General features: G+C 41.2%; 4 protein-coding genes across 7 annotated transcripts in view; all 4 read left to right on the forward strand.

Annotated features, from left to right (window-relative positions):
• The first annotated feature begins 22,798 nt into the window (after positions 1 to 22,798).
• Positions 22,799 to 40,984, forward strand: SLC30A5 (solute carrier family 30 member 5). 2 transcript variants are annotated; one of them, XM_039709720.1, is made up of 16 exons: positions 22,799 to 23,090; positions 23,271 to 23,393; positions 25,814 to 25,880; positions 27,144 to 27,229; positions 28,659 to 28,746; positions 29,461 to 29,548; positions 30,221 to 30,297; positions 31,442 to 31,612; positions 32,247 to 32,535; positions 32,898 to 33,106; positions 34,115 to 34,272; positions 34,833 to 34,962; positions 35,351 to 35,576; positions 36,912 to 37,138; positions 38,983 to 39,111; positions 39,689 to 40,984. In XM_039709720.1, exons 1-16 carry the CDS (start codon positions 23,017 to 23,019, stop codon positions 39,857 to 39,859), a joined length of 2,313 nt encoding a protein of 770 aa, XP_039565654.1. In that variant the 5' UTR covers positions 22,799 to 23,016; the 3' UTR covers positions 39,860 to 40,984. The 2 variants fall into 2 exon arrangements, with proteins under 2 accessions (XP_039565654.1, XP_039565655.1); XM_039709721.1 differs by having other exon boundaries at positions 29,461 to 29,467.
• A 3,761-nt stretch (positions 40,985 to 44,745) lies between these two features.
• On the forward strand, positions 44,746 to 53,700 carry CENPH (centromere protein H). Of its 2 annotated transcripts, none has more exons than XM_039710023.1 (10): positions 44,746 to 44,806; positions 45,147 to 46,439; positions 46,536 to 46,591; positions 47,825 to 47,873; positions 48,251 to 48,325; positions 49,011 to 49,067; positions 49,897 to 49,984; positions 50,264 to 50,315; positions 51,462 to 51,622; positions 52,848 to 53,700. In XM_039710023.1, the coding sequence occupies exons 2-10, from the start codon at positions 46,339 to 46,341 to the stop codon at positions 52,929 to 52,931; spliced, it is 723 nt and encodes a 240-aa protein (XP_039565957.1). In that variant the 5' UTR covers positions 44,746 to 44,806; positions 45,147 to 46,338; the 3' UTR covers positions 52,932 to 53,700. The 2 variants fall into 2 exon arrangements, with proteins under 2 accessions (XP_039565957.1, XP_039565958.1); XM_039710024.1 differs by having other exon boundaries at positions 49,921 to 49,984.
• A 109-nt stretch (positions 53,701 to 53,809) lies between these two features.
• MRPS36 (mitochondrial ribosomal protein S36) lies at positions 53,810 to 60,610 on the forward strand. The gene is made up of 4 exons (XM_039709938.1): positions 53,810 to 53,907; positions 55,084 to 55,147; positions 58,876 to 59,078; positions 60,335 to 60,610. Exons 1-4 carry the CDS (start codon positions 53,869 to 53,871, stop codon positions 60,350 to 60,352), a joined length of 324 nt encoding a protein of 107 aa, XP_039565872.1. The 5' UTR covers positions 53,810 to 53,868; the 3' UTR covers positions 60,353 to 60,610.
• A 1,732-nt stretch (positions 60,611 to 62,342) lies between these two features.
• CDK7 (cyclin dependent kinase 7) overlaps positions 62,343 to 62,574 on the forward strand; it is a 19,495-nt gene continuing 19,263 nt past the window's right edge. Inside the window, exon 1 of one of the 2 annotated variants that reach the window (XM_039709901.1) lies at positions 62,343 to 62,505. In XM_039709901.1, the coding sequence (XP_039565835.1) occupies positions 62,446 to 62,505 (60 nt within the window). In that variant the 5' untranslated portion in view covers positions 62,343 to 62,445. The remainder of the gene's footprint in view (positions 62,506 to 62,574) is intronic. The other variant, XM_039709902.1, reaches the window with a different exon arrangement.

Raw genomic sequence — 62,574 nt, forward strand, 5'->3', positions numbered from 1 at the left:
AATAGAAGATCTGGGAAATAAGTGAGGCTTCATGATGTAGAAAGGAGAGGAAATATTATCAATGTGTGCATCTCTGAAATGCTAAACAGCTGTCAAGAAGTGAAAATAAACAAATCTGAAATGCCTCTGCTATACATCCTCACACATAATTCATTCCCTGTAACCATTACTGTTCTTTTATCTGTTACTCCAGCAGGAAAAGATTTGCTAGGTGGTGGATTAACTCAGTAAGATTATTCAAAGCTTTGACTGCTGAGCAATGGTCAAAGGCTGGTTGGTTATTCTCCTCTATTCCATAGGCTGGTGTGGCCACAGTGATTACTTACAAGCCTTTGTCCAGGCAGACAGCAGGGGCAGTGATGCTGGACAGCTGCCATGCACAGTGAAGGAGCAGGCAGAGGTGAGAGGAACCTCAAGCCATTCCCTGGATTTCAGAGAGTGGGATCCATTCTAAGAGTGGCCAGCCTGGAAGTTCCTGGACCTTAGCATCAACTCACACTTAATTTCAACCAGACATCCTACAAGCAAATGTGAGTAAGGTAGTCATAGCAACAGCTTCTCACCAGATCCTGCCCTCACCATGGGCAAATAAAAGACCAGAAAAAGAGACAGGCTCTTCATTCTCTTTTAGTAATATACTGCTCAGTCTTAGACATGGAGTCACACCTTAATATGGGGAATACTGGGGCTCTGATCTGCTGGGGACAGGGATGAAGCTAAGGACCAAAGTTCCTTTTGATCAAACTACAGGAGGAATATACAGAAGAGAAAGCAACCTGCCTACCTGCCTTTCCTGGCACTTCTCAGGCTAGGAGAAGTCCAAGGTTTCTTCACAGACAACACTGCCGATATTGAAGCAACCCAAGATTTAAAAAATCACCTTCCATTCAGACAATATTTAGCAAAGGACTTCCTCCTTGAAAGCCAGTTCTCAGTGATGTTTAGAGATATTCTTGCATTGTCAGCTTATCCTTCCCAGGAGACTAAGACAACCTTACTAGCATTAGATAATTTTGCCTTCTATTAACCTGTCCAAGCTGTGGCCATTACGCAGCATGAGGGTACAAACTGCAAATGTGAAGGAGCCACTAAACTCACTGGAGGTCTCACTTGGTGTCTCATGGAAAGTCCTGTGGGAAGATATCACCTCACTGCAAATGTCTGTCATTTATTTTTCATTACAGGAGAGGGAGTTGGTTGACATGGCATTAGCATAATTCCATTTTCACCTCAAGATGGTCTTAGTTTCCACCAGCACTTGTTCTCTAACTTGCACTATCCCTGCTCAGTAACCTGACACTCTGCTTCCGCTCTTGCAATGTCCAGGATCAAAGATCATGCCTCTGAGATATAAAAATATTTCTCCTTGCCCTTGAAAATCCATAGATCATTGATGCATTACCATGACACTTCTGTAAGGGAAAAACATTTTTATTCAAAATCCTCAGGTGCTGGAAAGAGTGGTTTCCATCCTAGACCATCCCATTGTTGCCACAGCTGCCAAGAAGAGTCATTGTGGCCCTGCACATAGCCAGTTTTCACCCCTGATAGTGATTTTTTTTCCCTAAGTCACCTGCTGGAAAATCAGAAATAGGAATTAGATATCCTGACTCTGAATCTTAAGCTTCAATGATATGATCATTGCTTCCCTCTTCTGCCTTTGCCAGCTTTATACAGTACTACTTTCAATTATATTCATGCTCTTCAGCACCTCTCTCCTCCTAATGTAATCCATAGAAGTCACTGCTAGTTTAAAATTGAAGGAAACAATATAACAATAAGCCTAACAATTGCTCAGAAAGAAAAAAAAAACAACATTCCAGACACCTGCACCTCATCAGACTTTTAGTAACTGCAGTTTTGGGACTGTTCCTCTTCCTTTTGCCTTTTCTGCCATCAGAAAACAAACTCAGATATAACATTTTACTTGACGTGTATCAAGATCTACCACTCTTGGAAAAATATGGAGGGAAAGTAAAATAGCTGTAACAACTAGCTCTATGCGTCTGGCAGCCAGTCATACACTGCTGGATAAATATACCATATGAAAATCCCTGGGAGATGAGTGAATGCAGTAACTGTGGCTTATCTGTATCGTATTTGATAAATGAAAAGGAACTAAATAAACAGCGATTTATTTCTGACAATCTGTCCTACTTCCTTCTAGTACTGAAAAAAATAAAGCAAGCCTATTTTTAGGTACATCAAGTTCTTGTCAATGCCAGCACTATGTTCTGGGCAGTTGTCACTGACCAAAAGTTTGGGGAAGGAGAGTCAGCTGCTGAAAGGGCTGGCAGCTTGGATCCCTGCAGCACCCTCACAGTACCACCACCACCACACCAGCACCTCCCAAAGGCTTCAGAGGCAAGAGGGACAAGGCAACAGACAAGAGCCCTAGAAATTAATGGCACGATTTCTACTGATTTCAGACAGGTGAGTGTGTCATCCAGATACCTCTGCAGCAGACACTCACGTTTCTGATTTAATCTGTTTCAACAGCCAATTAAATACATTTCAACTAACCCTCACCACACGAGACATCACGTTGTCCTGACTGGCACCACAGATGAACAGGGAAGAATGATCCTCCCTGGGGAAGAGGAAGACTCTGCTGCCAGCCTGGGATGGAGGAATCCACACTGATGTCTGCATGAGACAAGATCAGAAGTCCACAATAGAGATAATTCAATTCTCCTTAAAAAAAAAAAAATAAATAAAAAACAACATGAAGTGGATAACACAGAAGTACATGGAATTCACACCTGGGGTTTTTTGGTTTGTTTTTTTTTTTTTTTTGCTTAATGTCTGGTCCAAGGCATGTATAATGATGTAAATTAGAAAAACTCTTCCTGGATGAAATAATCTCAAAAAATCCCCTTCATATTAAAAATACATTTCTCTTATAAAACTGAAAACCCTCTCCTGGATGCTAACTATTTTGTATGCATCTCAGTCATTATATTATTTGCATCCAGTTGGAGATGGCAGAACTTCTCAGGGGGAAACTAACATGGATATTTTAAGGGTTATTTTTTCTTTTTCTTTCTTTACAGTTTTCTATGTGCAAAACCTAGAGGCTTGTTTTTCTCTTTTATCAGAGAGAAAAAAATTATCCTGATTCAAAGCAGCACTGAAATACAAGGCTCTGCCAGATGTTACATAAACGATGATGTAATGCTGAAGTATTTCATTACACATGCAGGTCTGTTCCTCAGCCCAGCAATGATTTATTACATTTTGTCAGTCCCATTTTATGTACCCACACCATTTTTACATCATTTTTCTTCATGACATTGTTACATTCTTACAGAAGCACATAGAGATAACATCATAACAGCCCAGCCAATGAAGTTACCATTTTACAAATAATGTTACGAATAAATAAATATACCAGTGAGGGGAAAATGGTCTTTCTGAGAGAGTGCAAAGCAAATTTACCTTTAAATAATCTGACGGGGGAAGAGGCCATATGTCCAATAAGAAAATTGAGTTTGCATCCTCTCGGAGCAGCTCCTGACTTCATGCAGAACAGTGAGGAAATGCTGCTCTTGCCTCTTTTTTTGTTTAATTTCACATTCCCTTTGTTCTCCTAATGTGTTCTGTGTGCTGCCGGCTAGATCTTATGCACCAGCTGCTTGGTTAAACAGATGCATCAGCAAGTGAAAGAAGATCAACACATAAAATCTGTTTTGACTCTGAAATTATCAAGCCATTGGACACACCAGCTTTTTTTTCCTGATCATCCATCAAGATTTATTAGAAAAAGCACACCCAATAGCACTGCTTCCTAATGGGAGAAAAAGAACTCCAGAAACTGTAAGTTCAAAAGATATGAAGGTCATGTCAAAATAATGTAGCAGACTATTTAGAAGATGCATTCCTATAGCAATACTGTTAAAGAAAATAATCCTTTTAACAAGCAACTTGCCAAAAATGCCATTAGACAACTGAAACAGAGAATTCCTCTTTTTTAGCAGTCAGCCATTAACCTGCATCAAGCAAAATGTTGCAGTAAGAAGCTGCAGTTGAAAATAATTTAAAATTTCCTTATTCTGAAAAATATAGGGCCAGATTTTGCTTTTGCTGAGTCACTAGAAAACCAAAGAAGTCTTGATTTTTAAAATTTTTAATTTCTTGACATTTTAAATGGTGTCTCCCCCTTGGTCAAATAAAAGGCAAATCCCTGGTGTTTTCTAGGTGACTTCCTTCTGAGGGGAACTGAGGCTCCCATGTGCCAAAAGGACCCATTCCACAGGGAAATCTGCTGCATCCCTGGAGTCTGTGTGAGGATGAATTCCATTAACTAAGTCAGTACACTTATTATTATTCACTGTTGTTGCCCAGGTTGGCAAAAAGTCCTAGGGCAATCAAAAGGAACTTCAGGGCACTGGGATAACTGGTTGTAACAGGAGCATAGATGATGTTGTTTTCAAATTCCTTCAGTAGCAGGGAAGAATGCCAAAAGGAACAGCCACCTGATCAACATGTGCCTTAAAGTCTGGTGTCACCAGTAGAATTGTGGCTTTTTTTGCTCACAGGGTGTTGTATATGGTGCTAGGCCTTCTGGAAAGAGGTCAGGTTTGACTGTGTAAAAGAGGGAAAAGGATTCTAGCCTGTGAGTCGGCATGACTGTTTGAGAGGGTTTTAAACCAGGGTTGAAGGGGGAATATGATAAAACCAGGCCTAGCAGACAGGAGCCCAGAGTGGGCACACTAGCACTGGGGGTGAAATCAGTAGCCCAGCTGAAGAGCATCCACACCAGGGCGCACAGTGTGGGTAACAAAGGAGGAACAGGAGGAAGCCACTGGCAGCAGGAAAGATGTGGCAGTCACCATCATCGAAAGTTGGTGGGATGACTCACATGGCTGGAGTGCTGCCAAGGATGGTAATAATGGTTCTTCAGAAGGGTCAGATGGGGAAGCAGAGGCCTTGTAGCGGCTTTGTACGTTAGGGAGTGTTTCACTGCACAGAGCCCAAGGACAGTGATGACAAGGTTGAGTGGCTATGAGTAAGAATCAGGAGGGAGGCTACCAAAGCAGATACACTGGTGGGATTCTGTTACAGACTACACAACCTGAATGAAGAGGCAGATGAGGTATTCCATGAGAGGCTGACTGAGATTCCACAAGTGCCTTCTTTTCCTCAGTCTTTCAAAGAAAGACTAAATATCCTCAGGGCAACCAGTCCTGTAAGCTGGCAGACAGGGATAGCGAGCAGAGAAGACCCCCTGAAATCCAGGAATAAGTAGTTAGTGACCTAATAAGCAATTCAGAAGGGTATGGCACTAGATAAGATTTATCTAAGGAGGGAGGTGGCAGAAGATCTTGCCAAGCTGCTCTCCATCATTTATCAGTCCCGGCTAACCAGGGAGGTCCCAGATGACTGAAAGCTGGACAGTGTGATGCCTATCCATAAGGTCCAGAAGGAGGATCTGGGGAACTACAACCTGTGAGCCTGACCCCAGTACTAGAGTAGGTTATGGAATAAAGACCCTCTTGCAGATGATCATACAGCACATACAGGACAGCCAAGGGATCAGACCTAGCCAGCAGGGGGCTGTGAAAGACAGGCCCTGCCTGACCAACCTGATCTCCATCTTATGACCAGGTGACCTGACTGGTGGATGAGGAAGGACTGTAGATGTTGTCTACCTGCACTTTAGTAAAGCCTTTGATACTGTTTCCCAGTATTATTCTCCTGGAAAACTGGCAGCTTTAGTGGATGCAGGCTGCTTTTTTCTTCTCATCAGAGTTTTAAAAAAAAGGTTGTTGTTGTCCAGCTAGCCACAAGCATTAAACTTGGCAAATAGGAGTTTGATTTCTTTTCAGATAAAAGAGATGTTACAAATAAGAATTTTATCTTGCATGGAGGCATGACAAAGTATGAGAAAGAATCCTTCTTGATTACAATCTTCCATCATTTTGATTTTATAATTACTGAATGGAATCAATCAGCTTTCAATTGTTACCTTGGTGAAAGATTAAAACATCATTACTTGTCATACATATTTCACACTTCAGCAAATTTTAATAAACTGAATGCATGAGAAATGTTCATATTATCTTTCACAGTACTGAGATGTTAATGGCATTTCTATTGATTGGAATTGACCCATGTTTGTTGGTCAAAATGACTAAGATTCAGGCAAGGCATGGACTTCCACTATCAACACTAACAAATGAAGACTGCTGAGCACTGAAATAGCCAAAATAGAATCATTAATCAGAAACATCTTAAAACAATTGGCAATGTGCTAGGGAGGTCTTATCTTCCTTCTTTTTGCTCTACTACTTCATTTGTAAAGGATACATATTGGTGACTGTCAGAACCCAGGACAGTCCTCTGACTGCCCTGGATGACTCGAGACCCTGGCAAAGGGCTCAGAGACCTTGGCAGACCTTGGCAAAGGGCTCAGAGACCTTGGCTCAGACACCTGTGCCTTTGATTTTAACCCATGCAAAAAATTACCAGTTTTGCATGAAGATGTACAAGCCACGAGAGTTTAAGTAGAATGATAGTTAATTTGTCACAGGGTGAAAAAGTAGAATTTTGGGGTTTTAGAATGGGGTGTTCAAGAGGCAAGATGGAGGAATTTGGGTGTGTTCTGTCCTTCCTTCTCCTTCTTCTTGTCCTCCATCTTCTGCTGTGATGGTGACACTTTTGGATTGGTTTAGAGTAGAGACAGACAGTCTAACATAGGTGATAGATAATTGGAAAATTACTGTAAATAAAGTACACATAGTTTTCAGTATAAAATGTTAACACCACCCCAAGGGTGTGTCACAGTGTGCCACAAACCAACCTGCTGGACTGACCGCTGCAGGTCAGAGAAAGAATGTTATAGATAAGGAAAAATAAACAACCTTGAGAAGCAGAACCAATGCATCTCGGCTTCTTCTTCAGTCATGAGTCTGAGAAAAAGACTCTTCAATATCTCAGGAGCCATTTCAGCAACACAAAACCCAAGAGTGACTTCTTCATGACAGCACTAGGGAGGAGGTAAAGGACAGCACTACAAATTAGGCAACACAAGACAAGCAAGGGAAGCCATCTCAAACACAGCTGCCCATCAGCCATGAGAGCCTCTTTCACCACCCAGATACTTTGGTAGGAAGACACATGCCTTCCTGGGGCTCTGGCCTTTGCTTGCTGTGACAGAAATCTTTTCTTCATGGTGCTCATCATCCAGGCGAGTCAAGATAAATCCTTGGACTCACCATCAGTGTGCCTTGCCAAACGCCAGCTGATGCTAGATAGCACTAGCCTTCACAGCTGTGATGATCAATGCCACAACACCGTGTGTGTGCCAGGTCTAGTGTATGCTGCTCCAACCTGGTCAACAGAGGGTAACAAAGCCTCTTCCATGAAGAAAGTAATGGGGACCAAATCTGGGAAGTTTCTGTGGGTTCTGAATACAAGCAATACAAATTGAAACACAGTTGGCTTCTCTTACCAAAAATACTGCAAGTAAATCAAGACTCCAAGTTATCCACTCAACTTAAACCCATCTATTAAGAGAAGCAGAGATACTTGCTACTCAATATTCCTAAAAGTTTTAGAAATCTAGTGCAACTGGCACATTTTTGCTGAATCATATTTTTTGTCTGAACTTATATTGGTGTTTTCTACTTCTAAGCACAACCTAATAGCAAGATGATGTAATCAGACCTTGAATTACTCAGACTTCATTACTATTGTCAATATGTTACAGAACAGTTACTAATATACTCTGAAATATTATAAATAATTAAAAATTAAATACATTTGTTGAATTAATATGGTACGTTTTGGGATACACTTTTTTTTCTTCTTCTCTTATTATCCAGTACTGGGATGCTATTAGCCTACACTCCTGCAAGCTTTTACAAACAATTCAGCTCTCAGCACTTGAAGAGTACCATTAACAGCAACAGACACAGAGACAGCCTTAAAGCTGAGCAGATGCAGAAGTGTTTTGAAGACCAAGATTTAAGTGTTTGGAAGACCAAGATTTTTTTTATTACCTTCTACTGATCTTGAGATCCCATGCCAGTCAGTGAAGGAAGCACATTTACCAGCCTGTAGGACAACCCAATTATACTATTTATGGTTTTAATGCATGCACTCACAGGTATATGTAATTCAGTAATTTACAGCAGAATTTCATCAGCAACAGAATGCATTAGCAAAACTGCAATTTAGCTGAATTACCAGCTGATTTCTAAAATTACCACCAGAAATCTTAGTTGTCCCTCTCCCTCTTCATCACCAATCTTCATGGGTGCGTAGGTGTACTGTATGGCATCGTTTTAACACGTATAATGCACAACCACTTTACTTATTAGTGTGCTTGCTCTACCAGAGCTGTGTCTTTGTTTCAGAAGTCTCCAACACAGAAGTATGGATGTGGTGTTGTATCTCTATATTATTATTATTTGAGACCCAGATTCAGCAGGCATGGAGAATGCACAACCACTGTTGTAACCCTTAGAAATCATGCTCATTCTGTTACACAGTGCATGCACACACATGTTCAATAGCCCCTTCCCTAAAACTTGCTAATTCATTTGCAATGCATCATCCAATAGCAGATAAATAGATTTATATATATTATTCACTGCAGATTATTTAACTCCCAAAAAAAAAGTTAGATAAAGGTACTTAGAAAGCAAAATTGATTACAAACTTCCATCATTTTGACTTTCTTGTGTTTCTTAGTACAATCCTGTTGGAAATAAGGACAAATTGTCCACATTCTCTCTGTTGTAGAGGTTATTGGTTACCCAGCAAATCTGACTCTTCTAAAAGTTGTGCAGTGAACACAGACATGCCAAGCTTTGAGGCCCACTTCTAATCCTGAATGAAATTCAGAGATTTCAAAAGGAATGGATGAGACTTTGAAGTTTGGCACAGATTAGTAGATATTTATGGAACAAATAGTGGAAATGCAAGAAAGAGACGCACAATGTTGCACTGGCTGAGTTTGACTTGCAGGTGTTTTAAAAATGCATCAGAGTGAGTGCATGTCACTGAGTCATGTTACAGGCTTGCACAACACATTTCAAAATGGTTCAAATCAAGTTTTCCTGATACTATATCCCTCTTCTATCAGACAGAATTGCTGTGTTAACTAAAACATTTTCATAAGCAGCAGACACATTACAAAAGGCCATTGCAAATTACTATTTTAAGATTGAAAAGATATTAACATCTAACTCTGCTAAAGGTAAAATATAAGTACATACACCAGGAAAATTGAACTGAGCTTGCAAGGCCTAATAAAAGGAATCCCTGAAGCAGTCAGTGCTTTGGACCAGCAACACCAAAAACCAGTGGACTGTAAATCATAGTTAGGATCATGGAATCCTGACTAGGAAGGGAACTCCAGGCCTTGCCCAGGACACCTCCAAGACTCAGACCACATTCCTGACAGTGTTTTCCAAATGCTTCTTGAACTCTGGCTGCCGGGGTCGGCTGTTACTTGTCTCTGCCCCAGCACGGGAAAAAGTGGTTCTGGGTAGGCCGCGCTCTCGAAGAAGGAGTCTGGACTCTTGCTTTTAGGTCTTCAGTTGAGTTTATTATTTCTTATCTACAAAGTTTTTCTGTCTGTCCAGCCGAGGTCTGATCAGCAAGACAGCCAAAGGCACTCTCTCCCTCCCACGGGGCAGTTGTCTCTTTTATAGTGAAAACTACGTATTAGATATTTACCTTTAATTCCTAATACTTTCTGCCCTTGTTGGCAAGTGTACTTTCTCTATGAACCAATCCACACGTGCCAACATCATCCTGAACATGGATGCCAAGGAGAAGAAAGAAGAAGGACAGGGCACGCCCAAATTCCTCCATCTTGGGACTCCTGATCCATGCACAGAATTCTAGACCCTCCTGTACAACACATAAAACCCCCCTGTACAGTGCATTCTAACTTAAGTTCTAACAAGTGAATAACATCCCCTCACCATTCAGACATGAAATTCTCTCATTTCCTCACCTTCAGGTGTCATTTCTTTAAAAGGATCAAAGTCAAGCCACCAGGTACTTTTGGCAACATTCCAGGGCCTCCGAGCCCCCCAAGGGTTGTCTCGGTAGCTCTGGACATCTGGAGTGATGTACTGAGTTCCCACATCTGGCCAGGCTCCTGCCATGACCATTTCCTTGGGAAGTCTGTTCTAGTGTCCAACCTCCCTCTGGACAAAAAAGCTTTTCCTAAAATATTGAACCTAAATCTATCCTGACACAGCTTCATGCCATTCCCTCAGGTTCTATCCCCCATGAAAAAGTATAATTCCTTAGCTCTCTGCACCTCTTCAGAATGGGAGATATGATCACGTTCAAATGCTTTTGTAGAAGTACACTCGATGTTGGAGATTTTGTGTTTCTTTATGCATACAAATCAGAGTTCCAAGGAACACCACTTGTGCACTTGCTTCAGTTCAAGGCCACAGGCAAAATCTCCTAAACAACTTTCTCACATCCATAAAATCAAGACATTCCAATCTCTGAACTTCCTTGCAGTGAGTGAGCAGCCAACAAAACATCCCTTGATATCATCCCACAACATTTTACATGCTCACTAGGAAACCTTGGTACCAGGAAAATAAAACCACACTAAAGAAATCAGCAGCAATTTTCTTCTGATTATATTGTCTCAGGAACAATCAGGCACTGTCCCTCACATTCAAAGACACAGAAAGAGACACTTTTATCTTGTTGATGATTTGCTGATTAATGGCTTCCAAACAGTTGAGGTCATTTACTGCATATCCAACATGACTGATGAAACCCACTGTGGTAATAATCTCAAATCAGAGACATCAAAAATGAGCCTTAAGGACAGAATTCTCCCTCCCCTATTCCCACATAATGGCCATTTATACAGCTACAATAAGCCTCAAAATGCATGTCGGAACACCAAATTTAAACACAAGAGGCTGACTTGCAAAGTGAAATGAATGTAAAAGATTTTACTCACTATATGTTTTAGCTTAAGAGGCCTCTTATGGAATCACTGCTAAAAGAAAAAATTGATAAAATTATGGCAGTGACACAAAACCAATAAAGCAGATAAATTTAGAATCAAGGAATCACTTTTACATTGCATCACTCCCTAAGAGAACAAAACATGTTGCTAAACTAAAGCCCCATTAAAATGTCATCTACTCTTCCTGTTTCTCTTTCCATGGACACTGTTTACCAGAATTTCTACTTTCTAATCAATTTGCCTCTAATATCTTGCTGATACCATATGAAGTATTGGCTTTAGAGCCTCCATTCACTTCAGGAGGACCAGGACCTCACACTAGGATTTTATTTGGCCTATGGCTTGGCATAACCCCGCAGGGACTCTGCACCTAGGCCCACTGCCCATTCCAACCCTCTATTGGGATATCTCACCGGATATCTGAGATATTCCACCGGATATCTCCACAGCTTCACCATCAGCAAGAAAATTCCTACCTCTTACTGAGCACGTATACTTACATATACATGAATTATATGGATACAGATACATATACAAAAATATCCATGTATGTATATCTATGATTCCAAGGAGGGAAAGATGAAGTGTTTACAGTTAAACTAAAGATTTCAAATATGTATAGATCCCACTGCCCTTTGAGCTCACACAGTTATCCTGCCCAGCAATCCAGCTGCACAGCCTAGGCTACATTGGAGCACCGGTACACTAGAGAGGTGTCGTCTCCTGGTCCTCAAGTTTTCTCTTCACCCTGCTCTAAATTAGGTGGAACTTCGACTGCAGAACCTGCAGGTCTGACATGTGCTCAGGGTCATGGGTATGATCCTCTCCTCCCTTCACCAAGGGTCATGGCTCAGCTGGGGCCCTCATTTTGAGTAGTGCCCTGCTTGTCTGGTTGTGGACTAACACAGGTGAATCACTACCAGAGGGAAGAAAGAGACATGGGTTTCAAAGCTGGGGAGGGACTGCAGGTGTTTGGGATCATCTCTTGTAACCTGTTGATTTTGCCTTTCTTCATTACAACAAAATACACTTTTAACAGATGTATGTGCAAATGTGAATTCTGTTGTTTTTATGTATTGTTAAAGAAACTATAAATGCCTTATGACTCAAGGATCTCCAGCCAGAAGAGAAGAGCTTAAAAATGGAACAAAATTGCTATCTACAAATTTAATGAGCAGCTCTCCCACTGAAAAATGCTTTTCAATTTAAACTCTATTAACAGGAAATTAGGAAATCACCCATCACAGTGTTTTTGTTTATTTTAAAATGAAAACTGAGAACATCAAATTGCTATCAGCACAAATGTTTGATAGACCCAGAAATAAATTAAAATATTTTATTACATTTTTTACCCCCCATGTTTATGTTATAGTCTCTAGCAATTTAAATTTAATAGACAAAATCATTAAGAAGGTGGTGTAAATTGAGATTTTGGGCCAAATCCTCACTGCTCTGGAATCAATGACAGAACTGGCACTGATTCCCAAATGATCAGCATTTAGAGTGGGATGTTTGTATTAACAGTAGGTACACCACAAAAAAGGGCTGACCCTCAATTCTTCACTGACCGTTCTCTCACTGGTGTCAAGAGGAGAACACCAAAATGACCAGGTGTAACAAAAACCTTTTGATACCTGCTGTCTGAATTTCTTTGTAAAATATATATCTAGATATATATGTATCATGCATATATTTTAGGGATAAATGCACACCTTTGTGTGTGGCTGTGGGTGCAGCTTTCTGTCTGTACATATGCCAGTGTTAAGTATTGCACTACACTGCCCAGGTGGCAAAGAAGCTGTCATGTACATGGGAATTTAGTCTGTGTTAAATAGTTGCATATGCAATGTATGGCTCAGCAAAGCAGATAGTACAATATTCCAACAGACAGAGTCCAGTGATTTTATTTGCAGCACAACCAGGACCTGAAACATAGTTTTCAAGTATCCAAAACTACTTGATTTAGAAAAATGACATCACCCCATGCCTTTTCTTCCAGGAAAGATCCTGAAAATGCCTCATTTCAGCCTTGCCAGAAATATAGTAACAACAATATTTCTCATAATTCACGGCCTCTTCAGCAGCAATGTCCAAAACCAAGAAGCATAAAGAGACACAAAAAAAAGGAGAAAAAAAAAGACTGGCTATAATTTTGTAAACCTCAGGAAAAACACAAATAACTGTATTCACAATTACAATGTTTCAAATCAGTGCATGACAACAAAGAAAGCTCCTGTCTTTCTTTGGTTTAGTACTTTTTATTTTCATGTGAACTGTATTGGCTCGGTCATTCCTTGATATAGTTTCCATCAAAGTTTGTTTTTCCAATACTGTGTTTTTAGCAAAGAATTTCAACATGTTTACAATAAAGAAACGTGACTTCTTGCAGTATGAGGCTGCTTGTCTTTCTAGTCCATATCCCTTGTCATGTGCCTTGAGGGCTTGGTCTCTGTGAACCAATGAAACCCCAAAGAGCACCAATACAATCTGGTAACAACTCACATTGTCAAAACATGCAGGCAAATGCAACAATGCCCTTCCATGAGCTACACTTAATAGGTGCACTCCTAAAGAATGTAGAATGGGGCTGGATATTCCATGCCTTCAGAAACCAAACCTGCTCCATCTCTCAGGTTCACTCCTAGTCCTTCTCTCCCTCCTGGCTGCCTCCAAGTCCTGCTCACAGCACATCTCTGATGTGGCAGCACTGCAGGTGAGGTGACCTTCTCTGCCTAGTTCAGCACCTGCAGTGTCAGGATGCCCAAGAACTGCGCCAAACTCACTCTCAGTTCTGCATGTCCACTAAAGAGAGCAAGAGAGGGAGGGAGAAGTAGCACTGAAGTCACTGATCTACTGGAATTGGTTTCCTGACACTTTGCCTCCCAGGCTGGTGTTTTCCAACCGAGTTCAAGCTCTAGGTGAAGATTTCTTTTATAAGAAATAACAAAAATATACCTTTCACATGTGGGTTTTCTATGAAGTTCAATAAAGGGTGAAAGCAGAGAGGCACAGGCCCCTCAAAGGTGCCCTCCCTGGCATCTCTTCTCTCTATGCTGGCTGTCATTTCTAATATTTTTTTTTAAATAAGTGCTTCTACATCTCCAGATGAAATTGGTCCATAGGTCCCAATGAGAGGTTCAAACATACAGACATTGATGCACTCTGTATGGCTACAACAGACCAGTTTTTGTGGGGAAAAGGAGCAAAAAGCATTTGCCTTATCTATTATTGGTAACACTGCCAAAGTTCCTGACAGGAACACATACAGTGGGAACACATACAGTTGCTGTCTCAGTGCTGCAGAGGATACAAAGCTACAACACATATAAATTGTCCCAGTTACATTCCCGACTTTTCCTCAGATCCTCTTGTGCAATGTGGCTACCATCAGAGCTGAAATCTCTCTCTCAGCAGCTCAGATATCTGTGCTCCTCTGCCACCCTCATCACTGTATCCCCTCTGCAGCTTCATGTTTCTCCAGCAGCTGCAACTCCAGAGTCTGCAGGGCCAACATATCTCCCAGGTGAGATTCCATCACTCCTGATGTCTCCACCCTCATCAGTGGAATCTGAAGCAGCTGGCAAGGGTGAAGCCAGTTTCATACCAGCAATGTCCCAGATACGTCTACAGGGTAGATCAAAGGGAGGAACAGGCCTGCTTTACCTTCCTCCACTACACCACATTGGGAAGGGTGTGCTCTCAGTAGCCTGATGCTGAGCTGAGCAATGACCCTTCTATATCCATTTAGGATGCACTTGTTCTGGCTGAGCCTTTGACCACAGCATGCTCAGGCTGAGCTGCTGGATACCCAATCAGCTCTGAGCACAGCCAAACCTAGCACCATCCCTCCTGCCTGCCCATTGCTGTGTTTTTTATAGCTTGATACTCAAGCTCTCCATGTCACAGCACATTTGAAATGCTTCCAGCTGGTTCAGCCATGAGAAAAATGAGCCTTCTTAATATGCTGCTCTAGAAGGACTGAGACATGTCATCTCCCTTAGCTCACAACCCCAGTTACTGTTTATCAGGAGACAGAGAGCAGCTTGATCATCTCCAGTGTGGACGAACCACTTAGCCCAGTGCTATTTCCTGACTTCTGGTAATCTCCTTCCTCCACATCCCCATATGTCCTTGTATTCACTACGAAATCCAGATCTGACAAAACAGGCCTCTCTGTTGGTATCAGAGGACCCACACTTGCAGATGCCAGTGTCAGATCCCACACTTCATCATCCATGATCCTAGAGGGTCACTCATCATTTGCTGTCCTCTGAGTGCACACAAAGCAACTGTTCAAGCAGGAGCATTCACTGTGAGTGAGCTCACTGATTGCAGGTTGTTTCAATAATCTTTACTAAAATCCTTTCTCCTTTTCTTTGCTAAATCCACTTACTGAAAGAAAGGTCACTTCAAAGGGAGACTCTTGCTCTGCCTGACATGATCGCATGCTGAGATAATTCAGAACAGTTATGATAAAGGTTCTGACTACTGGCATGAAGAAACAGATAGTGGGCTCACAGAAACATAAAATTAAACAGGTTTCCACGATTATCTGGGGAATTGTTTGGCTAACCATGCCCCTTTCTTAATAGTTTTTACTGCCTGAAACAAAGGGAGTACTACAGAGGGTTGTGTGATATGTAGCTACAGTGCTTTAGACTCCTCCAAAAGTCAAGGAAGATCTGTTAGAGAAGGATTGTCACTTGTCAAGTAAGAAAGGATGTGTCTGTAGACACCACTCAACAGGTTCCACTTGGTCCATTTGGGAGATAAGCAGTGCTGAGCAATGCTTCTTGTAAGGGCTAATTTTCACTGCTGGAAAGGTAATGTTGCACCACTAGCTGGGTGGAGGGAGATACATTCAGCCAGGTAAGAACAAGTTGGGGTGGCAAAAGCCAAAAGGATTTGCAGTGAGAGGAAGCATGGCCTGCCAAGCCAGAATGCAAAGCAATCCTCGATCCAAGCTATCAGCTGTGACAAAGAGCCTAGTACTCTTGTAGCCTCGTCATGAAAACACTTAGCCTTGCCAAACAGCAAGTGGGAGCAGATGAAGCAAATCAAGATGTACAAAAACATTATTTCAGAGCTGTAGGCAGGATCAGATTATGAAAGAAAAGAAAGCAAGAAGTAGTTCATCAGAACACCCCCATTTTAATTCAACTGCTGATTTCGCCAAGATCCGCCCCCACCCGCAGCATTTCTATTATTAGTTTTCATTTCCATTGTTTCTTCAACAAAAAGTTACCCCTCAGTCTCCCTTCTTTCCTCAACCCTATGAGAAGACACCTCATTTGATACCCAGCAACTCCACAAACCCTCCTCCCTTAAGCAAGCCAGCCAGCCACCCTCCATCATACCAATTCATGAGATCTCACAAAGTGAATGAGCTGTAAGCAGGCATGTTGATGAGTTCCCTCGGAACTAGAGCCAAACCCATATTTCAAGACAGCCTGGCCACATGTGCCAGAAGCCAGCCAAACCATTTCACAGCTTAATTTCCTAGCTAGGTTCACTGTTGCTGGATCCGTGAAAGTGTTCACAGCCAGGCTGGATGGGGTGACCTGGTCTAGTGAAAGGTCCCTGCCCATGGGCTGGAACAAGATGACCATTAAGGTCTCTCCCACTCCAAACCAATCTATGATCCTCTGTGTGTTTTCCTACCAGACTGCTCTCCCAAGTATTGTCTACAGGTAATTTCCGTGGCTTTGCTTTTGTCTCCTCCTAAGATATTTTCCTTTGTTGGCCAGCCTTTGCTACTGGTGGAGTAACAGAGTTCCTAGAGACATTCAGTTCCCAGAGTTTTGTGAAAATATGCACCCACGTGGAGGACAGAGATGTAGACTGGCATCCCACTGGGAGAAGTCTTCACTATGAGTTTGACCCAACTACCAGACAAAAGAGAATCCACACATAGTAAGACCATCCTAAATGCTTCAGTAATAGATAAAAGTTTCATTCAGGGTTAAGTGATGATTCAGTGGTTAGAATGTCATTCCAGATAACTTGCTTGTTATTATTTGCTATGGTTTTGGTGATAAAAATGTTTCTTTGTTCACAGTGCCTTTTTTAATTAATCTTCCCTCCTCTCCTCACATTACCTGCTATCATAATGAGGTTTTGAATTTAAAATAAAATAAAAAGCCCTATGTTCCAATATGAGCAAAAATGCATCCTCAGAGAACCAAGTCCTGGTTCTCCAGAGACCAAATCATATCATACAACTTGTCAAAACAAGACTTGATGAATACCAGTATGAATATTAACAGTATGGAAAAAAAGTATGATATATCCCAGGACAATGTAAAACATCTGCCTGTACAAGCAGTACACATACATTCACACAAGATCTCAGCAATGGTCAGACACCTTCCACTCGCCATCCTGATAAAGTAGTCCAGCTGTTTCCCCGGGGCCTGCAGAAGAGAAGATGAATATGTAATGTGAATTCTGCCTTTGATTTATGGCTTAATTTTAAAATAACTGGAAATAAAACATGAAGAGGAATATCACCCACAGAGAATAGTCTGAACTCTGCTTTCTATCACTTTTCTACAGCTTCCATTTATCTGTGTCAGCATGGATAGCTTTCTGACCAGGCTTGTTCATGAGGCAGGGCTTGCACACCATCCACATCATGTCCAGACCATACATCTGTAGTCCTCCATGGCCAGGAACTGGAGGTCCAAGCAGCTACTTGTGGGTCATACATGGCTAACACCAGTACAAAGTCAGATACACTGAGGCACAGTCAACCAGTACATAGTCCAAACAGAGGGCTTTAAAGCTGGGGTTTATTTTTGTTTTTGCTTTTGTGGGCTTTTTTGTTTTGTTTGTTTTTGTTTTGGTTTTTTGGTTTTTTTTGTTGTTTTGGTTTGGGGTTTTTTTGTTTGTTTGGTTTGGTTTTGGTTTTTTGTTTGGGGTTTGTTTGTTTGCTTGTTTGTTTGTTTGTTTTGGGATTTTTTTGTTTTGTTTTTTTTTAATACATGCCCAAGGCCTTCTTTTTTAAGTCTCTGGTAGTTTCTGAGGGAAGCCAAGAGGGTGGTAAGGCAAGTCACAGGTTTCGGATTAGCTACTGCCATGTACTGACCACATCTCCATCATCTCTCCTGCCTGCATTACCAGCTCTCTTCAATTTTATACAATTTTTAGAAAACATAGGTGAGCTTGCATAAAATAACCATTAATATCTTTGCATCATCATGGAGATTCAGGAAGACAATGCGATATTGCTAATAATCACACGATTGTGAACCCATAATTGATGTTTTCAGTCATGCTGGGGAAAGGGGACATTTGAGGCAAAATACCATTAAAGTACATTTATGTTGTTCACCTTTTCAGCAACACAAGTTTCTTATCACTCAGGTCTGGCACTGGGAAAACAATATAAGATCAAAGCTAACTGAAGCTTCTAGGTTTAGACAGAAAGTTAGCACCATGTAGCTGTCTGTACTCATACCAGCCATACTCCATGGGTTTCCTAAAGCAGAATGCACTCCATCAGCAAAACAGAACATGGGCTAATTCACATCCTTAGAAATGAAAGCAGTGAATAATTTCTAATAATTATGCTCGACTTATAGCACCCAATTAATTCCAACTGAAAAGCTGCAAAAAAATATCTAAGACAGTATTTATTTCAGATTTATTATTAAATAAACTTATATGAATGAGGAATTGACCTTGTTAAATCACTGCCCTACAACTGCAGTTCAGTCATTAAGTGAGTTCCCTATAAAACCACATCACTTTGCTGGCCCTTGCTGTATGGGTTCCTTTTACCAAATGTTTATCAAACCACACACGTAACCTTGGTAGATGCTCAGCTCCCTGCACACATCACCTCTATCAAAGGGACAAACCCTGACAGGGAGAACACAGAAAGCAGAACTGATCTCTGGGGGCTCTTGCTTTTTGTGGGGAAAATCCAGGTCAGACTGAAGACTAGGTCTCAGCAGGGTACAGACCTGGGCAAGAGCTAGAAGGAGGAGGCTGACTGTCCTCCAACACAGCAGTGCTGGAACCAGCCAGATCCCCACCAGTGGCTCTATCCGTGCCGAGCATGGCAAAGCCTAAACCACACCAGGAAGATGGTGTTAGGCTGCAGCAAGCACAGGGAGAACAGGGGAAACTACTGCCAGAGTAGTAAGCTGTCTTTACAAGTCCAAGTAAAAAAGGCTCCTTGTATCTAAATTCAAGCATTCTGATGATGCAAAATTAAACATTTTGCTTCTTCCTGCTAACAGGGGCAGCAAACATTATAGAATACAGCCTAACATACATTTTAGCATGCTTTATGTAAATTTGAACAGGCACCATCCTCTGTGAATGGTTTGATAAAGAACACAACTCTTATTCTAGCACAGAAACCCTGTTTCTGTTTCCTCAAGTTTTATATTCTGCTATATTGACCTCAGCTACAAATTTCCCAACAAAAATACAATAGGTGGTTTATGTCACATTACAGGAAATCACAAAAGTCTCCAAAGTCACCCTGATTTTCAGGCATTTCTGATTTTCTATCAGACATTTCTTCCCTTTTCATGCCTGCTACATAGTTAATATTGGAGCTTTACTACAGAAAAATGACACTTTAAAGTCACAATTAGGCTTCCTTGCTATGTCATTTTTTCAGAATTGCTACACCAAAGGATTTTTTTTTACTTTTTTACTTTCTCTTCTATCACTGTAATTTCACTAATTTGCATAGTGATACATATATACAATAGCAGCAGCTCAAGAAGAAATGGAGATTCACAGCAATCCAAGTCACAATGTTATTTCAGAGACAGTTGCTCTTCTTTCCTTGCTTCCTCCAACACCAACTGTGTGAAATTTTTTGCAAAATTATGTGTGTCCTGTCATGTCAGGAACCATGGATATCTGTGAACTTCCAATAATGCTGCTCTCTACTTAGTTGTTCTCTGCTAGCTGAAAAATGAAGGACCACAGCTTGCATTAGAATCAAAAGGAAGAAGTGCAGAAGTCAAGTCTGAGCAAAGTCACTGTCCTCTCAAGCCGAGTCAAATAGACCTTTTCTGCTATTCCAATTACTCTGTTAATCCCAGTGAGTTTTTCCTGGAACAGATATCTGTGTCACCATTACTCAATAAACACAAGGCTATTAAGATATTTCCCAAACAAATCTCTTCATAAAAGCGCAACTTGAAATAAATGCCCATTGGATGCACTGCTCTACCAGAGCTCCCTCACCAGGACATTTGGCACTATCCTGAGTGTGCCTCTCCACAGACCTAAGTCCAGAGCAATCTCCAGATAACTGCTCCTGCATTTGGTGGCAAATGAAGACATCGTTTCTTTCAGTGCAGAGGGAAAATGCTCGATGTTTCTTTACAGAACAAAAGTCCAAACTTGAAATGATTGCAGTTCTTCACTGAGCACAAGTACTTTTGCTTTCATAGGGAGGGGAATTTTCCCCCCTAATCTATAATAGTTAATTGTAATCCTGAAATAACAAAAATAAGTACATCGTTTAAAAAGGGGACCTTTTTTGCTTCCTTGGATTTTTGCTCCAAGATCTCATTTAGTGGAGAAAATGCAAAAATTTATCCTCCCAAATTTTTCTCAGCCTTTTCCTTCCAAGTTTCCCCTGGTCTCACTAGGTTGCAGTAACAATCAGGTTTATCACTTCACAGGGACATTTGTTACGCCCGTGTTCTCCTTCTTACCACAGCACATTTTCACTGAGGAGAAACACAGACCTTAGGACCACTTCAACTGCTCATTTCCAGATTTCTAAGCTTTTTGATACTCTGATTTCACAATTTAAGTCTTCAGGAGTATGCAACATTCAAGCAAACAGAAACCATAGCTTAATACACATTTAGAACTAAATGAAACAGATCTTTTTACATTATGTCTTGTTTTTCTCACCTTTTCTGCATGTTTTGCAGGGTCTAAATATGAGTCCTTTCAAATCCTATGCAAGAACCCCATACCCTGCACATCTTCCTTTTCAGTCATGAAGTCTGTGGGTTTAGGTCTATTTGTTCTGGGACTTCAGCTTCTCTCTCCTTCAGCTGTTCCTGCAGACATCAACTTTGCTCTCACTCGTAGTCACTATTTACTAAATTAGTATTTAGTAGTCACTAGTAGTCACTACTATAGTAGTCACTATTCCTTTGAACAGCCCTAAGCACTTTCACCATGTGGGTTTTGATGCTGCAATTTTCTTTTTTAGGTACCTGACCCCCATCTTTGCAGCAGGATAGGAACCATTTGTGTGTGCAGTGGTGCTCCACTAGAACGTATGAATATGCACATCTGATAAGCCCTGGCAGGACCTAATAATGTGTATTTTCAAAACTAATGGAGTTATTATGTGTTTTCATACATAATAGAGTTCACATGCTGACACCAAGACACCTCTTGTGCAAATCAAGTACAACTGCACCAGGCTGACAAGCCAGGAGTGGATTTCTGATATGTCAAGATTACACCCAGGTCTAAGTTCATGTCCAAGGTGTGTTTATGTAGATACAGGTGAGACAGGACCGCTCATGTGGCAGGACACACGTCCTTCCAGGAGCCACGGGTGCAGACCCTGGGCAGGGATGCTGTGCAACCACTCCAGCCTGGGACCCCCAGCAGCCAAGAAGCCTGGCACAAGTGCTTGAGACATATGGTGGGGAGGCACTCAGTGGGGACCAGCTAAGTGTCCTGGCAGGCAACTGTAACCCCACCTGTGTGAGCAGGAATGACACTGATGGGCAGCAGCCTGCCTCAGTATGCCACATACACCCACCCTGCAAAAGCACTGAGGATGCATGTCTGCATGCCCTAAGCTTTGCAATGCCGTCATTTAACTCACACCTTTGCTTTTTGTGCTTCCCCCTGTTCTGGTCCCTGAAAGCGCTCCCCTGTGCCTTACTAGCATTTTTCTCTTGCCTTCTCCGCACGTTTCTGCCCCAGAGAGCGATTCTGACCCCGTGCCGCGTTGCACAGCCCCGGATCCCTCAGCGGCCCGCCAACAGCGCCACCTGCCGGACACGGCGCGCCCTGCACCGAGCTGCGCGTCTGTTCACCTGCTCACAAACCTTATCGACATCTCGTGCCGCACCCATGGCCTCCAGGGACTCACAGCTGTTAAATCAGGGGGTTTTTGACAGGAGACAAGACCTGTGGATTAAACTTTGAAGGGGTCTGCACAAGACAGCTGGGACAGAGAGACGGCATTTCATTTAATAGGTTTATGCGTGCCGTGCTGAGGTCTTCGCCTGGACTGGGAATAATTTTAAAATCTGTAAATAAATTTTTAAAACCTTTGATTTTTGACCAGAGAATTCTGAAAATTTCATTTCCCAGCAGTCATACCCTTCTGTCCTCCTATCTCTCCATCTCTTCCTCGTTAAAGTCTATCCAGGTCTGTTTCAAAGAAATACAATATGCAGCTGATCGTTGCTGAGGCAATTCAATACACCAGTACATTCCTGATTTATTTTTCCTGCCTCAGTGCTGAACTATGTACCAAAATAATTTCTTAAGAACCAGTACCAAGAGAGCTTGCTACATGGCTGGAAGAGAGCAGCCAGCTCACAATATGGACATTTCCTATCTTCCGCCTCAATTTTCCAATCTGTTTCAACTGGATATTTGAAGCGTTCGACAGGGAAACCGTCTCCTGATGCTTGATGGCTTTATTTTGTGTTACTATGGCGCAGAACTCAGCGCCATAATAACACAAAATAAACCGATTTACATTAAAAAAAAAATAATAAAAAAAAAAATCCTTTATCACCGCCTCCGCCCCGAGGGGAGGAAGCCGCTCCCCTCACAGCTCTGGCCCCGCCCCGCGGCGCCTGCGCGCTGCTCCCGCGCACGCGCGCAGGCGGGAGCTTTGCCGCACGTATTTCCCGTTCCCCGCTCCCGGCTCCCGTGCCGCTCCCCCGGTTCCCGTCCCGTTCCCCTCGTTCCCGCCTCGCCGCACTGCCCGCGGGCGATGCGGTGCTCCCGGCGCAGGGCAGGCGGGCCGCGCCTGAGCTCCTCCTGAGCGCTCGCAGCCGTTCCCAGCAGGAGCTGCCTCCCTCCGTCCCGCCATGGAGCAGCCGTACGGCGGGCAGGCCCTAGCCGGCGGCGGCGCGCTGGGGCCCGTGGATGTGCCCAGCGCCCGGTAACGGCGGCGGGGGGGAGCGGCCGCTCTGCTGGCTCCGGCGGGCGGCTCCTCGCCGTGCCTTCTTCAGGGGCGCAGCGGGCATCGCCCCCCGCCCTCCCGGGGGCCGGCGGCCTTGGCTGAGGCGTCGGGCCCAGGCGGCGGCGTGGCAGGTGCGAACCGGCCTCTCTCCTTCTGCAGGCTGACTCGGTACATCGTGCTGCTGTGCTTCGCCAAGGTTTTGAAAGCCGTGGGGCTGTTTGAATCCTATGATCTTCTGAAAGTGGTCCACCTGGTGCAGTTTATCTTCGTAGTGAAGCTGGGGTGAGTGTGCAGGGGGTGGAGCCTTGTCCCCCACGCGTGATACTTGGGTGTTCTTTGGCAGCGTCAAGCTTGTTACCCTGCATTATGTTGTTACCGTTTACTCGAAGAGGAGAAGGCATAATAATCCAATAACTGCTCTGTTCATAGCAGTGTTTTTGCTTCACATTTCTGTTCACTATAATCTTCAGTGTCTTGCAATGTCTGAAGTTGGAAATGGCCCATAAGGTCCACTGAGTCCAACTCTGCTCCTCACACAACTACCTGAAACTAAAACGTGATCAAGAGTGTTCTCCAGATATTCCTTGAGCTCTAACAGGTTTGGAGCTGTGACACTCCTGGGAAGCCAGTTATGGTGGCTGGCCACCTTCTTAGTGAAGAATCTTTCTATAATGCACAGTGTGAATTTATGCTGATGCAGTGTCATTCCCTCTTCCCTCTCATGCCCTGTCAGTGGTCACTGGAGATGAACATCTCCCCCACCCACCCCTGTCCCTCCCCTGAAGAAGGTGCTGTGAGGTCACCCCTCAGCCTTCTCTAAGCTGAGCAAACCAAGCAACTTCAGATGCTCCTTTTGCTCTTGAGACCTTACACCATCTTGGCTGCCTCCCCAGATGCACGCTAACAGTTTGATGTCCTTCTGATACGGAGGCACCCAAAACTACCTACAGGACCTGACTGAGGCCCCATCCATGCATTGCAGAGCAGAACAACCACCTTCTTTGAGCAGCTTGGGATGCTGTACTTGAATGCAAATGCACCCCAGAATACAGCTGACCCTTTTTGTTGACCCATATTCAACTTTCCATCAACCCATACCCAACCCATATCTCCAGATTTCTTTGTGGGGCTGCTGTTCAGCTTTTTGTGCCCTGCTTTGTGCATACAAGCAGGGTTACCTCGCCACAGATGGAGAATCAGCACTCGTTCTTTTCATGTCATTGGCAGTTGTCCAGTTTTCTAGTCTTTCCACATGTCTCTGTAAGGCCTCTCTGCCCTCAAGAAACGTCAGCGTTTTTCCAGCTTTGGAGTTGGGCCTGTTCTGACAGTGCTGTTGGTCATGGTGTGCCTGTTGCTCCACTGGCAATCCACTATCATCACACAAATGTGCTCTCACCTTCCCTCACCCCAGGGGGCTGGGCAGGAGATTCAGGAGGAAATAAAAAAATAAAACTCACGACTTGCGATAAGAAGAGTTTTATAATTGAACTTAATAAGCTGATCAATTGTTAGTAAGTTAATAAGCAAAATACAGTAATAAAAGGAAGTGATGCACAGTGCTACCACTCAACACACAGTGGCGATACCCGGCCCATCCCCAATCCACAATCTGACCCCATGTGGGTAGTTCCTTCAGTTTATGTACTGAGTATATGGTATTTATGGCATGGAACATCCCTTTGACCTTTCAGGCCAGGTCTCCTGGCCATGCTGCCTCCCAGCTTGTTGTGCACCTGCTTGCTGCCGGAGCGTGGGAAACCAAAAAGTCCTTGACTTTGGATAAGCAGCACTAAGGAACAGCCAAAACTGTGTTATCAACATTGTTCTCACACTGAATCCAAAATAGCACTGCAGTAGCATTGGAGTAGCAGCTACTGAGAAAAATTTATCTCAGTCCAAGCGAAAACCCGGACACTCGGGCTTGTCCAAATTTTGTTAACAAGGGTGTAGAAGATCAGCTTTCTTCTTTATAATTTGTATTCCTGAAGTTCTTGTGGGATTCAGGTGCTCTTTTTCCCCAGTTGAGGGGTTAGGTATGAAAACTGATAGCAAATACACAGAAACAATCTTTGCAGACAAAATCTGGCTTCATGTTTACCTGATGAGATATGGAAGAGCATTTATGAAATAAACGTGACAGAGTTGGAACATTTGGAATTTCATTTTTTCCTTTTATTTCATATTCAAGTATATTTATGGACTTCTTTCTTGCATCTTCCCAAGCACCATAGTTTTTTTTGCCCATCACTTTTGATCCTACTTGATGAAGTTGTGTGCTGTGTCTTTTATTCCTATGGGACTGTGTATTCAGCATTCTGTATCTGAGTAAGGCTTTTTGTATACCTATCTTGCTAATAAAAATCAAAGTATTGTTTCTCTTCAAAACTTCTCAGATCAGTTATTTTGATTTTTGTAAATCACAAGTCGACTTACCATTAGCTATTCTCTCAAGAACTGGCATTTGAAGTTGACCAGAACTGAAGTTCTCTTGTCATTACTGTAGTAGTGGTAGCTGATGGGGGTAGTGCAGCAGGGAAAATAGAACCAGTGACTGTTGTTAGCATGGCCTGTTAATGGATAAAATGTAGACAAAGTTATTTTGTAAACTGAGCCAGGTGTGAGAAACCTAGTTGTTTAGATCTGGTTTGAATAAAAAGATGACTGCTAATAAACTAATAGACAAAACTTACTCCTTTTCACAGGTCTGCTTTTTTTATGGTTTTGTTTCAAAAACCATTTTCTTCTGGAAAAGTGATAACCAAGCGTCAGGTGAGTTGACATAGGTGGGAGTGACTCACATCTTTGCAAATATTCTTGGCAATATGGCTCTTGCCAAAATTGAGTGGTGAACAAAGATTACTCTACTTAGAAGAAGTGGTTACAAGTTCTAGAGGTATACTACTAACTCAGTGTCTTGTGGACTGACACATTCTTCGCTTTTGTCAGCTTCTTTTGAGAGTACAGTGGAAGGGCTGGTCCTTATCGCCAAGCTAGCATTTGCTGTAAGGACTGGATTTTCAAAAAGAGCTCAGTCTACTTAGCTCGCCTGGACAGTTAGGCAATTTCTGGACTGCCAGAATGTCAAAATGCTCCAGTCTTGTCACTCAGAAGAGAAGAGACCCATGTGCATGTGATGAGGGCCTAATCTAATGGCTCATCAGACCTTTGTGAGTTCACAGTATCCCAAGGAGTTTAGAGTAGAACCAAGTTGGATTTGTGCTGATTGTGAGGAATAAATTTTCTCACTGCTTCATATTCATCTTGGATTTATGTAATTGTGTGCACAAAACCTGGATCCAGTGTGTGCAGTAAGTAGACAGAATCTGAAGGATGGCCTTGAAGTGTTCCTTGTGTCAACTGCTTTTCATGACTAGATGCATATGACAGAATATTAAAATGTAAACAGGAATAAATGGCATCTTTTATTTGAGTTCAGAAAAAATCTGTCCATATGTGGTTTTACTTTTGCTAAAACATTTCAAATTCTGGATTTTTAAGATGTTATGTTTGTTGTAGGTGTTTCACCTTGTTTAGCATATTTCCAGAATTAATTTCTTTTAAAACTTGCATCTGAAGTTAATAAAGTATTGAATATCTGAATTACAGCCTGCTTCTTGAAGAAAGAATATAACACACATAAATATTTGTAGGCATAAGGTCTTAGCCTCAATTTGTATATTTTATCTAGTTCTTATTCAGTTTATCTTTTTTTCTGATATATGTAATAGATTACAAAATGGGTAAATGGACTTCATTTTTTTTGAACTATTTTTTCAGGCTTTTTGTTGAGAACTCAGACAATGTTACAGAATTTAGGACTGTGGTATAAAAAAAAATCTGATTCATAGTATGTCCAAATCTTACTTGCCTGGCAAAGTATCTAAGAAGATAATCATACTGTAAATTATAGAACTTGCAATGTACATGTTTTCCCCTCAATTTCTAGAGCTGTTGCGCTAAAACAACGCTAGTAATAGAGTATTTATTTTGAAACTCTGGAGAAAATGATAATGAAATACCTTTCTTTTGTAGTGGATCAAAATTTTTAAGCATGCTGTTGTTGGATGTGTCATTTCACTCTTGTGGTTTTTTGGCCTTACTCTATGTGGACCGCTGAGGTAAATACATATCTACTTTAAATACTAGTTTTCTTCTGTGATCCTTCCCTGTCTTGCTCCTTTGTTGTTTTTTTTCCTGTCTGTCAGACAGTGCTGCTAGCCATTTGATGCATATGCAAAAGCTTATTGAATCCTTGTTAATTTTCATGTGAAATCTTTAGTGCTTGGGAAGAAGTACATATAATTTCTGTAGATCTGGTAAATTTCTTCTACCAGAAGAACTACTTCTTTTATGAGATGCCAGTGAAATTCTTGATAGCGCTTAAACACTTGATGTGAGTGATACATCTAGGTGACATAGTGCAGGTTTTGTCGCTTCTCTGCTGTCATTAATGTAATGCCAACTGTTTATTTACCTGTTTGGAGTCTGTGGCCTGATGGCTAATGGTAGCAGCTGGTATTCCTTTGACAGGTGACTAGAATCAATTTCTGCACTTATTGCAGAGTAATTCTTTATCTGGTTGGCTGTGTGCTCTGTGTTGAAACTGGGTAACATTAGTGCATATACAGGTAAAACCATTTGTGCTGTGTGTTAGTCCTACTGACTGAGTAACTTTGAAAGAGTAGCTAGACTTTCAAAAGTGAAGGTTAATATATTGGAAAGCACGTTTCACTCTAGAGAGGAAAGTAAAGCCTTAAATTATATGTTTTATGAAGGTGAATTTTTATCATCTACACATAGATGATAGATGCCATAGAAGGCATAACTAAGAGTAATACTACTGTGATTAATTATGTTAATGTAGTTAATACTCTTATGTCTTTCTGGGTGCTTGCAGTCTTCCCAAACCAAACCAGTTACATGGGTACATCATGTTGTATTGCTGTGCAGAGCAATACAAAAGCGTTTGGTAAACTTGAGAGCAATAATTACTTTCATGTTCTGCTCAGGAAAGCTGTCAGTACAACTTGGTAGTTAGCCTTTGCTGTCTGAAGGAGGTAGTATGGAAGCTATAATTTTTTATTTTCAGCAATTAAGAGGTTTTGTGGTGACATAATCTACTAGTTCATCAGCACCTCAATGACCAGTATGCATTAGTACAGAACAGGACATCTTTTTTTCTCTGGGAGCAGAACTGATTTAGAGGAGGTATTATAATGGGAATAATAACTCCATTTTGGGCAAGTTGGTATCTTGTTGTATTGCTAGAAGAAAATACAATTTAAAGTTGTCCATAAATGAATAATTTTAATCTGTTACTTGAGTTAGGAAGTTCCTGTTTTGTAACATGTATAGTTGTCTGCAGCTAGATCTATTGCTGGTGAAGGCAAATTCATTTGTGGTTTTTTTCTTTTTAATTTTTAAACCTGGTCTTGTAATCGTAGGATAAATCTTTGTTGTGTCACTAATTTTAGCTGAAATAGTGTATATCAAGGTTTTGAGGCAAACTCATTGTAAAGGGAGTATTTATTTCCTTTTTTTTTATAGGACATTATTACTGTTTGAGCACAGTGATGTAGTTGTGCTGTCACTCCTTAGTGTCTTGTTCACAAGCTCAGGCGGAGGACCAGCAAAGGTATTTAAAAATCTCTTTTATCAAATATAAAACATACTAAATCCTATAAATTCAAGTACTTCTTTACCTGGAACAAACTGTTTTGGGTCCATGTTCATAGAAAATCTGCTTTTTTAGTTTAATTGGTGGTGAAATAGTAAGACATACTACTTGCAGTAGTTTAAGTCTGAGTGGTGAAAGCTCTGGGAGCTGGGATTTCATAGCTACCTGTGTCCTTTCCAGACAAAAGAACTTCAGAGCTGTTGTTTCTCATAGTCTTTGTGTAGTTCTTTAGTCTTCAGGTCCCATAAGAGAAAATCCAGCAGTTTGTACGGATCTTGTTTGTAGCTCATTGATGCTATGAAATATTAAATCATCAGGTTGTAGTAGCAGTGCATTCTGGCAGGCAGAAAGACACTGTGAAGAAAGTAATCACACTTAAAGTTCATAAGATACCAGCATCTAGCTTTCTGCAGTGGTGATATGTCCTGAGTTATCTGGTAAGTCTGAAAAACAGAAAAAATGTGAAATTATATTGTCAAGGTCACTTTCTTAAAAATAATAGAAGTTTCTTTAATGGTTTTCTTACTGGAGTATGCTTACATTGATCAGGAAGCAGGGAAGGAGAGGACCGATTTAATAGATTTTTTTGCAGTAATCTGTCGTGCCAGTTTAGAAATACTTGGGGTTTTTTGTTGTTTGGTTGTTTATTGTTTGTTTGGGTTTATTTTACAGACAAGAGGTGCTGCATTTTTCATCATAGCTATCGTCTGCTTACTGCTTTTTGATAATGACGACCTCATGGCTAAAATAGCAGAACATCGTATCCTTTCTTGTTATGTGAAGGAGCACGTGACTCTTAGTACTGGAGCAGAAAAAATGTGAAATCAAGTGTACTGAATTAAATTATAATTAGAAGTGATTTTGAAGTTAGTTTTCAATTGATCATCTCATCAAAGTGTACTGAGAAAAGGTAGTACATCTACAGATGGGCAATAAAAATTGAAAGTAAAGTTTCCAAAGGAAGAATAAAAAAACATGGAATTACGCAAATGGTGTATTCTAGAACCTTATTGATGAATTTACTTAGTTTTCAGTGAGTAAAATCATAAAATAGAGTCATGGAGTGGCCTGGATTGGAAGGCATTTTAGGATGATCAAGTCCAGCTATTCACCCAGCACTGCCAAGCTTGTCACTAAATCATGTCCCTAAGTGCTACATCCATATGTCTTTTCTATCATTCACTAGGCAGGTCACTTCATCATACAGATAAGGCTGGTCAGTCAGGACCTGCATTTCACAAACCCATGCTGACAGCTGGGCCTGATCTCTGGTTGTCCTGCACATGCCAACGCACCATAAAGCTCAGTTTGCTTACCTCTGCTTTTTGTGTTCTGCTACCTTTGCCTGTTGTTGTTCTTGGTTAAAAAAAAAAAAAAAAAAAAAAGAGAAAAGAAAATATCTAATGAAACTCTTCCTTAATTTTTTATTTAGCTGAGGGGCATCATGACAGTGCTCTTACTCATGTTCTGTATACAATCATTGCTTTCCTGGGTGTTGCAGATCACAAGGTAAATAACATGTATTTTAGAATCTTTATCTAAGTTTTGAAAGTAAGAATTTCACCAACTCAGAGCTAATCCAAGTCTGAATCAAAACCAAAAGGTTGAACATCCCTATCCCGTATTAGAACTGAACTAGCACTAGTAATTTTGCGCACTGGTTGGAGTATGAGGAGCTTCAATACAGCAAGCCAAACCATACAATATTCAATCTCTGTAGCTGATAAGGACTTCGCTGTAATGCATAGCCTAACAAGTCTCATTAAAATTACCATGAAATATTCTGTTATTGGTGTTCTTGGTGTTTATAATGCTTTGCCTACAAACCACTTCTTACGCACTTTTGGGGCCTGTGTTTTGTTTCTGCATCTTTAGATTTCCCCAGTCTTTCCTTTACATTATACTTGTATTTGAAGACACTGATACTTCTTAGTAAGATAGTCCCATTGTAATTGGTGGTATGAATAGCTGAATATCATAATCTGACTGTACGGGGTTAAACTGGCTGATTGAGTTGTGTTAGCTTAGTCTTGCTAAAGTGGCTTCATTGAGGACTGAAACAGGAAAAAAATTGAGCAGCTGAAAATGTATTAATGTAAAAATAAATGAAATATTAGAAAGACTGGTTAATGGTGCAAAAAAGCAAGTGTGATCTAAGGGAGATGAGGTGCTGTGTATCTGGTAATTAATTTAAAGACAAATTTTGAAAGTATATTGTGGAGAAATAAGGTGTGTTCAAAGGTAAGTGGATGAAAAGGCTATGAGGGGTTTAGAGGACAAGATTATGTGAATCTTTGGGGGTTTATGTATGCTTTCAACATGCTTTTAATAATGGAAGATGGGAAAACTTTGGGTGATTATTCTTCTTCCTCAGATGCTGATTGCTACCATTTTGCTGCTGGTGTATGCCAGTTAATACTATTGAGAGTTTTAAAATTCAGCTTGGGCTGTTGTGAGTAGTGCTAAGGCACGGCTGTGTATGCTATGTTAGTGTTTGTAGCTAGAGTAAAAATTACAGGAAATATCCTCGTTTTGGCTTTTGTTTCCAGGTTAAGGAAAATACACTAATATTTCCTCCTTGTAAGTGTCACTGTGTTTGGAGTGAGGTTTTTAGTACTTAAGAAATGCTAATGGAATCCTGTTATGTTTCCAGGGTGGAGTACTACTTCTGGTACTGGCATTATGCTGCAAGGTTGGTTTTCACATGGCATCCCGAAAACTATCTGTAGATGTAGGTGGAGCCAAGCGTCTTCAAGCTTTGTCTCATCTTGTTTCTGTCCTTCTGTTGTGCCCGTGGGTTATTGTTCTCTCTCTGACAACAGAGGTAAGATAATAAGTACAAAAATAAATAATTTTTATAATGATTGTGAATTGCAATTTAAATCTTTCCTTTAAAGTATCTTTAAAATTATCAATGTTGCTGTCTTTATTTTTTTGTAGTAAGTTTTGTTTGAAATTTTTCCATTATGTTTTTCTTCTATATTTGTTTTTTATCTGTGTGATACTTTAATTTCCTGTTTTGTGTGATAACTGTGCTTCATCCTTCTAGCGCAGATACTATACCTTGGGTTCATCTACTAACATTGCACAAGCATTAATGACTTTATAAATACAGTGCTCTTTTATCCCTAAGAAGTAAATAATTTATTGTCATTTTTAAAAATGCTCTTCATGCTTGCATGCATAGGGAGAGTAGGCCATTGCAACCATGGCATTGTTAGAATTCCTTTTACGAACACGAAAGTATTTAAAATAAAGGGCTTCAGTGCATTTTAGATATATGTCTCTTTTTATATCTGGAATGATATGTTTATATGATAAATTGAAAATATAAAAGTATTTATGTTTTATGGATTAGTGAAAACACTTGTCATTCAAGTGAACTACATTTAATGCTATGTATACAAATCACTCTTCCGGTGAGCAGTTGTGTTTGAAATATTTTTTTTTTGTTGCAGAGTAAAGTAGAGTCTTGGTCTTCTCTCATCATGCCTTTCATAACAGTCATCTTCTTTGTTGTGATCCTGGATTTCTACGTGGAGTCCATATGCTCTGTGAAAATGGAAGCTTCCACATGTGCTCGATATGGATCCTTTCTTATTTTCATTAGTGCACTGCTTTTTGGAAACTTTTGGACGCATCCAATAACAGACCAGCTTCGAGCTATGAACAAGCCACCACACCATGAAAGCACAGAGCATGTTCTTTCTGGAGGGGTGGTAGTGAGTGCTGTCTTCTTTGTTTTATGTACGTATTCTTGTCTAAACTGTAGTAAATCTGTGGTCTGTGTGACTGGGAAGCCAATCAGAAAATTGAGGTGTGCGGAATTCTTTTGGACGAGCTTTTATGGTTCTTTGGAATAAGGCAGCCTGTAGCTTTTTGCTCTTCTATTGTCTGTCTACAGAAAAAAAAAAAAGAATGTGATCTGTTGTTGAAGTGATGATCTAATTTGACGTAGCAATGAAATGCAGTAATAAACCTCCAGATGAAGTTGACAATCAATCTGCTGCCAGAAAATTTCATGTAAACTTTGACTGCTGATTAAACACATTATAGAATAGCTGTGAAGCTTAGAAACGGCAACAAAAACTTCAATACTTTCCTTGCAGCTGCCAATATCCTGTCCTCCCCCTCCAGGAAAGGGCAGAAGGGTACCCTTATTGGCTATTCCCCTGAAGGCACTCCTCTCTATAACTTCATGGGTGATGCATTACAGCAAAGCTCCCAGTCATTGCCCCGGTTTATTAAGGAGTCACTGAAACAAATCCTTGAGGAGTATGATTCTCGACAGATCTTCTATTTCTTGTGCCTAAATCTGGTAAGTGAATGGTTTTTTTCTTCAAATCCAATCACAATAGTGCATATGTAATAAAGAAATAAGAGTTATTCTTTAGAAGATTCCCATAATTGATTTGTTTGAAAGTGACCTTTGACAGGGCAATTTAAGTAGTGGTCACTGATTTGTTGTCACAGTGCAGCACTGGTTCTATGTGTAAGGGTTACACCAGTAACTGAATACTTGTATGATAGTATGTTTAACGTTGAGATAGCTCAATGTTGCCAGCAAATAAGGTGAATCTGATAAGGCCTCAGTGATAAGGATGGGGACAACAAAATAGAAGGTGTGGGATTGATTAATGTCATATTGGAGCAGGCTAGTTTTATTTTTAGCTTCTCTCTTGAACAGGAAAAGATGATGCAGTAAGCAAAACTGATAGAACCTCATTTGCAAAGATCTTTAGGAAAATAATGGGGGAAATTGAAGTATCTGTTATCAGTATCTGTAAGGAATTCCATTATGGAATATAAAAGATTTGAAAAAAGTTTTTAAGCAGATGGATTAATAATAGTAAAAGGTACAGCGAAAATGTATATATTAAAAAATGTTTCCTTGTTTACTTTTCTCAGAGCCAATTCCTCAGATTTAAACAGTCAACTTACTAAAGAAGAAAATCTTGGCATTAACAGATTTATAGACAGCATTACTTTTACACTAATAATGTAGAGTTCTTGCATTTTTAATTACAAAATGCTTAGAATTTGTCTGTAGAATGTCAGTTTAAAATTTGAAACAAAAAATTAACTCCTGTAAAGAGTTGGTTTTTCTGTGTGAGTCTGTAAGGAGAGTGAGTTCAAAAATGTCTCTTTATAGACTTGAGGTGCATCATGTATTTCATTGGAGGAGAGTAAAAATGGTCTAGAAATACTCAGAACAATACCTTTGAAAAATATTGAGTGTTCTATGAAAAGAATATCCTTCTGTCTACCAAAACATTAATACACAAGGTAATATTTAAGGAAAAATTTAAACTCTGTTTTGTTTTAGGCTTTCACTTTTGTGGAGCTTTTTTATGGAGTGTGGACCAATAGCCTTGGTCTTATTTCTGATGGATTTCACATGCTTTTTGATTGTTCTGCGTTAGTGATGGGGCTTTTTGCAGCTCTGATGACAAGGTGGAAAGCAACTCGCATATTTTCATATGGGTATGTGACCTGGGTTCTTTAAGGACTATTTGAAACTTAACTCTCCTTGCTCATTTTCAAAATGTCCTGGTATGTATGGATATTTTAGTAATGTATGTTTCTGTGTGTATTTTACTGTGTCTCTTCCATTTCTGCTTATGCTGTTCTCTTCTTACCTGTGCAAAAAATGTGTCTGAAATGTAACCTTCATTTATCTCTAGAAGTAAAACTTATATCACTGTGAAGATTCTTTAGAAATTGCCTCATGCTAGACATTTATGTCAAACAGAAATCTATGTTAAAAGTCAGTGTTCGTATGAAGATTTAGATCCAGCTGATATAATTTAACTTTATAAATTTGCATAGCAGTTTAGCAGTTTGAAGTCCTGAATGGGCAGTATATATAAGAGAATACTTCTACATTGTTTTATTATAATGGAGTTTGGACAGTTGGAAACTGGCCACCTGCTACAGCAATCTTAATGCTGTATTGAAAGAATTATAACTTTATTTATTATAACTTTGACATTGGATCAGAGTACCCATTTTTCGCTCTCAAATGTATATGTGTTTACTTTCAGGTATGGACGTGTAGAAATTCTCTCTGGATTTATTAATGGCCTCTTTCTGATGGTGATTGCTTTCTTTGTCTTCATGGAATCAGTGGCGAGACTGGTAGATCCCCCAGATATAGATACAAACATGCTAACTGTAAGTTTTGTCCTTCTGTTTCAGTGTAGTTTTGCAGTTAATGGTTAAGTTATGTTTATCTCCAGGGTGATAGTCCTTCCAGTACCTGAAGGGAGCTTTCAGGAGAGCTGAGAAGAATTTTTTGCCAGGGCATTTAATGGACAAGGAGAAATGGCTTCAAACTGAAGCAGGGTAGTATAGAGTAGATATTGGGAGTGAATTAGATATTAGGAGGGAATTCTTTATTGTGAAGGTGGTCAGGCACTGGAACAGGTTGCCCAGAGAAGTTTTAGGCTTCCACAGTTTTCCTTAATTAAGTGCATAGTGGTTTTGGTTACCGTGTTCTAGAAAATAAGTTTGAATACCTGTGAAGATGCAGTGAAGCTGAAGACTTTTCTCCCTCTCACAGCCGGTCTCTGTTGGAGGGCTGATCGTAAACCTTGTTGGCATCTGTGCCTTCAGCCACGCGCACTCCCACGGGGCTTCTCGGGGAGGCTGTCCCACACATGATCACAGCCATTCTCACCATGGCCACAGCCACAGCCACGGGCACGGCCATTCCCACAGTGACCATGGCCACAGCCATGGACATTCCCATGGATCTGCTGGAGGAGGCATGAACACCAACATGAGAGGCAAGTACAGATTGTTGAATCATAAATGATGTGCGTGATTTCTAGGAGACTGAAGATTTTCAGGATCAGACCTATGCTGTATTATGCCTTAATCTAAAACGCTCTTGATTAGTGATCTGACAGGCATTAAATGCACTATACAGGAATTGCTCAAACCATTTATGAATTTAACTTGAAGAAATGTGAGATATTTCTGTGCCATATGTGTGTAATACATAAGGAACAATAAAAAGCGGGAATCTGTGGTAGTCACATTAAAAAAGGTCACTGTAAACCATATTTTAAAAGCTTTAAGTCCTTGTTTCTAAGTTCAAACTGGAAATGAAGTTACGAGGTCTCTTATCTATGGATACTACCATGCTTCTTGGAATCACATGACAGCTGGTTGTAAAAACACTGGGAAGGGGATAAAAAGTAGGAGAACAAATACAGACCAGCACAGAATATGCTTTTATATGTGATTCAGAAGATAAAGAGAAATTTTCAAATATGAAATCATGAAGTTGTGAAGGGCACTGTACGTGAAAGTTCAGCATAGAATTTCTTCCCTAGTAGTTAGAAAATAATTATTTACCAACTGTCTGTCTTATTAAAAAAACCTTTAAAAGTGGTGTTTTCTGTGTAAGTTTGTCAGAATATGGTGAGCAGTCTCATGTTTCATATGTTATGTCTTAACTCAGTTGCTTATCCTGGTTATTCATATTCATCATGTCTGTAATTTTTTTAAGTTTGCATATGGTCATGTTTCAATATTCTTTAAAATCTTGACACCTAACTAGCACTAATCTTACCAAGGGTTGGAGAGTATTTTTCTATGCCCATTGAGTGTACATTGAGAATGAACTCACAAGTAAAGCACTAGAAATTATAAGATTCATATCAGTAGCACAAAGACAATTCTCTTGTAAAATTGGAGAAGAACTGGCATACAAAAAACAACCAGTACATTCATGTGTGTCCACATTAGCAAGCAATGTACACTGATCTTCTAACTCTCTGTTAGAGATCAATGAGTCCTTGTATACAGAGGTAAATAATTATGCTATATTGTACAAATCCCACTAACGTTTGAAAGTCTATTCACATATACTTTAGTCTGTGGATGGCTAGATCATTTGCCCTAGATCATTTTAATCATAGATTAAAAATTGGTTTTTACAATAATTTGCAGTTAAACATTAGAAGAGCTAAGTATTTAGTGTATTTTGTCCCAGGTTAGGCAAAGAGTTGTCTCTGCTTAGCTTGAGGATACTTAGTAAGCCTTACTAAGTTTCTGCTATTGAATATATAGATACATTTTAGACAGAACTGTTAATCACTCTGTTTTTGTTTTAGGTGTGTTTCTGCATGTGTTAGCAGACACTCTTGGCAGTGTTGGTGTTATCGTATCCACAATATTTATTCAGCAATTTGGATGGCTCATAGCTGATCCGCTCTGCTCTCTGTTTATTGCTACACTGATTTTTCTTAGTGTTATCCCACTATTGAAAGATGCCTGTCAAGTGCTTTTGTTGAGGATACCTCCAGAACACGAGAAAGATCTGCATGCTGCTTTAGAAAAGGTACAACTATAAATGATTTTGTATACAAAAATCCAAAGCTGTAACTGTTTTTAATGATTATTAAACTCAGACAGATCAGTCAGACAGCTTCTGTTGTCTTAGGCAACTTAATGTCTCAAGTTGTTTAAAATCTATTTTGCAGAGAAGTGACAGGACTACTAGTTCTAACTATAAAAGTTGGTTTGCAGCTAAAAAGATTTCCACTGTTTTTTTGGTTTTATGGATAGCCCATAATTTTGGACAAGTATGGTAACAGTTTGGTAAATGTACCACACTGTAGTACTGAGAAAGTAATACACAGTTCCCCAAACCTGCTTCCTTTTTAAACTTGTTACGAACATTCAGGGTACAGGATTATATCATGAGCTTGTAATTTCAAGTTTTCTGATTTATCCATATCATGAAGGGTTCACAGTAGGTGGGATGGCAAAACTTAAGCTGTTTTTTCTAATTATTTTCGTTCTAGACTGTTCTCTTCCTGTCTGGTGCAGTATGGCATCTGCCTTGAGGCTGTACCTAGTCTTTGCTGTTGCCTCATTTTAAGTTCCTGCCCAGAATAGTAATGTGGACCTCAGTGTGGAGAATTCCTCTCTGTGAAAGGATGAGTTAAAAGTTCCTTGAGGATGCCATCAACTAGAGGCTTCAAGGAAAACTATCCTTATGGTGTCCTGTCAGTTACTAGATGGGAAAATATGTTCTTGTCTGCGTGAGAAAAAGAAAAAAGAACAAATGGGAATTGTCTCAGAGCGATTAATGTAGCAAAAGGAAATTGACTTGCAAAGTGTGGTTTCACTTTTTGACGAGAGAAGACAGTAATTCTGAGAGACTGGGGAAAAATAAAGTACTTTTTGAGAACAACCAAAGACCAGTTGATTAAAAGATAACAGGAAAAGCATTTGAAAAATTACATCACAGTAGAACAATGTGTTTGCTGTAGGTTGACCCTGTCCAGCAGCCAGGCATCCATACAGCCATTTGCTCACTCCCCTCCTTTACCACCACCGCCACCAGTGGGATGGGAGCATAAGCAAAAAAACCCTGGGAACAATATAACAGGTGAAGGAAGAGCAGCGGAAAAAAAGGAGAAAAAAAACTCTCCAAACAACAGCCACCTTGGAAGCCAAAGTCCCACCTTCATCCTCTCCTCCAGTTTTTACTGCTGAGCAAGGTGTTACATGGTGTGCAGTAACACCATGGACAGCTTGGGTCAGCTGCCTTGGCTGTGTCACCTCCCTGGCCTACCCACTAGGGCAAGGGCAAAGTGGGGAAAAATAGAAAGCTTTGACAATGCCTAATAGAAAAGAAATAGCCTGAACAGTTCAGCAATAGCCAAATCAGAACGGTTTTAAGCAGAAATCCAAAATACAGCGCCTTATCAGCTGCTCTAAAAAACCATCACTGCCAACCCAGAACAAAGATCAATTTGAAAAAATTATGTATTATAGAAAAGAAGTTATGTCTCTGAATAAAGTTCAGCTGTGATAACTAAATATAGCTGCTAAACAGTGAGGTAACCAATTCCCTGGTAGATGCTGTACCAATATTCTGATTAGTCTATCCATTTGTGTTCCTGTGATCTGTTTATTAGATTTAAGGGATATTTTTTTTTCCTCATCCTATTTAGCATTGCTTTTCTGGGGGTTTTCGTTTGGTTTGAGTTTTACCTTCTAGAATTTTACAGTACTAGCAAGGTAACCTTTCAATACAAGATATTTCTGAATATGGCTTAGTTGGAAAGCTGCTGTGCTATGGTTTTGTTTCCTTGTGAAATATTATCCACCAATAGCCGTGTACATGTACAAGTTTAAAATTACTTAATTTTTGCTACTGAAATTTCTTCACAGATTCAAAAAATAGAGGGAGTTATATCCTACAGAGATCCTCATTTTTGGTGTCACTCTGCAACTGTTGTGGCAGGCACAATACATGTGCAAGTGGTATCAGATGTGATGGAACAGAGAATTGTACAGCAGGTACGGTACAAGGTTTTTAGATTCTTAATTCCTTAATTTCCTACTCGGCGTCTCCCTTTTGGTCACAGAGTGAAGTTTCAAGTTGACATGTATGATTTTATTTGTAGCTGTCCATTATTGTCTCAGAATTGGTGTCTACTGCCACTTGCCTGCTAGCTCGAAATTAGTCATGTAAAGAGTTATTTGCTAGAACATCTGCCAAAACACTGACTGACAGTGGCACTACATCTACTCTGAGAAAAGAAGGGGAGGTGTTAAAACAGGCCTGCAAAACAGGGAGTAAACAGTAGGGATATCTGGATGCTAACATGTCTAAAACCGGATTACCACTACCTATCTGCCGTGGGTTTTTCTTTTCTTTAAAAGGATATATATTTCCTTATGCAAGACACTGAGAGTCACCCAGTGTTCAGAAGTTGCAAATCCATACCCTCTAAACCTAGTCTTTGCTTTCCAGAGAAATGAATTCTTCAAAATTATATATGGGGGTTTTTTAACTGCATTGCAGAGCCAGCATACTGCAAGTTACTGAGAAATACGTGTGAAGTGTGATACTAATGTTAACCATTCTGTTCAGGTTACAGCAATTCTGAAAGATGCTGGTGTAAACAACTTAACTGTCCAAGTGGAGAAAGAAGCTTATTTTCAACACATGTCTGGACTCAGTACAGGATTTCAGGATGTCCTTGCAATGACTCAGCAACTAGAATCCATGAAATACTACAAAGATGGTACTTATATCATGTGATAGAAATTTGTATTTGCCAAAGGAGATGTAAATGGTCAAGCTAATGGATTCCATATTTGTACTTTTGCTGGAAGATCTTGCACATACATGTACAGAAACAAATGTACTATATATTTCAGTTTTTGTAAGTGTACTATCTTTGTTAATTGGATTGAGATGCTTTTATAAAGGAAATAAGAAGGACTTGAATACTTGCTGTAAATGTGAAAATAATTGAAATCTTATATACTATACTTGGTGTTTATTAAACAGAAGTCTTGAAACTTGCAGATGAGCACAGATATATTCCATGCTTTCTCTAAAGTGTGGAACATCGGTATTTTGATTTCTTCTTAGCAGTGGGATACAGAAGTACTTTATATTGGAATGCAAACAATCAACTGGGCACTACTTTTCTGTCTTTCAAGGATAGCTTGAAGACTCTTAGAATGAAAAAAACACTTTATTATGGGGATTAAAAAACATCAAGTCCTGTGTTTTACATACTTTGTTAGATAATAGAAATATAAAGTTTTTATATTATGTCTCAGCATACAGATCTAATTTCTGCACTTCTAATGCACCAGAGCAAATATATGTTACCATTTTACATTTGTATCAAACTATTTTTAGAAGCAAAATCCACAGATTTAACAGTGAGAAATAGGGAAGGGAATAAAAATGAAAACACTTTTTCCAGGGAAGACTCAGAATCATAACTCAAACCACTTAAAACTTTTTGTACTTTTTATATGAATAACTGCAAATGCAATATTTGAAGTCTGGAAGTAATAAGTCAGTGAGCATCCTAGCACTCAGCTGAACTTCATCTCTTCAAGATGTGTTATCCTGTACTTTACTCAATTTTTTTTAGTAATACCATGACAGCTGCAAGTGTGCTGTAGCCAACTGTACCTCCATGTATTACCTAGGGAAGAAGTTCAGATTTAGAATGCTAAACTGTGAAAGTAGTCTTGGACGTGACAAGTTGCTGAAATGAACAGAAAATTGAGACTTCTTGATGGAAAAGTGAAAGAGTGCCTTTAAGAAAGAGTTACGAATGCTGAGGACTTAATACTGCAAAGAAAACAAATCCATGTGTTTAGTGAAAACCTGTCAATGGGGTAATAAAATAAATCTTCAGAAGTAGTTGTGCTTATATCTGTTCGCAGGCTTCTTGTGCATCCTCTTCTTTCTGTACACATTAATATTTTCCTTGAAATTTTAGAAATTAATTCAGTGGTTAACAAGAACGAATACATCTTTCACCATCCCATGTATCATGGCAGTATTGTTTTGTTGTACTGTTTTCTTGTTTCTGGTGTTCAGTGATTCTTGAGTACCATAATAATAAGAATAGACTTGATGTTAGTGAAATTAAAGGGCAGAACAGAGTGATAAAGAAATTCTATAATTGGAGGAGATTTACCAGGAATGCAGTTAGAAATGTCCTTGTGTCATTCTGCTTGTCTTGTCACCAGATTGTTTATACAACTTAGGTGGTTTGTTTTGTTACTCTTGAAGGAGTTCCTCCTGACCTATGTTAAAACACTGTCTGCAGTACAAGACTGACTTGGAAAACTGTGGTCAGAAAATGTCTAGAAGTTGCATTGCATTTGTGTAGTGTGATGAATATAAAGTGCATAAATTGTAGTCCCTCAGGTCTTGGGACAGTGCTGGAGAATCAGCCACCTCCTCAAAGCTGGATCCTGTTTTCTGCCCATTTACACAGTGTTTTTCTTACCTTGCCTCCTCCAGAAGGGTCATCAGTTGATGAGCTACAGTTTTGCTCAATCTAGAACTAGGGTGATATTTTTGGTTTTGAAACCAGTCTCAAACTAAAATTTTCACTTAATGTTTACATATGTGACTCCCGTTTTGGGGGGGTTGTACTAGACTTGATAACATTTCAGCAAGGCCCATTATGACATTAAATGAAGATGATGAAAAAGAGGGTGATTATGTCTTTTGAATCATTTTCTTAACATAATCGTGAAGCTTCTGTGCTTGCCACAGCTTCCTCTGAGCAAATGGCCATTTCCTACTTCAGCTGTAGTGGCAGAACCCAAAACAAATCAAGGTGGCTGGCACTGTGATCATGGCAGTGAAGATGAACCTATACCTGTATATTTCACAGGCAAGTGCAAACCTGCATCTTAGCTTACATTTGGCAGTTTTTTCCATGTTACGCAGCACACATGCACAGTGTTCTTCCTGGCTCTCTTGCCTGTTGTCTATCTTACATTGTCTGTCTTACAACATCCCTCTTAAATTTGTTTAGTCTGGCAGTAATCCACCAAAGAAGGGTTCAGGATTCCCCACAAGATGTATTGGGATTGTGCTGTGTAGGCAGGTTTTCAAACCACAGGTGGAGGCCAGTTGATTACTATCTTAGTACTGGGAGGGCATGGGGAGGTTCAATCCAGTCACCTGGTCTATATGCAGGGAGTTGCAACAAAACACTTTGAAAGATTAAACAGGTTTAAAAGGAACTCCGAGCGAGCAGTACCTGTGTATATAAAGAGGAAAATGTTCGTGTTTTTTTGTCCCTGATGCAGAAGCCATGAGTTCGTAAGCTGGGGACGAGTTGCGGGGACGCGGCGGCGCCTGGGGTCTTGAAGCGAGCGCTGCCTGCAGCGCAGCCCGTGCCGCTGCGCTCCCTCCTGCCCAGCCCGGCCCCTGTGCGATGGGGCCGGCTCGGCTCGGCAGGGGAGCGGGGCGGGCTGATGTGGCTTGCGGAGAGGCCACTGCGCGGCCCTTGGTGTCCTGCTCCCTCCTTCCCTTCCTCTCCCTTCAGCTTGGCGGGCAGTGCAGGGTACAACCCGGGAGCTTGGCGAGGAGGGCGGTGGGGGCGTGCCCGTTTCTCTTTCTCTGGGACAGCTCGTTGGTTCCCTCACTCTGCTCCCCTTCAGCCCTCTAGTGCGAAGGGGAGCTGCCCTGAAGCCCCTCAGCTTCGCGTCTACGGCCCTTCGGCTCCGAAGGCGTGCAGAGCTCTTGCCGCAGCTCCGTTCCTGCAGCACGCCGGCGCTGCCTGCAGCGCTGCCCCGATTCCTCGTTCCCGCGGCGGTGCAGCGCACAGCCACACGCCTCGTCCCGCTGACCACCCTTCTCCTGCCCTCCCCTGCAATCCCGCTCCGCAGCCGATCCCTCGAAAGAGAAGAGCGCGCCACCCGTCCCCAAGAACGGTGGGACGTCGGCACTGCATGGCAGAGCCGACAGTAGACCCAGACGCCAACAAGTCGTCAAGTTGAAGGGAGACCACGGGCAGCCGAGTGTCAAGTAGGCCGCCGTCCCGGGGACGATGGTTACCAGGAGGCTTTTGCCACGGAAAACAGTGTCGCCGCTCTGAAAAGTGCATATTGTATGGCTCTACGCAGTTGTTTACTATACACATTAAGTTGTATTGAGTCGTAGTGCAGTATTAACATTTTAATAGTATGGTAAGTGTAGTTTCATAGCAAAAAGGTAACTTTTGTAGTTAAAATAGGAACTACGTATGTGGAATGTTTTCTTTTTAGAAAGGAATGAGGGGCCCTCACCGGATGGCAGCTGTAGGACACCTAAATCTTTCAGAGAAAGGGAATTTATTGCTCCCTTATCAGCAGAAAACTAACTTCTTCCCACCTTGCTCAGACAGGAAGACGGCATGAGGATTAAGAGGAAGAAGTTGACAGTGACCAGAGAGAATCCTATGTTTGAATGGAATTTATGCATCATGTATGAGATGTATAAATATATAACAGGCGATTGGTTTTAAGGGTTAATCCTTTGTTAATGGGGGTCATTTCTTGGGCTTGTGTTGCCCAGAAAAAGGTACCCGGACGTCCGTATCTCTTTGTTTTTATTGTCTCATATTGTCCTAATCTCAATTGTTCAAATTTTATTACTCTAATTATATTACTATTTTTATAACCATTTTATTACTATTAAACTTTTAAAATTGTAAAAACGAGTGATTGGTGTTTTTCACAGCCGCCAACCCCAGAGTCCCAGCCTAAGTCCCAGTCCCAGCCTCTTTGTACTGTGTGCCACTTCCCCAGCACAGTGCTTGGATGCTGCTGTGGCAGAGCTGTGCCTTCCTCTGGTGCCCTGAAATAGGGGTCATGAGCCCCTGCAGTGCTCCACGCTGCAGGGTTGCAGCTTTGCCCACACTGGCTATGGAAGGAGGCGCTGTCAGCACTGATTTTCTGAATTTCCTTGTAGTCAGAGCATCAGACTCCAAACCCCATGGAAATACGTAAATGTCATCCAGCAGAAGACACATACCATGTCAGGCTTTTTTTAGTATCTTGCTTGAGTCTGAAGGCCCAGACATGGATGATAGTAACGACCCAAACCTGTGTAGCACTATGTGAAGGACATCTAGGACATCTACAATTATCTGAGACACCTGACACCTGAGGCATCTAACGACATTTGCAGTAAACTGTCCTTGCAGATGTGGCTTGCCTTGGAGCAAGGATTTGCTTTCACTGATGATTTCTCCAGAGTTATTAGTAAGCCTCCTTCAGCTTTAAAATACAGGATTGAACTTGGCTGGTAATATGAAGAGATGCTGGTTGTTAGACCAACCAACTACTAATACTAGTGCTGTGCTCTTTCTAGCCCATGTCTAGTGAGCAAGGAAGCTCTGCACCCTGTGGTCTACACCCATGGGTTATGTGTGTACCAAACTTCTGGATAAGGACAGGAGAAGAGGAAATGGCCACAAGCTGTGCTAGGGGAGGTTCAGGTTGGGCATGAAGAATTTCTTTACTGGAAGGGTAGTCAGATACTGGAATGGGCTGCCCAGGGAAGTGGGCAGGTCACTCTCCAGAAGTGTCAAGAAGTGACTGGAAGTGTCAGTTGACAAAGGGCTTTTTTTTTTTACCCTAGGCTAAAGCATGAATGCTGGTCAGTAACACCCTGCATGACTGGACATACCCTTAACAATACAGATGACCAACAAAGGACATTCGATTCTCAATTGTATGTACCACAAAAAGCTCTTGGCTATGAACAGTGAGTTGATGTATCAAAACTCCTTATTCCTCTCCCTGATTTGAACTCAAGGCTTTCTAACACCCCTGCAGGTGCTAATAGAGGTAACAGAGGATGTGTAGTTATTCTGTGCAAGTGTGTAGGAACATCCTGCCATATAACAAATCTTACAGTTGTTACTGTAAATTGAATCTGGAAAAGGCAATACTTAACTGTGGCAACTTGTTAAAATGGCTCAAAATTTTTGAGTACTGCAATTGAGCCTGGCTGAGACCTGTCTTCCACGTAGAAATGAGTTTTATTTATCTGTTCCTTTGACATGAGCCAGCCACGTGCAGGAGGCACCCAGAAGAAGCTTTGTCTCTGGGAGGACTTCACCTGGCAACACCTCACATGGAACAGGTAGTAGGAGACGCTGAACTCCCCAGAGGGACTTGTCCAATCGGATGGTGAAAGGTAGGACTGGGACAGTGGTCTCCTGCCAGCAGATGGGCTTTGGGAGGAGCCAAGGGCATAAAAAGTAACTGTGTCAGAATGGCCCGGGACTTTTTGAAACTTGCTCTTTACTCATGGGTTTTTGGATTGGGGCTTTTTTTGAGAGTCTGCTTTTGCATTTGAGGCTTGGTGATTAGAGGGGCTTTTTGAATCTTATATTTGTGCTTTGGCTCCAGCCTCCTGAGGTCTGCTTCTTGTCCTGGCCCTAGCCTGTTTTTGCCCCTTTTTTTTTTTTTTTAACTGAGTGAACTAGGTTGGAAAATACCTTTGAGATCAACTAGTGACCTGTGTCCTAACCTAGCACCTCCTCATCAACTAAACCATGGCACTGAGTGCCACATTCCAGGGACAGTGACTCCACCACCTTCTTGGCAGCCAATTCCAGTGCCCAATCACTCTTCCCGTGAAGAATTTTTTTTTTTCTGATATCTAATCTAAACTTTCCCTGGCACAGCTTAAGATTGTGTCCTCTAGTTCTGTCAATCCTTGCCTGGAGAAGAGACTGACTACCACCTGACAACAGCCAGGTAGTTGTAGAGAGTGATAAGGTCTCCCCTAAGCTTCCTTTTCCCGGGCTAAACAACCCCAGCTCCCTCAACTGTTCTTCATATGGCTTGTGTTCCAAGTCCTTCATCAATCACCCTTGTTGCCCTTGCCTGTGTTCAAAATCCCTCCTAAACTGAGGGGCCCAGAACTGGACACAGTACTACTCAAGGTGCAGATGTTCAGTTGTAATGTAAGTAAGCCTAGTTCTATGCAGCGGCTCTCTGCACTTAGTGTTTACTTTTTGCAGTCAATTTTTTACTTCCGTTGGTAGCTTGCACCTATTGCTTCTATCTCCACGCGAACGCTAGGTCAGAGGGAAAGAGTATTGCGCTTTACCTAGTGCTCTGCCAGTGTCATTTTCTTTTTTTCCCTTGCACGTTCGGGACCGCGGCCACTGAGGGCTGGGCTGCCCCGCCCCTGCTCTGCGCAGGCGCGGGGCGCGCGGGCCGCCGGGAGCCGCGCGGTTTGAAGGCACAGCCATGGCGGGAGTGACCCGGGATGCGGCCCCGGCTTCGGCCCCGGCGTGGTCCCAGGACAGCGACGGAGGCTTCGGCGAGGTGGATATCCGCACTCTGCTCCGGTTAGTGCCGGCGGGACGGGACGGGACGGCGAGCAGTCCGGGGTGGGATGAAGGGTTACGCAGCCTCTGACCGTTGTCGCTTTACTCCCGCCGCAGCCTGAAGGACCGAATGAAGGAGCAGCTCATAGAGTACAACACGGCTGTTCTTGCCAGTAAGTATATCCCTCCTCTTAGTGGGATGTTGCACTAACAAAGAATGGGATGTGGCATTTATATTTTTATATATAAATATATGTTTACATAGTTTTGGAATATTTTCTTTAATTATTTATCAAAAGTACTCCTTACGATAATGATGGGTTGTTTTTTTTTCTGGCTGAACATTTTTAATACATTTTCTAGGCAGCTTTTGAGACATATTTGAATGTTTACAAAGATGCCATATAGCTGCTGCCCACTACCCTTTCCTTCCTTTTCTGGGTTTGACCTTTAGGCTCCTCTGACACGTAGTGATGGTTTTCAGAAATCTGGTCACTGGGCTGAAGTCTTGCCAAAAGTTTGCCAAAGTGTTTGGCAGCAATATTGATTTAAGGTGTTTCCATTACCTGTAGAGTCACAAGATGATTTCGGTTGGAAGAGGCATTAAACACATCCCCCACCATGCACAGCCACTTCCACTAGACCGTCAGAGCCCTATTCAACCTGACAACCTGATCTTGAACACTCCCAGGGATGAGGCATCCACAGCTTCTCTGGGCAATCTCTCTACCAGTGCCTCATCACCCCACAGTATATCTAATCTAAACCTACCCACTTTCAAACACAAACTGTCCCCCCTTGTCCTGTTACTACATACCCTAGTAAAAAGTTCTTCTCCAGCTCTCTTGTGATCGCCATTCAGGGACTGGAAGGACTCAGCAAGGTCATCATGCAACCTTCTCTAAGCTGAACAGCCACTCCCTCAGCCTTTTCCTCATAGGAAAAGTGCTCCAGCCCTCTGATCATCTTCAGTGCCTTCTTCTGGACCTTCTGTAACATATCCATGTCCTCCTTATGTTGGGAATCCTAGGCCTGGATGCAGCACACCAGGTGGGGGTCTTCCAAGAGCTGAGTAGAGGGGCAGAATCACCTCTCTTGACCAGCTGGCCACATTTCTGATACAGCCCCAGGTGCAGTTGGGAGCATGCTCTTCCAGTGAACTATCTAGTGACATATGTAGAGCAATGTCTTGAACCAGCTCTAGCGCATCTAAAAAATGCTAAATTAATTATTTCTCTGATACAACTGATTGGTAGTGTAGCCTCATTAACAGTAAAAGATAATAAAGCTTTGAGGTAGAAGTAAGAAATAACTTGTTCACACAAAAAAATGCTAATCCTTTATGCTGTATGGATTGTACTTAAAAGTCTCTGTTGTACTTGTTTTGACAATGTTCTCTTTTGCAGGTCAGGAAAATTTCCTTGATCAAGGAATTGAAGAAAACTTTATCCAGAGGTATGGCACTGGATAACTTCAAAATTCTCTTCTAGTTATTTCTTCTTAGTGAATTTCTGGATTTACAATCAGTACTTCAGAGAAGATTGGTGAAAATAATGGAAACTAAGAGGAAATGTGGGGAAGAAATGCTTTATTAATTTTCCCAATGTACTTCTGTATCTGATGTGGCTTTTAAATTTGCAGTCCTTTACATGATGTCTAGAATTCACTAATATAGTTCCACATGCTAAATTACTCCTGGCCCTAATGATTTGTGACTCACATGAAAAATTCTTACATTAGATATGGAGAAAGCAAGTTAAAATGTGACACTGCTTTTAATCTCTGTTGTCTTCACGCTCAGTTTTTTTGTCTTATTGCTTTTTGTCTTTCAGTGCCACACGGGATTTGGAAAGAGATCTAGAAGAAGCCAAAGTGTCTTTCCAGAACAAGACATTGGCCTTGCAAAGGTAGAATTTTCTTCACCCTTTATTTGGAGCTTTTCTCTCTGTGTGTGCATACATAGATGCATATATACATAGGTCTGATTAAACCAGGAGTTTAAAGGGATATGGGAAATTGGGGAGGATTTTAAGTACTATTGAACAATAGGAATGCAGATGGATATGCTGTACAAAACAAAACAAAAAAAAGCCCACCAAAACAAAAAACTTACAGGCTGAAATGTGTACATCCATAAGTTCCTGTACAGTTGGTAAAGAGTGACTGTACAATCAGTGAGCATATTTCTTGGCAGTAGTTTCCAAATGCCTATGAAAAGAGGGAAGTTGATAATGTTAGACACCTCATGTGTTTCATGGCTGTTTATTTGAATTCACACCTTTGCCCAGCTTCCTTTCTTCAGACTCTGGGATTAATGGTGTCCAAACATGTTGGTCAAGAGAAAAAGGAGTTGTCATTCTCTCAAATAATCATTGATACGTCTTTCCTGTCTTGAGAGTTAAACCCCAGTATTTAGGAAGTGTGGTATTTAAAAGGTACTGAGTGTTTTGTTTATATAATTCCAATGTGAAAGTGCAATCCTGGAAATTATGTTCTTATATTACTTATTTAAATCTGCTTCTCTCTGTTTCCTGCTTCTCTTAGTTTCTTATGAGTTCTCATTAGTCATATGCTATTTCTTGCAATATGCAGGATCCAAATTATGGATGCCCTAAGAAACAAATTGAAACAAGAGGATGAGGACTCACGGTAAGGTGTTCTTGGGAGTCAGACAGTTAGAAAGCAATGGACTTTGCACAGTTTACTGTGACACATTTCTAGGTTATTTCATTTTACCGCTCGTAAAAGCAAGCTTCCTTTTTCTAGATTTGGCAGAATGATAAACTGTCTATCTCCTGGCTAGAATCAGCATGATCAGACTTAATACACCCATGGTAGATTTGCACTTGGGTTCTGAATTTACTTACCTTTGATTACAGAGAACTCTTGATTCACTAGTGAGAACTGCTTGTAGCCAAGAGAACATTTTCTTTAGTGCCTGAATTACCTGCATATATCGTTGAGCACATTACAGGCTTGTAACAGGACCTTGCCTCTGCTTTGCTGCCTTTATTAGTTAACTATGTGGGAGCAAAATGTCTTTGAAATAGAACTGAAAGCTTAAGCATTTTTAAAAGCAGCTTTTCGTTGCCAGCACATTATTAACAGGTGGATGCATATGAAGTGTAATATGAGAATTTAATTTCTGTCAAAAATGCAGCTAAGAGATTGCATCTCCTTGATTTAGGAGCTTTAATTCATAGCCATTTCCAGATGGCTGGGCTTTCTTGATGCTGTCCAAACTCTCTGATGTAAAATGTTGGACAGACTTAAATGAAATGTTAGGGAAATTGAGAGGGGAGTAACGGAACTCTTTGGCCTCTACAGTGACACTGAGTATATTAACTGATATTGTAAGTGCAAAAAGAAGTGACACATATTACTAGTTTGCTGTTAGGAGAAATCAGAAATTCTTTATTTAAACTAAATAAAGTTGATTAAAATATTTATGATATTGACTCATATTAATGGTCTTAAGGTATGCAACTGTTTCCTTCCTTAGTCTGATCATGGAAACAATGAAACACATAGTATTGCTCAGCCGGACAATAATTGACTACCAGCAGGTAAGTAAGTGGCAGACGTAGCTTCTATTACTGTTGCACAGGTCAACCAACCTCAGCATGGGCAGGAGTGCACTTTGAAAGCAACATGACTGCCCAAGTTATTCAAAGCTAAATATGTGGTGACATGGGTGCAGTTCCTACTGCTGTCAAAATTAAGGATTACTTAAAGTGGTCATGTAAGTAAGTCTTTAGAGTTGCCCTTAGCTGTTTTTGTGGATTGAATTAGCATCAGTATTATTGAAGACTAGAGTCTGGAAAATACTTTATTTTTCCTTTCAGCAAGTATGTCAGAAGGAACAGCAGCTGATTGACATTAAAAGGAAAAGACTCTGTAAGTGTGTTACCTGTATTGACTTTGGTTTGTATTTTAATGTAGAGTTCATATAGTTCATATGTTACAGTTATTCTTGTAGCAATATTAATTTACATGGGAAGTAACAAAACTCAACAGTTATAAAACTTGTTAAAAGAGAAATTTAACATCTCTCTACTGTTGAGATGGTGTGTTCCCTACTTGTGAGACTGACACATTAGAATGAGAGATGCAAAACAACACTCAAAAGCAATGTGGAAGCATTTTATTATTTCATGTAATCTCCTCAGAAAGTTACACATTGTTTAGTTATTTTAATCAGCCCTACAGCACCTAAAAGATACTTTTTTGTCCTACTGCACATTTATGAGGTATTTGCAGAATAGAGAGGGAATTTACTTAGAAAGAAGTGTAAATATATTGGGTTTCACTAGATTTGTTAGAGTGGGTCAAATTTAGATGTGACATCAATATTTAGAACTTCATATGGTAAATGTGTTCTTTAAATGCTCTTTCTTTCGTGACCAGGTTTGCCACCAATTTTAACAGCTATTGTTTGTTTCACACGTAGGGATGTTGACAGTAATGAACAAACACAGTGAAATAACTGTTCACATTGGAAAAATGAACATACTGATATTCAAATTAAGGAAGGAATTCTCTGCCAGCATTCTTTCAACATATGAACTGCCCCTAAACACTTAGTCTAGTTTTTAACCTGGTTTCCTATAAAAATAGTAATATTTGCTGGTCATGTTCATGTGCTCCTTGTATGACTTCGGAATTTGGTTTCAGTGAAATCTGAAAAAGGAGTAAGGGGCTTTAAAAAGTATAAAAAAGACCTATAAAAGTTGTGACACTCAAAAACAGGGGATGGGACAGAGATGCAAATTAGTCCCTGTGTGAGGAAAATGCAGGCAGCATACAATGTACTTTCTGTTTTGCTGTTAGCCAGGGAACCAATTGAAGTAGTTTGATACCAAGTAGCCACAGGATGTGTTGCTTCTTTCATAAAAGAAATACATTGAGGAATATTGGAGGGAATGAGTGTGAAATAAGGATTTATGCACTGGAAGTGCTTTAAGTGGCTGTAAGAAAAAGAGTATCTTCCGTTCTACTCTACACCTAACTACTTAATGCTTAATTTTCCTAATAATGTAACAGCACTAAAAAAAAATGGAGGACAGAAACTACAGCAAATTCATACCATGATGAAAAAGCCAAAGGAGGAACAAGCAAGAGTGAATGTAACTGAAAAAGAGAAGATGCTTGCTAAATTAGAAAAAGAAAGACAGATGACTACAATTATTCAAAATGTGTTCCAGGTAATGTTGTGTGGCTTTTAGAACCAAGTTAACAATTTTTGATTACACTCAAGATAATATACTGTATGGCAAATATAACTTAACAACACAAAATTGTTTTCTAAAACTTTTAAGTTTAACAGTGGAGTAACTGTGTATTGAAGGAAGAATTCTACTGCTTTAATGGCTAAGAGAATGAAATTGTCACAAGCCTTTTCACTTTTTTTTTTGCAGAGTTTAGAGATAGTCTATCAATCCATCTTTGTTTCCTTAAAGGGACAAAAATAACACATCTTTCTTGAAGAACGTCTGTCACAGTAATGGCTGTATTTCCTTCTACTTTGAGTCTCCTCTACACTCTACCAAATCAGTTTCCTCATGTCATGGTTAGAAAAAATAAATAGATATTAATCCCATGTTTCCAGGGAGTATCTGCCCCTTCTGGCCTTCTCTGTTTGTGTCACCTCCTACAGTCCTGTGAAAGCCTTGGCCTGGCCACGGCCAGCCTCCAAATTCTTTCAGCAGTGTAGACTTTGCCGTTTTGGTTGTCCATGTGTTGGGCTGCTAACTAGACTGTATACATGCAGCAGCTCACAGGCCACCTGCCAAGTGAGGGGAAAAATGTCATGATTTGGGTTAGGGTGGAAGGGTCTCGGGCTGCATAGGAATGTCAAGGACAAAAAGAGCGTTCTGACTTTTTGCTCTGCGTGCTACGGCTGCTACTATTTTGCATTGATAATGTCATTACATCTCAAATTGAGAATGATAAATTTAACACTGTACTGGGATTTAGATTAGAATCTAAAACTATCTCTTGGTTTTGTATTCCTGACATTTTCTGAACCTTAAGTGCAGCAAATGCTCTTTGGTTAAATTTAAATTCCCCTTTTCAATCCAGAATGGCAGGGTGAGAATCTTAACTGTGTTATTTTTTGTTTGAGGCAAACTTTATTTCATATTGTTAAAAACGTTCTCTGGTTTCTGTGTTTAACATAGAGGTAGTATGCAAGGCTCTCTAGGAAATAAAAAAGCACGGATTTGGGTTTTTTTTGCCTATGTATCATCAATAGGATCTAAACCAATACTTCCCTTTCTCCTTTTTCCCTCCATCCTGCCTACTTCAAACACTTGTGAATTTCAAGTGCTTTCAAATTGAAATTAAAAAGCAGACTTTCTTTGAGATATTTTACTAGGAATTGTCCTTTACAAGGGCTTGTTTTAACCTGTAAATCTTTCTCATTTATAGAACATCATTATTGGAAGCAGAGTTAACTGGGCAGAAGATCCATCTTTAAAGGCAATTGTTCTACGGCTTGAAAAAAATGTGTAACTTCAGTGAGTCCGGAGACGTGGTGTTTATTTGCTACAGTGTTTATTTTCTTCAGTGCATTTTAACTAAACTTGATAGATTATATTTATCTCAAAAACAAACTTAAAGAATTTAAAAATTTTACCTTTCTGGAAGATGTTGTTCTCTCCAGAGAATTAGAATGTGTCAAAGCAGACAGTAGAGCTGGTTAAATTACCTGAAGACTCGCTTCTCAAGCTGTCCTGTCTGAAGCACTTATTTTCCTCTGAAAGGCAGCAAGAACACAAGACAAGTTTCAAGGTTTCATGTAGAAGCAGACTTAAACTGAGGATTTGCTGTACCCCTTTCCTGGGGACCAGCAGGCCATAGAGCTCAAGCAGGATGCACGACCCTGCTCAGTCCCAGTAAAAAGCTCAATCAGGAAAATTTATTAATAAGTCTGGAGTTGGGATTATTTTTTGTTTTTAAGGCATTATGTATCATTTTAAACACCAGAAACTTTATGCTTTCCTTAGCAGTTACTCTCACTATGAGATGACTTCATACTGTCAGCTGTGCAGCTAAGCAGTATTTTAATTCCACGTCTTCATTAGCATTTGCGCTTTTTTTAGTTGGTGTTGTTTGATGTTTGATGTTTGAAGGAAATCGACTCTTGGGTTGACTACACACTTTAGGAGTGTGTAGTGTCCCTGTTATCTTGGTGTCTAACTTCATTTTTAACTTGGTGAGTGATCACTAGCTATTTTTTGAAGGTGGATGCCTTAATCTAATAATAAAAATAAAACGCTGATTTTCCTGAAAATGCTGTACTCGGTCTTTAGTGTTTTTAACTCGCGGTAGAGCAGCTTGCCTAGCAGGCCCCGGCCCCGCTCCGCGCCCGCCCACAGGCGCAGGCCCCGCCCACGGCCGCCGTTCGTGGCTGTGGGCGTGGCCCCGAGCTGCCCTCTGGCTCCTCACCATGGGCAGCAAGATGGCGGCCGCTACCAGGGCGGTGCAGGTAAGGGCGGCCTCGGGACGGCGGTGTCTAAGACAGCCAGAGCCCTGGCACGGGCGGCGAGCCTCGCTTCTGCTGCCGCCGCCGAGCGGCAGGTTTGAGGCGGGCGCGGCTTGAGGACGTGCCGGCGGGGCGGCCGATGTCCTTGGGGAGAGCTGTGCAGTGGCGCGCACACGCTGTCGCAGGTGCTGTGATAGCAGCGCGTGCGGAGCTGGCTGGCAGCTCCTTCCTAAGATGGGCCTCTCCAAGGTGAAAGTGCTTTGAACGGGCAGAGCACAGCTCGCGATTCCGTGTGCAGAAGCGCTGTGGAACCACGGCATGGTTTGGATCGGAAGGGACCTTAAAGGTCACCTCGCTGCAGCACTCCCCGCCGTGGGCAGGGACACCTTCATTAGAGCAGGTTCTTCAGAGCGCCGTCCAACCTCGTCTTAGGCGCTTCCAGGGATGGGACAGCCACAGATGCTCTGGGCAACTTGTGCCAGTGCTTCACCAGGCTCAAAATAAAGAATTTCTATCTAATCTTCCTAGTCTTTCTAATCCAAACCTGCCCTTTGGGTTGTAAGGTCTCCCCAGAGCATTCTTCAGGCTGAACAACTCCAGTTCCCTCAGCCTGTCCTCACAGGAGAGGTGCTCCAGCCCTCAGAACATCTTAATGACCCTGCTGTGGACCCACTCCAGCATGTCCATGTTTTTTTGTTTTTGTTGGGTTTTTTTGGTGTTTTGTTTTGGTTTTGTTTTTTGGGGGTTTTTTTGGGGTTGTTTTGGTTTGGTTTTTTGTGGGTTTTTTTTGGGTTTGTTTTGTTTTGTTTTTTTGTGGGTTTTTTTTTTTTTTTCTTCTTTGGGGACCCCAGTGCTGGACATAGCACGCTGGGTGGGTTCTTACCAGAGCAGATTGCATTGTGATTGCATTTATGCAGTGGCAGTGGCTGTTTCTGCACACACACACTGAGGAGAAAAGGAAGACAAAGTCTGTACCTGCTCTGGACCTCAGGGTGCAGGACTACTTCTTAAAGTAAACTTCTTCCTAGGGTAAACTTAAGACTTCAAGAAGCAGTAAGTGTATCAGAGTAGTGGTGCAGAAAGCAGCTGTGTAGAGTGGTTGTTTGATACATTGTGCATTCTGTTTTATTATTCACTGTAACCTGTGTCTGTTTCTCCCACTACCTGGTCTCCTTCTAGGTAGTCAAGCCACATACTCCATTAATAAAGTTCCCAGACAGAAAAAGTGGTCCCAGACCTAAAAGTAAGTATTTTGGGTATGGATACAGCTTGCGCACATTTCTTTACATGGACTGTTCTATTTAAGAACCAGGACCCAATTTCTCTCAGCTATACAGCTGAACTGAGTTGGAATGAGGTTTTTGAAACATGCTTGGTTTAGTTTGAAGGCAACTCTGGAACTTCCCCCACAACTTCTTTTCTGTGCAGCTGTGTGTAGACACATAATGCATGCAGATCTTTATTTTTTTTTCTCAAGAAAGATTCACAAGGATTTCCAGTGTTTGCTTTCTACTTTATATAAAGTCACACTTTCCCAAATACTAATATTTACTGAAATTGCTGTGCCAAAGTCACTTTGAAGCAGCTGTAGTTATTCAGTGATATTTGCGTAAATGATGTTGCATTTTCCTCATTTTTAATTAGTTGAAGCGTGTGATGTATTTTCTGCTGTATTTTCAAAACATTATTGTAGCTGGGAGATCCAGCCCTCTGTACATTTTAAGAAGTATTTTCTTGTGTACTAACTAATGCTGAGGGAAAAAATATTTCATTGCAATATTTGATATTAACTTATACCCACACTGATATTTATGGTATTCCCAATACTATTATAATTAAAAATGGACTTATATTAGCAATACGTTGATTTAGACGTCCTTTTGGGTCAAAAAGCATGTGAAAAAAAAAGTAGGAGTTGTCTTTAAAAGCTCTGTTATGTTATTCTCACTTCTTTTGATATTATACTGTGCCTAGTTATTTGTCACAGCATTATCAAGCCCACAGTTTAGCTTTAATTGAGTTTAACATTTGAAATCCTCCACAGTGCATATAAATGTCTCTACTAACTTGTCTGTGAGCTCTAAAGGAACTATTTTCTGCAATAATTTTCTGTAAAAATTTTCTGTACATTTTGCACAGTTCAGCCAAATGCAGCACTTCTCATGCCAGTGAACTATTTTCCCAAAAGCTTGAAAATGTGTTTCTGACCTCTTGTTTATCTCTGTGTCAGAAGATTCTTGTGACTATATCTTTTAAGTATGTTAGACTTTTCTACCTTCATCAGGATCTGTTATCTTGTTGGTAAACTGCAACCTAATTTGTCTTGCTTGAATGCTGTATCAAAATCTGCATTTAATGATACCAGATTGTTGCTCCTACATAGCTAAATGGCTCCTCAGAACAACTAGGGATGTGAAAGGCCAGCCAAATTCTAGTGGGCCTAATACTACTGCAACATTATGGTCTCAAACAGGGAAGAGAGATGTAGTAGAGACTGTAATAGAACTAAACCAGCAACAGTAAAATTCTGATTACTGCATTTCTGGTGTTTTTAATTTGCTAATGAGTCTACTCCAACTACACCTCAGACTGAAACATACAGTAGAGGAAAATCCTTGACAAATCTCTAGACTTTTGTGGTGGGTCAAACAAACTTGGAGAATTTTTTTTTCAGTTTCAGGGTTTTTTCTTCTTTTTTCTTGTTTTGTTTGGGTTTTTTTTTTCTTTTTTTTTCTTGTATGTAAAGTGTATTATTTCTTGAAACAAAAATACTTTGCCCCCTGTTCACAATAAACATGCTGCTTCTGATGAGCTCACTTCTGCCTTGCTCTGTTTGGGATCTTCCATTATTTCTGAACCACCTTGGGACTTTCAGACCCAGTCTTATAACTGACAGCTTCTTAATATGTCTCTCAGTGGTAGCTTCATCAAGGTGCTGCTGTTTGTCCCAATCCTGCAACTGCATCAGACTCATTAAAGCTAAAACTGGCTCCCTCTCCTTTGTGGTCATTAGTCTTGCTGGAGCCAGGAAGGGCGAGGCAGGCAAAACTGTGGTGGTGTAGCTGCTCACATGCTTTCGTACATGCTGCTTATTTTATAGTTATATAGAGATTCTTCCAGCTGTTAAATGTTGCACTTGTCTTGGTCATTTTTCTGGAGCACTGGGAAGGATGTCTGTGGAAGCATTCAGCTTTGTGGGGTGTTATACCTTACATATCACAGAAGGTGATCTTCCATCACTAGGCTGGAAGAGGCCTTCAAGATTATGGAGTCCAACCCATGCCTTAACACCTCACCTAGACCATGGCACCAAATGCTACATCCAGTCTTTTTATAAACACATCCAGGAATGGTGAGTCCACCACCTCCCCAGGCAGACCGTTCCAGTACTTTATCACTCCTTACTTAAAAAACTTTTTCCTAATATCCAACCAATATTTCTTGGTGCAGCTTAAGGCTGTCCTCTGGTTCTGTCAGTTTCTGTCTGCTGAAAGAGACAAACCCCCACCTGACCACAGCCCCCTTTCAGGAAGTTGTAGAGAGTGATAAAGTCACCTCTGAGTCTCCTTTTCTCCAGGCTAAACACCCCCAGCTCCCTCAGTCATTCCTCACAGGGTTTGTGTTCCCAGCCCCTCTCCAGCCTCACTGCCTCCTCTGGACGTGCTCCAGTGTCTCAAGGTCCTTCCCAAACTGAGGGGCCAGAGCTGGACACAGCACTCAAGGTGCTGCCTCACCAGTGCCGAGGACAGGGGAAGGGTGACCTCCCTGCTCCTGCTGGCCACACTGTTCCTGACACAACCCAGGATGCCTTTGGCCTTCTTGGCCACCAGGGCACACTGCTGGCTCATGTTCAGCCGCTGTCAGCAGCACCCCAGGTCCCTTTCTGCCTGGGCACTGTCCAGCCACACTGTCCCCAGCCTGTAGCGGAGACCAGGTTGATCAAACGTGACCTACCCCTCCTAAACTCATGCTGGCTGGGTCTGAGAGGTCAGGCTAATCTATAGGCCTACAATTACCAGCATCCTCCTTCGTATTCTTTTTATGAATGGGTGTCACATTGGCCAGCTTCCAGTCCTCTGGAACCTCACCAATGAGCCAGGACTGTTGGCAAATGATGGAGAGCGGCTTTGCAAGCTACCCCTGGGATGGATCCCCTCCCATATACAGGACTGAGTCCTGAAATTAACACATTGCTATAATTTCTGTCCTGCCTAATGGGGCAATTGCATATTTCTATTGTAAAATCAGTTATGGTGGGAGAGACCTAAGTTTTGGAATGTTGACTGTGACATTGCCCTTTTGTCATCTCTGCTATCTGCACAATCAAGGCAGCTTCTCTGACGTGAATTCCTGAAGCTTAGCTCCTGATCCTCACCTGTGAAGAACTTCATGCACTCCTCAGTCTTTACATTTCATTGACATTAATTGCTGATGCCTGAGACTTGGTGGTCATTCTGTACATCATTAATAAAATGTGATAGGGTGCCATTTTGTAATAATACAAATGAGTACAGCACTGCAATGCATGTTGCAGCCTGTTGTGGTTGTGAGTCTTATTTTTCTGTAGGCCTCTAGATCTTTTTCACTTGTCTGTCTTTTCAGTTGCAGTAAACGAAAAGCTCTCAGTTATCTTTCTACATAATTGCCCACACACAAGCATGTATATAACTTTATGGTTTTTCTCCAAGTACAGCTTCCCAGTGAAAAAGCCATTGTTAGGGTGTATGCTGATATATCTTTTGTTTCCACATCAGTGTTTCTGCCATTCAAACTACTGTCAGAATTTTTAGATTCTGCACTTGATACATTTAACAACAATAAAAGCAGGTTGTGAGAAGTGGAGTAATTTAATTATTTTAGGTATTTCTTGTAATGAATAAGATTTTCAAGCAATGGTAGATTTTATTGGCTGCTTATTAATTTTACAGTCTAGGAATATTTCTGTAAATGGTTTTGAAATCTGGGTTTCAGTACAGGAATCTCTACAAGCAAGTATGCCATCTCTCCTTGCTTCAAAAGCACAGGAATCTGTAGGAGGCATATCACCGACCTTTCAAAATATTTCACCTGTTAGTAGAGTACAAGGCACACCAGACACTTCTGAATTAACAAGAACTTTACCTCAGAAATACAGAAGGAAACAAATGTCAGATGAAGAGATTGAATATATTCAAGTAAGTTGTTGTTTTTTGGTTTTTTTTTTTTCCTTTAGCTAATTTCTACATCTTCTGGTATGGTATTACATAGTAATTCTTTATAAGAGTGTGCTCTGGCCTTTCATGATTTTCATATGCAATACGCAATGTACCAGTTCTTAATATGGAAGGTACCCAAATCTTACTGTATAGTAGCTCGTGGTACCACTGAGTAGAGAGATTGGACTTAGAACAGAGACAAGCAGGCAGGTTGGTGATAGTCACAGTCTGCATTAATTGCCACCACTACCTGTTTTATAACAGCTGTTTAATGTATAATTTGACTGTGCTGGGCAGGATCACAGAAGTCTGTTCTTAGACCAGAAAAGGCTATTACCAGGTGATCAAAGTACAAATATTTCTCAAATTGGTTTTATAAGTTATTTATTAGTAAATTAGCTCTTGTATTTCTAGTAGTGGAAACATTTTATTAAACTTGATATATATATATTTTCTGCAATACTTGTAAATATGACATTGTACATGAAAGGCAAGAAAAACCTGCTTCTATTCTGTAACAATTCTAAGTTGTAAAAACTGATGGTTGAAAAGGCACAATGCACAAAATGCGAGGAATTTGTGAGTTTGAAATGAAAAGATGCTTGCAGCTTTGCAGCTTTGTTAAATGATAAGGACATATATAGCATAACTACGTTAGTAGAGCAAATCTAGAAATCTTCATATATGCAAGTAGGCTGCATCTATATAGTAGAAATAAAATCAGTTATTTCCCATAGTAATACACCTCTTGACTTTTTGCATGTTTGTTTAACAGTGAGGTAAGTTATAAAATAGTTTTATTAGCAAAATAATGAACTGAATACCTTTCTGATTTCTCATGAAGATTGTAATGACTCTGCTTGCCTTTGTTTTTACTTTGCATTTTGGAATGTAGGCAGTGAAAGTTATTTTAAAACTTGTGTCTGTTAGCATTGTGTCTGTTGGACATTTTGAAGGTTAAGAGTCAGGTTTCTTCAGAGAAAGAGACATGGAAGCAGCTGTAACTGTAGGTACATGTGTTGATTTTTGTGTACTTTCCATTGAAAAAAATGTAACCATGACTGGTGGATACTGACATTTGGCATGCTATCTGTTCTTATAGAAAAGTCAATATTTAAATCAGACACTAAAACTAGAATTGTGTCTCTTAGTCTATAACAGTGTAAAAGAGAATTTGATCTCAGTTTTAAGTTCTATTCGTGCAATATATTTAACTGTATGCTTTTCTTTTACAGCGTGGAGGTCCAGAATAAATGTAGAAGATAGTTTCTTGGCCACTGTTGAAGAATGAGGTATTATATTCACAATAAAGGCGTTAAATTAAAATGCCTTAATGTTAAAAATTATTGTATACTAAGAGCTTTAATAAAATCCCATATGATGGCTGAGAAGATTGACACAACACACAAGATACTGATTTGTTTGTGACTGAGAAGGATTTTATGTTGATGGCTAATAGCAACTGAATATATATGATGTCTGCACCATTAAAATATTTTTCTAATTAGCCATTTGAAAAGTCAACAATCTAAGAGAGTCATTTACTTTTCTACTGGTTGAGATCACAAAGTCACAGAATGGATCAGGTTGGAAGGAACCACAGTGGGTCATTTTTTCTGACCACCTTGCTCAAGCAGGGTCATCCCAGAGCACATGGCACAGGCTTGTGTTCAGATGGTGCTTGAATATTTCCTGTGAGGGAGACTCCACAACCTCTCTGAGTAATCTGTTCCAATGCACTGTCATCCACACAGTAAAGAAGTTCTTCCTCATATCCAGGCAGAACTTCCTGGGCATCAACATCTGCCCATTGCCTCTTGTTGTACTGTTTGGTGCCACTAGGAAGAGCTAGTCCATCTTGGCAATTTCCTTTCTAGTACTCACAGACGTTGATGAGGTCTCCTCTCAGTACTATTTCCTCGAGGCTGAACAGCCCCAGCTCTCCCTGTCTTTCCTCATAAAGAGAGATGCTCCAGACCCCTAATGAAATTTGTTGCCCTTTGCTGGACCTACCCCAGGAGCTCCATGTCTCTGTTGTCCTGAGGAGCCCAGAACTGGACACAGCACTCCAGGTGAGGCCTCACCAGGGCTGAGTAGAGGGGCAGGATCACCTCCTTCCACCTGCTGGCAATGCTCTTCCCAATGCCCTCAGGATACCATTGGCATTCTTGGCCACCAGGACACGCTGCTGGCTCATGGACAGCTTGCTGTCCACCAGGACCCCCAGGTCCTTCTCCACAGAGCTGCTCCCCAGCAGGTCAGCCCCAGGCTGTGCTGGTGCCTGGGGCTGCTTCTCCCTGGTGCAGGACCCTGCACTTGCCCTTGCTGAATTTCAGATGGTTCTTCTTTGTCCATCTCTGCAACCTGCTGAGGTCCTTCTGAATGGCTGCACAGCACTCCAGGGTATCAGCCACTCTGCCCAGCTTTGTGTCCTCTGAATTTGCTGAGGAGTCATGTGGCCCTTCATCCAAGCCATGGATGAAGAAGTTAAAACAGTACAGCATTGAACCTTTGGGGACATCATTAGGGACAGGGCTCCAAGTACACCCTGTGCCACTTTGTAACCTTCTGGGATCTGTTGTTCAGCCAGTTCTTGATCCACCTCGCTGTCCACCCAGGGGTGTGGGCTGGATGAGGATGTTTTTAGGAGACAGTGTTGAAATCCCTACTGACATCAAGTAGACGATATGCACTGCCCTCCCCTTACCCATCCAGGTAGCTGTTTCCTTGTAGAAGGCAATCAGATTGGTCAATCAAGATTTACCTTTAGTGAAGCCATGCTAGTTTTCCTGATCACCTTCTTGTCACCCACATAGGTGGAGATGGCCTCCAGTATGAGGCATGTCACCACTTTTCCAGGAATTGAGGTTAAGACTGACTCACCTGGATGTGTCATTGAGAATGATTTTGCAGGCAAGAAAAAAACACTGAAGTGCTCTCAGAGATGACAACTATTCTTTATAGTTACACAGCTTTGTTAGTCTTACAGACTAATTTATTAAATAACAGCAAAGCTTGGGCATGTAGGGAAATTAATTTTCAAGTCGGAATTTCTCCCGTATGAGAAATTACAGAAATTTCCCTGAATGTCAGACGTGAGATCAGGGTCAAAACAGAAGCAGCTTCTGGGACGAGCTGCTGACCGCCGCAGCAGAGAGCCGCGATGCGCCTGAGCGGGGCCGATCCGTGAGGGAATGGCGCCTGCGCCTGGGCGGGGCCGCTGCGCGCGCAGGGCGCGGGCCGGAAGCGGCGGGGCCGCGGGGTTAAAGCCCGAGCAGCGCCGCGGCCGCTCCGGCACCCGCGCCGCTCCCTGCCGCCGCGCATCGCGCCGCACGTCTCGCCGGCCATGGATGCGCGGGCCCGCGCCAAGCGCTACGAGAAGCTCGACTTCCTCGGGGAGGGGCAGGTGAGCGGCGACGGCGGGGGGGCCGCCCGCGGCCCTGGGGCTGCGGCAGCCCAGCTGGGCCCGGCCCGT

This window comes from Passer montanus, unplaced genomic scaffold (genome assembly GCF_014805655.1).
Source record: "Passer montanus isolate IOZ18808 unplaced genomic scaffold, ASM1480565v1 scaffold22, whole genome shotgun sequence".
NCBI classification, from domain to species: Eukaryota; Metazoa; Chordata; class Aves; order Passeriformes; family Passeridae; genus Passer; species Passer montanus.

Bases quoted from the DNA above. Each gene is read 5' to 3' on its own strand.
- SLC30A5 (XM_039709720.1), top strand. From the start codon at position 23,017: ATGGAGCAGCCGTACGGCGGGCAGGCCCTAGCCGGCGGCGGCGCGCTG. The intron at 33,107-34,114 runs GTAAGTGAATGG...GTTTTGTTTTAG, and splicing joins ATTTCTTGTGCCTAAATCTG to GCTTTCACTTTTGTGGAGCT. The intron at 35,577-36,911 runs GCAAGTACAGAT...TTTTTGTTTTAG, and splicing joins CATGAACACCAACATGAGAG to GTGTGTTTCTGCATGTGTTA.
- CENPH (XM_039710023.1), top strand. From the start codon at position 46,339: ATGGCGGGAGTGACCCGGGATGCGGCCCCGGCTTCGGCCCCGGCGTGG. The intron at 46,440-46,535 runs GTTAGTGCCGGC...CTCCCGCCGCAG, and splicing joins GATATCCGCACTCTGCTCCG to CCTGAAGGACCGAATGAAGG. The intron at 51,623-52,847 runs GTAATGTTGTGT...TCTCATTTATAG, and splicing joins TTATTCAAAATGTGTTCCAG to AACATCATTATTGGAAGCAG.
- MRPS36 (XM_039709938.1), top strand. From the start codon at position 53,869: ATGGGCAGCAAGATGGCGGCCGCTACCAGGGCGGTGCAG. The intron at 53,908-55,083 runs GTAAGGGCGGCC...GTCTCCTTCTAG, and splicing joins CCGCTACCAGGGCGGTGCAG to GTAGTCAAGCCACATACTCC. The intron at 55,148-58,875 runs GTAAGTATTTTG...TCTGGGTTTCAG, and splicing joins AAGTGGTCCCAGACCTAAAA to TACAGGAATCTCTACAAGCA.